The 71,768-nt window shown below is 40.9% G+C and overlaps 1 protein-coding gene across 4 annotated transcripts; it reads right to left on the bottom strand.

Moving 5' to 3' along the window:
* Nucleotides 1–2,278: 2,278 nt before the first annotated feature.
* PRDM10 (PR/SET domain 10) lies at nt 2,279–58,322 on the bottom strand. Of its 4 annotated transcripts, XM_063311433.1 has the most exons (23): nt 58,196–58,313; nt 52,972–53,075; nt 43,280–43,452; nt 42,156–42,320; nt 40,346–40,405; nt 31,888–32,149; nt 30,765–31,006; nt 29,269–29,472; nt 27,261–27,333; nt 26,046–26,163; nt 24,962–25,091; nt 23,901–24,125; nt 15,071–15,418; nt 13,362–13,517; nt 12,279–12,458; nt 10,829–10,939; nt 8,536–8,736; nt 7,184–7,330; nt 6,847–7,017; nt 5,423–5,563; nt 4,795–4,954; nt 3,590–3,702; nt 2,279–3,320 (listed from the first exon to the last, which is right to left on the bottom strand). In XM_063311433.1, the coding sequence occupies exons 3-23, from the start codon at nt 43,370–43,372 to the stop codon at nt 3,108–3,110; spliced, it is 3,513 nt and encodes a 1,170-aa protein (XP_063167503.1). In that variant the 5' UTR covers nt 43,373–43,452; nt 52,972–53,075; nt 58,196–58,313; the 3' UTR covers nt 2,279–3,107. The 4 variants fall into 4 exon arrangements, with proteins under 4 accessions (XP_063167503.1, XP_063167502.1, XP_063167506.1 ...); XM_063311432.1 differs by lacking the exon at nt 52,972–53,075; XM_063311434.1 differs by lacking the exons at nt 3,590–3,702; nt 52,972–53,075 and having other exon boundaries at nt 3,170–3,320; nt 58,196–58,322.
* Nucleotides 58,323–71,768: the final 13,446 nt, after the last annotated feature.

Raw genomic sequence — 71,768 nt, forward strand, 5'->3', positions numbered from 1 at the left:
GGTTTCCCAGGAGGAAAGATACTGTCCGCGCCCTCGCCCAGAAGATGGAATTTGAAGGCAGCCTTAGCAAATCGCAAAGCGTAGTTGGTATTCTTTGGAGATTTGCTTAGTTTTTATACCACAAGAGGGCACGAGATTATGAACCCGGAAAGCATACAATCATTAAAGAAAAAGACAAGCATGCTCACTGTAAATTAATTTTGTAACCTTGCTTCTCTTGCCTGAACTGACCAGATTTCACCTTCCAGCTTTTTTAGCAGTTAAGGCAGTAAAGATTGGAGGAGAGGATCAAAGGACACACGTTTGTATTCAGTGTTGACTCCTGGCCACTGCCTGGACTAGTCCCTGCAGATTTCTTGGCAAGATTTCAGAAGTGGTTTGCCACGGTCTCTTATGAGGAGAATTTAACCATAGGTGGTCTAGACGTTCATCATAATAATAATAATAATTTTACTCACAATAGCCAGTAATGTTCAATTACTTGCTGATGACTTTGTCAAAGTGTTCCCTTGGTGGAAAGTACAACAGTTTTCACTTCTGGGAAATGCTAGAGGCAGAGTTCTGTAAACAATTTAAATTTTCTGTGTGTGTTTTGTTAAATGCTTTCTACTTATTCATGACTGTATCTTCATTTATGCTAGTGTATCACAAAATCAGGCCTCTTGGTAAATATGCAGGGAAGTTTGAACCATTTAAAGTCATTGAAACTTTGCACATTACTAATTACGCAGCGTATAAAGTGATTACAGTAATGCTTTGTTTGTTTGGTTTTTTTGTCTCTGTTTCTAGAGTGGATAAACAAATAATAATAAAGGAGCTGAGTTACAAAATAAGCTAGAAGCATTGCCACTTTAAGGAAAATCTTTTTTTTTCCCTAATCCAGTTTCTAGTGTACGATGGTGTCTCCCTGGAATTAATGTACAGCTGACGTTGTCAACCACATCTTGGAGCAGCCTGTTTGGCCATGTCTGCACTGCTTCTGTTCCTATTTAAACGAATTGCCTCCTGAGAATGAAAGTGTGAGAAAAGTAAGTTTTCAGATGAATGGTCCCATTTAAACCAAATTGAAACATAAAGGTATGCGGCAACAACCTTGGAAGCTATCTCACACCAGCTTCTGCAGCTTTTGCTAACTTTTATCAGGACATTCCCATAGCAACCCACAAATCCCTGTATTCAAGAAGCTTGCTCCCTCCCTTCTTCCCACTAAGACAGTGGCTTTCTTCAGAGTAGATAAGTAGGACAAAGTAACTCGAGATCTATTGCTTGCGAATATGTACATATGCCTGCATCATCATATGAATATGTATGTTTACATCATTTCCTTTTCCTGTAATGTATAAATATCAGTGCATTTCTTGTGTCTGCAGGAGAGGTACCCACCTTCTTGGTGAGAACCCCTCCGGTGCGCACTGCATCAATAAATACTGCAGTCGGCCTTGATTATTTTTGCTTTTGAGTCCTGTGTTGATCCCACAAAAGGATAAAGCTGCTCTGTGTCATACACCATTTATTGCATCACAAAGAGCTGAAGAAAATTCATTTAGTGCTTGGAATAAATGTATTGTATTTCACAATAGCATCCCAAGAAGAAATGCCAGGAGGTTAATAAAGATTTAGGGTATATCTTTCAGTAAGAAAACTGCACTCCTGATCTTAGCAAAGCAATAGGAAACATGATTTTCCCCACTTGGTTTTAAATAAACATCTGTTGTAACTTTGAATAGGAACAGCACTCAAAGAAACTATCTTCAAGAAAGGTCTGCCATTTATCCAACAGTGAACTCTTTTCTTCTCCCTCTTAGTATGTTTCCTGCAGCACAAACCACAGTAAAATGAGTGAGAAGCTTGCAGTCTTGTGTATCTGGATAAATAAACCTTATTTATTCAGGTTGCTATTGATTGCCTCGTTATACCTGGCCATCTTTTGAAATAGCTCTTGTTGTTGTGTTGTAAGAATGATTTACAATCTAGGTCAGTGAGCTCCCTAATACAAAAAGCACGCAGATCATGAAACAGGCCATAGATATTGGCAACTGTTTTTCATCCTGCTTATAGCAAAGGGTTGGGAGAAAAAAGACGTAAGATTTGAAGCTGCAGCAGAACAACATCTCCAGGTACAGCGAAAGGAAAGAGGTCAGAGCTCATTTTCCAACACTAAAGCAGAGTCTCCTTGTGGTGGCAATGGAATTAGGACAAGCTTCCAAAGGAACACTTCAATAAACAATTTTCAGCTTGTTCTCCATCCGTCCTCACACACTGAAAGCCACCGCACACATTAAAACATCTCTGAGCCTTTTTATTGGTTTTGCAGGGAAAACGAATGATACCCCTTACATAAAGAGAACACAATCAAAGACATGAAGGCTCGAACTCTGTGTTTATATTCCTCTGATTTGACTAGGTATATGGGGGCTCCAAGAAGGCTTCCTTCATACTCCTTAGAATTGAGTATGTGGGTAGTGCAGATGGCATGTAAACAGGGTATTAAAACAATACCAATAACCTAATTAATAATTTAATTGCTTCTGCACAGCTTCACAGTTTCACTGCCTTCTCTGTCATACAAACTGCGGGAAATAATGGCTTATAACTGAGTCTTAGTTCCAGGCAATCTATCTATTTACTTACTTACTTACTAACTTACTTATTTCCTTGTCGAGCTGGTATATTCTATTCTTTCACAGGCTACTTAGAAAAAAAAGAAAGCCAAAAGAAATGTAAGCAACTGAAATGTACATAAGATATATTCGGCCAATGGTTATTGGCAATTGCTCAGCGAGTCTTTCTTCCATTGCTGCAAATCTGTCCACAATTGGGGGGAAAAGAATTGGGGGGGGGTTGTCTAGAAGAGGCTTAGTTTCCATTTCCTTTTACTGGTTTTTGCTCAACAGCTCCAGAAGAAGGTGGCATCCTGAAAAGATTCCTGAATGTCTTGCTTAGGTGTCCTTTAGACCTGAAATTCTGCAAAGCCTTAGCATATAATGTAGAACTTCAAGGTATAGAAATATACTTTGTAAATGAGCTCTTGAGCTCTTGAATATTTGGGATTAGGACTTAAAATGTCACTAATCCCACTGGATGTCATTCTTTGCTGCAAACCCAGTTCATGGCTTTTCAATGTGCACATCACCGACTCCATTAGCGTTGCTGGTGGCCGTAATGATGTACTGTGTTGTTTGCTGCTCGCCGGCTGTTTGCGATTCCAAAGAGTCGGAATGTGCAGATGACTGAGATAAATCTACTTCCACGCTGCTAGAAAGAGACAGGTTTGGCTTGACATCCAGCTCAGGCTGACCTTCAGCGATCACATAATGTGTCTAGAGGAAAAGAAACCCACATAAGCTCACTCTTGTTTTTCACATTTTTCTCTCCTTTTTTCAAAGCCTTCAGTTAGTATGCCATAGTAATGAACATGCCCAATGGGTTACTTCAAATAATTCAATAAAGCAGGAGCTTTGAAGTACATTCTTTGTTTGACCATCTCTTAGTAAAACATGCATAATTTGGAGCAGAAGACATGCTACCAACATTCAAAAGCCTTGACATATTTAATCATTTCAGTCAAGGCTGCTGTTTTGCTTCTTACCTGGGCAACTGCTTTGACTTGCCCTGTGGTCACTGTTGTGACAGGAGGACCTACAGCTGTCTCTGCAATCACATACTGGCCCTGGGGGATAGTCATCATCTGAATCTCGGAGGCTGGGAAAAAAGATGAGGGAATCCCATTCATTATCTCTAACAACAGATGGTTGATAGGCCAAAGGAAGACTTGGGAATTAATCGTAGCCCATAGAAATTCATTTTGTAGGCCACAATATATCAGTGCAGGCTTTCACATCTAGTGTCAATCCAGTGGTGGTAAATTTCTGGGCTTATAGGCCATGCTTTAATTATCTGGTATCCTGATGCTATGCCAGCAACTGTGGCTGGCATCTTCAGAGGTGAAAGTGATCTGCTCTGCAGCTCACAGATCACTTTTACCTCTGAAGATGCCAGCCACAGTTGCTGGTGAAACATCAGGATACCAGATAGCCTACATGGCCTCTTCCAACTTTACAATTCTATTTGAAACTTGCACAGTTCCCAACTTTATCCCATGACGTCACCCGTTAGATTTTACATCAATGTTACTGAAGATTTGATTGTTTACATTTTGTGTGGCCAATCACTTGCCTTCATTTGAAAGTTCACAAAAGGTAATGAAAGACTGATATTCAAACAAACAGAAGTAACCAATCAAAATAGTTCAGCTTTAGCATAAAAACTGTTGTGATTGTTCAGGTTCAGGTCAAAACCAAATGGCTTAGTGTAAGTAACATTAGAAGCAAATCAGAACAAAAATAAGATGGCTACTTGTTTTCAGGAAAGCCTGAAAATATCAATTATGCCAAAAGATAAAAGGTAAAGAAGAACATTCTGGAACAGTGAAAAGCATTTTTGCTTGAAGACTAAATACAGGGAAGGAGGTGGGGGAGCCCATGCCACTAATATCCTCTCAGCACTTATCCTCTCAGGATAAGGGACAAAAAAAATGTTTTGGTTAAATAATACCCTATTCAAGGAGCAGCACAATCAAATTCAAAATTGGCCTGTGGATAAGGTGAGTGGAAATGCAAGGGAACAATCCAAAGCTGGAAAAAGGAAATTCTTGCATAAAGTATGAAGAAACTGAGAGGTTTTGTTTCTCTTCAGATGCTTCAATGATAGGTTTATCAAATCATAGCTCAAAAACTGGGAATGAGATGTAGGTGGTTTTATATGAAAGCAAAATTGAGCATATTTGGTACATACGATAGGTGCGAAAGGAGTTCCATGTGTTGGGGAGATAGGCTTGCTGGACTGAAGAACCTGGCTGCGATGGATTTTGTGATGAGGAAGTTGTTTGTATCTGGGAAGGGCTGAGTTCCTGCTGAGATGGTTGGGAAGAAGGACTTAAGGGCTGACTACCCACCTGTAGTAACAAAGGAAAAGGTATTCCAGGAACTTAAGAACTATAAACTTACAAGTTATTGCTCTAAAAGACCTATCTGTCACTCATACACACAGCTTTTCAACCAATAAAATATAACATGCTAATTCATTTGTTTATAGCATTTTATTTCATGCTCTTCTCCTGAAAGGTAAGATTACAAGGACCCAAACAACCATTTCATTTCTTATCAAAATAACTTCAATTACAAGTGACCAAAGCCTTTCAGTGCACACAAGAACATCTAGACTTGGCTAGAATATTTCTAAATAAGTAGGAATTTAGGGTAAAGATTCTGTGTTCTATTTCAAAACACCATCTAACTGGTATGCAGAAATAACATTGTCTCATCTCTAAAATGATAAAAGTGAGCACATTTTGTGCACAGCACTTTGGGCTATTTCATCTTAGAGTAGCAGGTATATATTTTTACATGACTACATGACCTACCTGTGAAGATGACGGGGCTGCAGAGGATGGTTCAGTGACCTGGATATGCTGCACTTGGATAGCATGCTGTGTGTATGACTGAGGATCATGTAACTGACCAACATCCACTGTGGAATGCTGGGTCTGATGAGGTGAGGTAGCCTGGGAATCAGGAGAAGACATATAAAGTCCAAGTCTACTTTACAGTAGGTTACAGTGGTATAAGTCTTAAAAGTTGACCAGTATCATTCTTTCTGCAAAATTCTGTTCTCTTGAGATGAACTGCCCAAAAGAACAAGGAAGAATCAGTCTGGTGCAACATCTCTTTTCCAAGTATAATCTACAGGACAGGGAGAAGCCATCACTCAATGGCAGGGAACAGTCGTACATCCTCAAAGACCTACCTTCAACTTTTGGTGTCTCTTGCTAAGGGGATCTTAACTAACAAGACCCCTGTGATACTTTTCAATTCAATTCAACCAATTCAATTTATTTATTATGGTCATAGGCCAGTACACTGTGATACTCTTGTAATACGCTGCCAATCAAGGACAGATAGTACTGTGGCAGGAGAGCCAATGCCTAAGTGATTTTGCTCCTCAAAAGAAAGAATATTCAAATGATGTTAAACATATTATTAACTAAATCATTGACAATTTGCTGTTCTTCCACAGTATTCTATAATCTACATCAGTGTTTCTCAACCTCAGCAATTTTAAGATGTGTAGACTTCAACTCCCAGAATTCCCCAGCCAGCCATGCTTGTTTGCTTGTTTCATTACCCAACTAGGTAACATCATGAAACGTCTGCAAGCAAATAACCAAGCTCAGAGAGGACCAAGGACTCCACATCGCCTGATATGTCATGCTACACTTTACTGGATTTTAAAGGTAACAACCAGACCTTTGAATTGGGCCCAGAAGCTTACTGGTAACCCGTGCGGTGACTTTGATATACATCTTACTCCACTCTGCCGAGGTTGTCTCACCAGCAATCTCGATGCAGCTTCTGACAATCTCTAAAGGCCCCCCATGTAGACCTTTTTGCAGTAGTCCAATTGGGTAGCAATCAGGCCATCCTAGTCCAGATAGACATATAACTGGTACACAGGTAGTGCTGGTATAGGCCTCCCTGGCCATAGCTTTTACCTGTGCCTTGAGCAGGAGTTAAGAATTTAGAAGGACTCTCAAGTCACAAACTACTTTCTTTGTGGGAAGAACAACCCCATCCAGAGTAACTACCAGGGCTGATGTTACTGGACACTTACTGCAACTTAGCAACTTGTGTCCTGGTTGGACACAAACCTAAGCTTGCTCTGCCCCATCCAGATCCTGGACCAACACTTTCATGGCATCCTTGGGAATGACTACTATTCATTCATTATTTAGCTCACTTTTATATAATCCCTGCTAGGAAATCCAAAGACAACTCAAACAGAACTTACCTGAGCCACTTGCACAACCTGCAACTGTATATGTTGGGGCTGTTGCAAGCCAGCTGTGGATTGTGATACAGGGATATACTGAATACGTGGAAAATCACCCTGGGGGGTTCGGTAGTCAGTGGTCAGAGTCTGTGACAGTTCCGTCATTGCTTGAGTCAGCAAATCTGATGTCTTAACAAGGGGGAAACAGACAGGTGAAGATCATTATACATTTTAAATTGCGGCTATACGTAACAGCATCTCTCAATCTGAATAAACTAAGCCATAACCTTTTGGCCTTTTCTGGATGTTTTACTTCATCAGATATTTGGAATACTGAATATCCCTGAATTCTTACCACAACGGTCTCCCCCGAAGTGCTGTCGGCAGTTAGAACAGCAGGAGTGGCACTAATCACTGCTGTTGTCAGTGGCACGTGTATTGTGTTTGTTGGGATCTGAGGATATTCTGGGTGCTTCTTGCGAATATGTTGCACCATCTTGGTCTGTGTAGAGGTGGAAAGAAGGAAAGTTATTAGATGGTAAGAATATCAGCTTTGACTGCAGACCTCTTCATCAGTCAGGCCAAAATACAGTCAGCAATCCATAGCATGGGGGACGACCTAACTTACTGACTTCTCAGCCCAGAACAACCATCTTGAAAATTCTTTTACAAAGACGTTCAGGCATCATCTTGCCAGGACTGAATGAGTCCATCTAGTCCAAACATCTGCAGGGAGGCTGCTGAGAATCCCCCCTCCCCCTTTAAGAAGTACACAAAGCACGACTAGATGATAGACCTTCTCTGTGGTAGCCGCCCGCCCCAAAATACGCTTTTCCCAGAGGTAGATTGGCCCTCTTGCATTTTGCAAGCAGGTGGAAAACTTCATATTTCAGCAAGACTTTGGCCCTAGTTGAATGTGGGTACCCATCACAGGAAACGTTTTATGATTGTCTTTCTTGATTCTATCCATTGCTTTATTGTCTGTCTCTGTATTTTCTGTCTTTCACTGTTCGCTGCCCAGAGAACATTAGGATTGGGGCGGGTTATAAATAGTGTTAAATAAATAAAAAAGCCTCTAAAGCCAGTTCCAACACTATTCGAAGGAGCTCCATTATTAAACTCAGGAGAAGGCAATCACTTCTCTATTGTGTCCAAGAAAACTGTACAGACATGGTTGTAAAACAGACAGTCTGAGTGCTAAATAATAGGATCCCAGTCAAAGGGCACTCCTTTAATTACTAGAGAAGGCTATGTAACTTTAACGAGCAGGTGTGGAAGCGATGATATGGGAAGTCCAAGCTCACAAGGAAGTCTGGTTATTGACAATACTAATATTGAAAGAATTCCTACTTTTACAAGGATGCATACAGCTTGAACATGGAATGTGAGAAGTGTAAACCAAGGAAGACAAAGTAGAAATGAAGCCTATGATCTTTTAGGAATAAGTGAACTTAGATGGTCCAGAATGGGCCACTTTAAATTGTTGTATTATCAGAACATGAGACTATACAATGGAAGGAAGTGAAAGTAACACTTCAAAAAGGACATTGCTAAGTATTGCTCAGCAGAACCACATCTATTAAGCTTAGTGGATATCCAAGGAACACCCATATTATACAAGTATATGCAACTACTACAGAAATAAAAATAACTAGGGTAAAATATGTGAATGAAAATATCTGGATACTAGGGATATATCTGTAATACCTTACTGCTGTACTGCTTGGAACAATGAGGACAACAAACTGGTGGCGTGGCTATTGTTCCGGTCAGCTGGGTGTGCGTACTCAGCATTGGATCTGGCTCTCCTGGGCCCGCTGGACGTAACTTTCGGATGCTGGGAGGAAGTTCTGCACCTGGGTGATTTTTCAAAATGTGGGCCTTCCGTTTGCTGGCACTCTTATAAACCTATAAAAGAATGATGAATTAATGGCACTAGGCCCTGCCCTTAAAACAGTCATGAATCAGTCACCCATCCAACTGTATGGAGAGCCTGGTATAACAATTTCTGTCTCCCCCAGCTTTTACGTGGCAGCTCGGAAACAGATGTATTGTTTGCTTGTTCCTGTGTTTACACAGGGAAATGTGTTAGGAAGCTATGAAGCACTGAGAAAATAATGAGTGTTGGAGTGGTATTTCTCATCATAACACAAGATCTCACTTTTGTTCTCTGCTTTAATTAACGCAGAGGTGCTATCACACTAGTTTTGGTTTGTGTCCATAGCTGTGCCCCAACTGTTTTGTGAAAGAGGTCATTTGTGCCCATTTCTATCTAATTCATAAATATCTATCATCACTTCATCATCTCTCTCTCTTGTCATGTGAAACAACTCTAGTTTGAAGGAAGTTAACTGTCCCGGAAGAAATACCAACCAATTACAACCTCTGGGCAAGACGCTTTCCTTTTTACTTACCCCCCCCTTTAGATGCAAGTGGGGAGGGAAAACAGGTGAATCTAGGTCCTGGGCAAGGGAGAAGGGAAGTCAGAAATTCATAGTCATACCCCACGTATGAATGAGAAGAAAACAGTTATGAATAGAATATTTCATTAATTTATTTATGTCCTAGTCAAGGAATGGAAAAGAAGGGGAAAGGTAAAACCCTATATCAATTCTGGGAGATAAAATCTTGCAATAGGAGTTTATTTAGGGGTATAGCCAGAGTCAGTAAAATAATGAGAGTGCTTCTGGTAACAAAGGTATATGCGGGTCTTACTTCACTTTATGATGGTTAGATAGCAAACTGAGTATCTCAGATAAATTAAGGGAAATGCAGTGACTAGCATATAGCCAGGAGTGTCTTAAGAATTAAAAGATAACAAGGGCTTTAATATAACATAATAACGAGAGCCAGTTTGGTCTAGTGGTGAAGGCAACGGGCTAGAAACCAGGAGACTGAGAGTTCTAGTCCTGCCTTAGTCATGAAAGCTGGCTGGGTGACTCTGGGCCAGTCCCCCTCTCTCAGCCCTAGAAAGGAGGCAATGGCAAACCACTTCTGAAATCTTGCCAAGAAAACTGCAGGAACTAGTCCAGGCATTCACGAGGATCAGACACAATTGAATGGCAAAATAATAATAATAATAATAGTGGTTTCATGAGTTAGGATATTAATGAAAAAGGAAATGCTATTCATTCTCTCTAGCAGTTTCAATGCATCAAAGGATGTATCAAAAGGATGCCTCAAAATCTTTGCTTTATGAATATTCTATATCAAGACAAAGATACATTGGAACATTTGACCCCAAGAAAGACATGAAACCTTCTAAGTGAATATGGATAATATTTTTCTTCAGCTAAGATATGTGTAGTTTTATATAAGATGACACAGAAGAGACACTTTAGTGTTACAATGTCATCCATTGCCATTTTACTATTCTTTGGCCAGACTGCAGAAACATATTTGATTGACGTATTTCACTACAGAATTTAATTATAGAACCATGTCTGGTATTTGCTTTTACAGAATATTCTGCATTCTATTCTACAGGGTATTTATTATTTGAGGGAACAAGACTAACTTTTTAAAAACTGTATGAATCAAAGTCACTGTTTATGAGACAAATTTTAGTCTTCTCATCCTCCTCAGTGGCTGACATGAGCCCTTTACTATGATAGCTTTATTAGTTAATCTGCATCTGTTTAGCAGCCAAAGATTTTTGGTTTTTTTTTTTAATCACATCTTAGAGATTGCAAATGGGAAACCAAGGAGATAATACAGGGTGCCTTGTATAATGCAGTTCCCTCTCATTCTATGCAGCAGTTCTTTCAATCTTTAAAGCACTCTGGTATATCTTCTAAGAAAAATGCAATCTGGATTCCCAGGGGTAAGATTCATGCTTTCGGCTGAGACCTACATTTAGCTCTTTCAGTGCCCTAGAAACTCTCTTTTTTGGCATCCTCTGAGCAAATAATAAATCAATCTGAAGGGGAAAAATCCATAGATCTGTTACAAACATTTAATGCCATGTATACAGTAAGGAAGAGATAGGTTCATTTCACACCTTATCACAGTACTGACAAAAATAATCTCTGTTAGGCTTGATGATAGGCAGTGTTAGCTCCGGCACCTCTTCTATTTTCATCTCAGGATGTCTCTTTGATAAATGATTCACCTAAGATGAAAAAGGAAAGCACTTCTTTTAAAAAGCATTAGAGCCACAAACTGAACCATGGTTTTATATTACAACAAAGACGTGGAACTCCTATATTTACTTCCTTGCAACAGTAAGGTGTAGAGATCCAAGAATCCTAAAGCAAGAAGACACAGATACAGACCTATGGAGAAGTGTGGTCCATCAACTATAAAGACAGTAATTCCCAGACAACAGTTAATATAGAATTGAACATCAAGGAGTCTTTAAATGGAGTCTATTCTGAACGTGCTGTGGAAGTTCAGGGGTGCCAGTGCTGAAAAAATCTATATAATTTTTGGCTACCTTTTTAAGGCAAGGAATATATAAATACACACCAGAATAAATACTAATGATTTTTAAAAGCCAACAGAAGAAAATAGGGGGGAAAAATCTCCCTTTTAAAAAAATACAAAGGAAAAACATCTCTATGCTGCTCATGGACCTGATGCAGAGCTACCCACTTCACATCTACTTATCCCCATTCAGCTATCAGCAAAACAAAAACAGCCACAGAATAGTGTGGACTCTGGGCACTAAATGATTTAAGGCTAAACATATAATCCTTTATTTGTCAGGCACAATCAGGATTTTTCTGGGCCTCTGGCAATTTACTTATTTGATGGATAGGATGAACTCACGGCTGTTTTCAGCCTTTTGTGAATCTATTCACATCACCCATTTACTATTAATGGTTGCTCTTCATTTATAGGTCAAATAGCTGCTTGTTTCTCAGGCAGAGAGAGCTCAATTTTTTAAAAAAGCATGGTGCCTGGATAGGGTATTGTACCCGGATCTTGAGAACCACTGTTACAATCCATGTTCAGCTGAGCGGATAAGCCTTGGACTGGTCCTCCTCTTAAATTTAACTATTATCACAGGGTGGTTGTTAGAATAATGCAGAAGAAACACCAATGTTCCTTGGAGGGATGGTAGGACAGGTGCAATAAATCCGTATCAGCAATATTTAAGAGAAAGAACAAAAATGTTTCAGCAAGAATGTAATTTTGCTTGATATGCCTATAATCCTTGCTCCAAATATGGGATGGCCAAAGGGTACAACTTCGCATGGTGGTGTAAGGCTGCTTCTTGCTGACAACAGAAGAAAACAATGGCCAATTTTCGAGACACCTCTCGAACATAAAAAGGAACCTGGGTCCACATGCAGCCTTAGTGCTGGAGATGGTCTGTCCGTGCTCTAAGAGTATCTATGAATTTAAAAAAAAACTTCAAGCTCACACAGAATGCATTTATAAAACAGTGTCTAATGAATGGAGGTTCGTAGGCTAGGATTTTGAGGAGTCTGGAATATCTGACTAACCAGCATGCCTCGTCTTCGGAAACCCATCATGCACAAGCGACACTTGAACATGAAGCTCTCGTAATCGGTGGAGGCGATCCGGGGCTTGAATGTTTTGGAGCGACTAATTCGGTCAGCTTTCTTAGCTTCCCTCTCTGGATTGTGCATTCTCTGCATGTGCTCTCGCAGCTTGTCTTTTCTCTGGGGGTGGGGGGTGGGGGAGAGATGAAAATAATCAGACAGAACAAGGAGTAGAGACAAGAGTTGAATGCATGGTCAAACAGAAAATGTAAAAAGTTGGCCTCTAAAGCAGATTCATCATGAATAAGAGCAAGAAAATGCATTTGCGAAAACTTCAGCTGAATTTGTTAGGTGACACATAAAAATTTAACCAGTTGATCTGCAGTGCTCACAAAAATGTTAAGGAAAGGGACTCTTTACTACTGGAATCCTTCCAGCATTAAGGACACTGAAGATAAAGTATATTTATATTCATATTAAGCATTAAGGAATATAAGTTGAGAGGATTGTGAGTGTAGGGAGTTGTGCAGACAAAGATACATCCAAAGCTCAAAAAATATTACAATTTATAGCACATGCTTATTTTGCACATTTCAGTTCCCTGCTAATAAATCTCTGGTTTAGAAAAGATCATCCTGTGGCATTTCAGATATTGCAGAAATCCAATTTCCAGAATCCCACATCATTGTCCATGCTTCACAAGCTTGTTGGTCCCAGACATACGAGCAGGGCCAGAAAATTCCCATTCCTGGTCTAATCTCACAGCAAGAACCCTAACAGTGCAACACAAATAGGGTTGGGACTTGTGCCTTCCATTGGAGGCTTCACACCATTAACTCACTCATCTGTAATGTATTTTAAATGTGGCTTCCATCACGATAAACCATTTGCTCACAAGTTGCTGAAGCAAAGCACAACCCACACACTTGTGCATATGTATCAGGCAAAAGGCGCATGCCATACATTGATTTGTGCCAAATTCAGCATGTTGGCAGATTGCTTCTTTTCTGAAAAAAACAGCCTTGGCAACCATGTCAGTCTGTTATTGCTTCCAGCACAAGAAGAACCTGTAGGCTGCATTACCTTAAACTGTTTGCCGCAGGTAGAGCATAGGAAGTCCTTGCGATCTGAGTGTCGCAACATGTGAAGTCGCAGCTTGTCAGGTCGACAGAAAGCCTTATCACATTCTGTGCACTGGTAAATCTTTTCTGAATGGAAGCTGCGCACATGCTTTTTCACCTGGCGGAAACAGTCAACAGGACAAAAGAAAACATTACTGAATTCCACTTAGTCAAAATTTCTCAGTCATGGATTGGACTTCCGGTGGGGACATGGCGGACTGAACAGCTGTGCCCACGGGCTCAGCAGGCAAAACTGATAACGCAGTGGTTTTTTTGGGCTCAGGCAGGTTTTTCCTGGAGCCCAGGAGCATTTTTCCAGAAAAAGGAAAACACCTGGAATCACCCCATCTGTCCTCCGGACGGCTGCTTGCAGCCAGAAGACTGCAAACAGCATTCGCGTTCAACTGGTAAGAGCTAGCCAGGAAACTGGGACGTCATCATTTTCCAAGCCGCGCTGTAGCCTTAAAGGGACACTAAGACCGGCCACCGCATTTCTAAATCACCCAATTTATTTTTCTTTTAAATACACATACCCTAAGAGAAGCTTTCTAAAGCAAGGAGAAGCAGGCTCTCTTGGTGCTTAACGTTATTTTTGGGATTGACTTTTTTAAAAAGATCTTTTTAAGTTTTGGGCTTTGTTTTCCCTCCAAATATTAAGGAGGATTGAGAGTAAATAATTGTCTCCCTGTTACTATTTTTGTACTAAATTTTAAGATATTAGCATTTTCCTACATGTTGAATCGGCTGTTTTGAGCTTTCAGTTTTCTGCTTCTACTTTCCCTGGGGAACTGTCTGCTTATCACTTTCACTTGTGTAAACATATTCTGTAACTCCTTCATATCCTCGACTTTTGCTGGTTAAGCTCCTAGGGGGTGCCATAAATTGAGAGCTGTCCTGTCCTGATACAGGTAAATGCCATGTCTTAACATTGTAAAAAAGAAGGGGAGTATGAAAGCACCGGATGTGCTGATTAAAAAGGATGGTGGGGACATAACTACAGAAGAATTTTTCCCCTTTTTCTTTTGGAAATAATGTGACTTTGTTAAAAACAGATCTAGACAACTTCTCATGCTTTGTAGCTGGGTCTTGTACGCAGATCAAGGTTTCTTTTGTAAGAAAAACATTTTTATATACTAATTGCTGAACAGTAATAGATCTGTAAAGAAAGCAAAGGTCAACCAGCCCAGAATAAATTTTATCTGGTTCCCAGTGGCTTCAGCCACTTCAATCAGGATGCAGTAGAAAGTCAATTCTACATCTGTTTGGGAAACAGGGGTATACAATAAAAGATTCAACGGCTGACTTCACATAACGTACTTAATTTGGTTACCAAATGAACCTACTAAGTTCATACATTACACTGAATTATATCTAGGTTTCTAAAGCCTAGATATAATTATATCTAAGCCACAAAAAAGTTGTAACCTCCCCCAAACAATTAATTATTTGGTGCAGGAGTTAAACAGTAAGTTAACACCTAGAAAAAGAAAATACCCAATTCATTTCAAAAATGATATGCAAACAATTTTTCCTATGTGGAAATGATCTCATTAGAAGGAAAAGAATGTGTAGCTTACTAATTGTGGTCTTGTTGCAGAATCCAGCTTAAGGGAACAAATAGCGCAGAATAGCACATAAATGACATTATTATTGATCCTCTATCAAACTCACCTGGATAAAATCCGGAAAGCGTTTTTTACAGGTAGGACAAGTGAAACAACCATCGTTAATGTGGATTGCCACATGATCTTTCAGCAGGTCTAAACGGTCAAAGGACTCAGGGCAGAAAATACAAGAGTAAGTCTTCTGGTCCAAGTGAAACTTCATATGACTTTCCAGGGCATTGCTATTAATAAAGCCCTTGTTGCAGATGTCACAGGTCAAAGGACAATTTCCTTCCCGTCCATGGAACCTTAAATGCTGGTCTAATTTGTCTTTGTCACGGAATGCCTTTCCACAATGCAGGCATTTGAAAGGACGGAATGACTTTCGGATGAATAAGTGCTGGAGAGCTGCATTCTGAAACGATATATCCAAGAAAGGATAGGTTAACTAGGCAGGATATTGAGGAGGTTACATTGCGATAAACTTCTATAAAGTCTATGATCTATCTGTGGTGTATCAAGAAGAAAAAGAGGTCAATAGATTTGCCCAAAGATACAATATTCGATCAGTGGCAGAGCCAGGAAAAGTGTGGGTCTCTATTTGTAACTTTATAGGTTATTCAATGCCCTGATGCCATCTCTTGATATACGTATTTCTATTCTGCTTTTTCTTGGGATTGGACCATGTGTGATTTAAGAGAGCTATATCAGCTTACGAACCTTTTGCAATAGGTTGCGTATATCTGCTCACGACACTTTGATTATTGGATCACTATCAAAAATGACAAGCTTCCCTTCCTGCACTTGTAAAACTAGGGTTAGGGAACATATAACAAGTGATCATATTATGCATTTTTCCTTCAATTGCCTCACTGGCAACCCATAATATGCATAGTGAGGAAACATCTGATGTAATAATCTCATATGAGAAGTGAATTTCTATTAGTTCAGATGATTTGTTCATCTAGCCCAAGATAGTGCCAGAGATGCTCCAGGATTTCACCCAGAGAACTTTTCCATGACTAACATCTTTTTAACTGGCGATGCCATGGACTGAATCTAGGATACCGTCATTGCAAAGCAGATGCTCTACCACAATTACATGTTTCCCCTGGTAATTCCATATTACCAAGAAAGAGATAGAAACAAACCATTTCCTAAACAATTTTATTTCCTTTTCCTTTTTCCCTTTGATATATTTACCAGGTAAACTATGGAATCAATTCTCTAGGGCAGAGTTTTTCAAACTTGGCAACTTTAAGATGCGTGGATTCAACTCCCAGAATTTCCCAGCCAGCTGGTTGTCTTAATATGTGAGATCAAAGCTGACTGTAATAAATAACTGTGGAGTTTGCCCATAATGTCCTGTCAATGCCATTTGGTACTCTTCTTTCTCTTGATACATGAATCTATGTGGATATTTTATTTGAACACATATTCTTTATCTCTGCATATTAAGGGAGAGATTATTGTTATCAGGCCTGGAAACAGACTAACATGGGAAAGGGGTAACATTTCAAGCCTCAAAAACAATGTTTAAGTTTAGTCTAGAGCAATTCAGTGCATTTTTCTATCACCTTAATAGGGATATGGAGTCTACCATACATGCAACTTTGTCCCTCCCTGTCTGTACTCTTTACTCTATCTGCAAATGAGCCAAGCTAGAATCCTAATCCCTGTGGGTTCCATAATCACAAGTATTATTTTAAGTAAGGAGTTTATCATTAACATATACTGTAAAAAAAGCACTTGATTTTCTGCTAGAAGAAGAGCAACAGGATATTAACTAAGAATCCATAAGATGTATATAATAATTGGCTAAATTGTCAAGACTAAATTTCTCTAAACTCTTTTAATTATTGGAAAAATAGCTACAAGATGAACGTATTACATGGCTGAACACCTGGACTCTAGCTACTGAAAAAAAGGTTTTAAAAAAAGCTTATATCGTGAGGGAATAGCATGTTAAGCAACTGTGAAATTCTCCAAGCTTTTTCTTTTTCTTTTTCTTTTAACAGGCACATGTGTATTTGTATCTTTAAATTACAAAATGTTTGCATGCATTTCGAAAGCAGTTGTAAATCTGTGCTGAATATGAGGAAGGAGAAGGTGTTGGTGATGAATTGTAGCATGCTTAATATTAGTTTTCCTTAATCAAAAAGGAAGCTTCCCCTCAAACGAACAACGGTATGCTCAAACCTGCAGTAAATGTTGTTTTCTCAGGACAGGAAAGCAAAGCAAAATACAGCACAGTACCACTTATCAAAGTATTAGGAAAGTAGCAAGGATTCCATCAAATGACCTCTGCCATTCTTCGCGGGTAGCTGCATTCTTAGTTTTTTTTTTCCCCCCCCCTCCACATGTTGTTGTTGTTTATTCGTTTAGTCGCTTCCGACTCTTCGTGACTTCATGGACCAGCCCACGCCAGAGTTTCCTGTCGGTCGTCAACATCCCCAGCTCCCCCAGGGACGAGTCCGTCACCTCTAGAATATCATCCATCCACCTTGCCCTTGGTCGGCCCCTCTTCCTTTTGCCTTCCACTCTCCCTAGCATCAGCATCTTCTCCAGGGTGTCCTGTCTTCTCATTATGTGGCCAAAGTATTTCAGTTTTGCCTTTAATACCATTCCCTCAAGTGAGCAGTCTGGCTTTATTTCCTGGAGGATGGACTGGTTTGATCTTCTTGCAGTCCAAGGCACTCTCAGAATTTTCCTCCAACACCACAGTTCAAAAGCATCGATCTTCCTTCGCTCAGCCTTCCTTATGGTCCAGCTCTCGCAGCCATATGTTACTACGGGGAACACCATTGCTTTAACGATGCGGACCTTTGTTGTCAGTGTGATGTCTCTGCTCTTAACTATTTTATCGAGATGTGTCATTGCTCTTCTCCCAAGGATTAAGCGTCTTCTGATTTCCTGACTGCAGTCAGCATCTGCAGTAATCTTCGCACCTAGGAATACAAAGTCTTTCACTGCTTCTACATTTTCTCCCTCTATTTGCCAGTTATCAATCAAGCTGGTTGCCATAATCTTGGTTTTTTTGAGATTTAGCTGCAAACCAGCTTTTGCACTTTCTTCTTTCACCTTCATCATAAGGCTCCTCAGTTCCTCTTCACTTTCAGCCATCAAAGTGGTATCATCTGCATATCTGAGATTGTTAATGTTTCTTCCAGTGATTTTAACTCCAGCCTTGGATTCCTCAAGGCCAGCTTGTCGCATGATGTGTTCTGCATACAAGTTGAATAGGTAGGGTGAGAGTATACAGCCCTGCCGTACTCCTTTCCCAATCTTAAACCAGTCTGTTGTTCTGTGGTCTGTTCTTACTGTTGCTACTTGGTCGTTATACAGATCTCTTCAGGAGGCAGACAAGATGACTTGGTATCCCCATACCACTAAGAACTTGCCACAATTTGTTATGGTCCACACAGTCAAAGGCTTTAGAATAGTCAATAAAACAGAAATAGATGTTTTTCTGAAACTCCCTGGCTTTTTCCATTATCCAGCGGATATTGGCAATTTGGTCCCTAGTTCCTCTGCCTTTTCTAAACCCAGCTTGTACATCTGGCAATTCTCGCTCCATGAACTGCTGAAGTCTACCTTGCAGGATCTTGAGCATTACCTTCCTGGCATGTGAAATGAGTGCCACTGTTCGATAGTTTGAACAGTCTTTAGTGTTTCCCTTTTTTGGTATGGGGATATAAGTTGATTTTTTCCAATCTGATGGCCATTCTTGTGTTTTCCAAATTTGCTGGCATATAGCATGCATTACCTTGACAGCATCATCTTGCAAGATTTTGAACAGTTCAGCTGGGATGCCGTCGTCTCCTGCTGCCTTGTTATTAGCAATGCTTCTTAAGGCCCACTCAACCTCACTCTTCAGGATGTCTGGCTCTAGCTCACTGACCACACCGTCAAAGCTATCCCCGATATTGTTATCCTTCCTATACAGGTCTTCTGTATATTCTTGCCACCTTTTCTTGATCTCTTCTTCTTCTGTTAGGTCCTTGCCATCTTTGTTTTTGATCATACCCACTATGGCCTGGAATTTACCTCCAATGTTTCTAATTTTCTGGAAGAGGTCTCTTGTCCTTCCTATTCTATTGTCTTCTTCCACTTCCGCGCATTGCTTGTTTAAAAATAATTCCTTATCTCTTCTGGCTAACCTCTGGAATTTTGCATTTAATTGGGCATATCTCCCCCTATCACTGTTGCCTTTTGCTTTCCTTCTTTCTTGGGCTACTTCTAATGTCTCAGCAGACAGCCATTTTGCCTTCTTGGTTTTCTCTTTCTTTGGGATGTATTTTGTTGCCGCCTCCTGAACAATGCTGCCAACTTCTGTCCAGAGTTCTTCCGGGACCCTATCTACTAAGTCCAGTCCCTTAAATCTATTCTTCACCTCCACTGCATATTCCTTAGGAATATTAGTGAGCTCATATCTAGGTGATCTGTGGGTCTTCCCTAATCTCTTTAGTCTGATCCTAAATTGTGCAAGAAGAAGTTCGTGATCTGAACTACAGTCAGCTCCAGGTCTTGTTTTTACCGACTGTATAGATGTCCGCCACCTTTGGCTGCAAAGGATGTAGTCAATCTGATTTCGGTGTTGTCCATCTGGTGAAGTCCATGTATAAAGCCGTCTCTTAGGTTGTTGGAAGAGAGTGTTTGTTATGCAGAGTGAGTTGTCTTGGCAAAATTCTATCAGCCTATGCCCTGCTTTGTTTTGTTCTCCCAGGCCATGCTTACCTGTAATTCCAGGTGTCATTTGACTGCCCACCTTAGCATTCCAGTCTCCTGTGATGAAAATAACATCTCTTTTAGGCGTGTTGTCCAGTAGGTGCTGCAGATCCTCATAGAACTGCTCTACTTCAGCTTCTTCAGCATCTGTGGTTGGGGCGTATATTTGGATCACTGTGATGTTAGATGGCTTGCCCTGAATTCGAATTGAGATCATTCTGTCGTTTTTTGGGTTGTATCCAAGCACTGCTTTAGCCACTTTACTATTAATTATGAAGGCTACTCCATTTCTTCTGTGGTCCTCTTGTCCACAGTAGTAGATCTGGTGGTCATTTGATGTGAAGTGGCCCATTCCAGTCCATTTCAGTTCACTGATGCCCAGAATGTCTATCTTGAATCTTGACATCTCACCAATACCCACATCCAATTTGCCCTGGCTCATAGATCTTACATTCCAGGTTCCAGTGGCGTGTTGATCCTTAGAACATCGGATTCGCTGTTCACCACCAGCACCGTCGGCTGCTAGCCGTCCTTTCGGCTTTGAGCTAGCTGCGTTATCACGTCTGGGGCTAGTTGAGCTCATCCTCTGTTCCTCCCCCGTAGCATTTTGACCATCTTCTGACCTGGGGGTCTCATCTTCCGATGGTATACCGACATATCTCTGGTTGTACTGATCCATTTGGTTTTCACGGCAAGAATACTGGGGTGGGTTGCCATTACCTTCCCCAGGGATCGCATTTAGTCTGACCTCTCTGTCATGACCTTCCCGTCTTGGGTGGCCCTTCACGGTTTAGCTCATGGCATCACTGAGGTGCTCAAGCTCCAGCACCACGACAAGGTAACGATCCTCTGCTGAAGCCCCTCCACATACATGAAACTAAACTATTCCACAAATGTTTCCAACGTCCACCTCGATAAACCAATTTCAGTGGAATCATTTCTGCTTGGACTGAGGTAGGAGCAGTCCCCAGCGGGTGTGGTAGCCTGACTTCCAAATGTCCTGCATGCTTCATTAATTAAAAGGGGTGTTTTGATGTCAGTGAATGACTGGCGTGGCAGCCCTTTCCCCACTGTTCGTACATGAGATCTCCAATCACAGGACACCAACCCAGCAGAAGATTGAAAAGGCAGCAGGGCTTTGTACACCCCTACAGAGTAGGAGAAAACACTAAAGAAAATTTGCACTCGCCAGCTGCCGTTTCTCTTCCATTATTAAACACTGCTTGTGTTTCATTCTGCTCCTCAAGCATTAAATATTAATTCCCATTCAAGAGGAAAAAAAATCCAGGCAAGATGGAGGGCACCGTTGTTTTTAAAAAGAATGCTAACCGTGAGTACGGATCCCACAGCCCCACCCTGCAGCAGGCAGTGGGCAGCTTTCTTAGTGGAAAGGCTTTCATTTCTCCAAGTTTGCACTGCAGGAGCCGCAATGAAGAAAGGTTTAAACGGTTAGGGGATTTGGCTGGAGCTTGGAAACGCCTGCAGCTGTCGAGCTGTGGGAGCCTGAAAAACACCTACTATATAGCAACAGGGACACAGTAGATAGCATCTAGCTGCCCTTAGCTGATTCTCCCCTGCCCAAAGAAAAAAAAACCTAGCAAAATTGGGCCTAATCCATATTTGGATAAGAGACCACTAGAAAATCCAAGGGTTGGAGGCTAAATGGGAAGTTGGGGGGAAACACACACACACACACAGACACACACACCCAGATGAAGGCAGCTGCAAACAACTTCCTTACTGCTACCAAGAAAAATACATAGATATGTCCATGTAGTTACCATGAGTTAAGATGAACTTGAGGAAGTCCCAGTGAGCTATTCCCCTGCTTATGCTGATGGCAACAAGTGATTCTGCACACAGATCAGATGATAGCAGGGGTAGGAATATTCTACTTCATCCTAGAAAAGGCTTAAGCTTGTCCTTGCTGGAAATTAGACAAAGCAGACCAAGCCCACCATCCCGCTCCCACAGAAACTGAAATCAAGTGACCCCAGTAATGTGTGAACTGAATATTGTGAGAGGAAGGACAAAAGAAAAATCTGCATCAATCTTCTGCACACCAGGCCTGAAGTTACACACCTGTAGAGTGCGCTCCCTTTGAAAGTTTTTCCCTTAAACAAACAAGCCAGAAGTGCTTAGCTTTTCCTGAGCATCAGCCCTCTCCTCCTCATGGTGTCATATCACAAATTCCATTGGCAAATTTTCTCCTGCAAAGTCAGTTTTATATGTAGCATCTGGGACTGCTTAAAACAAAAAACAAAGACTCTTTTCCACATTAAACTAACTGTATTTCTCTTCATTATCTTGAGGGCTGTTCCAGTTCTGTTTGGGAGAGGGCATGAACTGCTATGCCAAAAATGCTAGTAAAGGGCAAAGTAAATAAGACACGGTGTTTAAATTCTATAGAATGTTCTTACATACGAAATATCACTTGCTGTAGAGTATCTGGGATTCTTCTCAAAACATACAGCTCTAAGGCTGGGTTTTAACTTGAAATGCACTCAATTATATGAGCACATTTCAAACTGAAGTCCAATCATGTAAAATCTAATAAATAAATATATAACTGAAAATACGTGCAATGCTTGAAAAATATGAAAAGATTAAGAACAATTTGATATAAATCGCTATGTCTTTATCAGTTCCAGTGATAACCAACAGAAGCTATGCCAAAGATCACTCTTCACATGCTATCAGCTTTCTGAAAGAACTGCATGAGTGGTTCTGAATCCATCCTGTCTTGCTCACTCTTTTAAGGCAACCACAAACGTGCAAACCAGATCTCCTCACGCCAGAGATATATGAAGGCTCAACCCATTTGCAAACCTTGGTTGCAGAAAAGTGGGTGGAGAAAAGGGCATGGGGTAATTTCCTAAATGGATAGTTTAGATTATTTGTCTGAATAATTCCTGCCTTTCACTTGCTAGAAGAGCAGCATGCAGCTGCTGAAAAGGACAGGATCAAAGTATTTGTTCTTGGCATGCCCAGTTCTCAGCATAGCCTTAATCTCATAATCTTGGCCATAGAGAAAAAGTAGTGGATATTAGTCAAGGTCACAGCACTTCTTTGGCCACGTCTTCTCACAGTGACGTACATGCAGATGGTGCTGCCAGCAAGCCATTAGCATACCTCACCCCATCCAGCTGTTCAGAATATTCCTGCCTGCAGCCGATCCAGACAAGGTTACCAAGAAAGCATCACCAAATATCAAGAATCTAATCAACTTCAACTGGCACCCAGTTTCCCAGCATGGGAAGTTTAGTGACTCACAGAAATAATTTGCAAAAGATCAGCAATCACAGGCAGGCAAATCAAGAGTACCCAAAGAGGCGAAAACCCTAGCACTAACTTTCCCTTAATCTGACATTAAGAAAATGTCAATTGTATGCTTAGATATGATTTTGTTTTATTTTGCAAATGTTACTTGTTTTCAACCCACAGACATGTGTATAGTTGGAAATACTTTGGCAGTTGAAAAAGGTGGGGCCAAACCATTGAATTAAAATGGCCATGAGACTTAATTGGGGTAGAAAATCACACTGACTGACTGGTAGAAGAACAACCCGCTCTGCTCTTTAGGACTTTGGTAAGTCCCAAAGTTCTTACTATCCTTTTTAAAGCAAGTTGAAGTCTGACATTCTTAGGATATCTGTTTGCAGCAAATGCCAAGTTTTCAGTACTTTTTTGGGGGAACCTATTTCTTCTTTTGCTTTAGAATGCTCAAAATGGCAGATAGATTTCTATGCATGTGTAAAATCAGGCATTTTTTAAGGCTTATGTTCCCCAATGGCTGATCCTCTGCTGTGCATATCAGAAGAAGGTTCAAAGGAAAGCTTTCTTCCACTTTCCCTCTGGGTAAAGCGCTGGCAAACCAGTGGCCTTATTCTTTATGAGACTGAAACTGGGCTATGGACCACACTTCAGGAAGCACTGATCTACACCTCTGTGAAAGCTACCTAACTTGTGAAACATTAAGTTGGTCAAGCTTCCCAGGGCAGGGGCCTAAAATTGTGGAGAAATTGTGGCCTTCAGAATGTTTGCATATCAAGCTGCCACCTGAACATGGAAGAACACCGTCAGTCAAAACACCAACCGCCCTTATTACAAAACCATATACGAGTGCAACGTAAGTGCAGGCTTGGCCAGAGATTGAGTTCCTCACCTACCCGGATACGCTTTGCTCGCCGCATGTCATCTGCTGTCATCAGGCTTTGGGTAGCCACCACCGTCTGTTCGTGTGGCTGAAGCTGCAATGAGTGGCTTTCTGGCAGCTGATCTAAGGAGGACGGTGTCTCTGGGGGCACTGGGGTCTGTTCTGGTTGGTCTAGTCCATTTAGAGTGGCTTGCCCAGCTTCATCAAACTGCCCCTTACTGGCAAAAGGCAGCAAGTCCTGCAATTATAAATCAAGGATATAGACATGATATCCACCAACGTCCCTTGAACTCCTTTCTTTGCTGCTATCTATGCACTGTTTGCTTGCCAACAAGAGTTACCATTTTTTCAGTTCTGCCTCTGATAATGCAATTGCAACTCCTACATTCAGTGCTATCCAGAAAGAAAGAAGCAAAATGTGGGTTTGTTCTCCTGAAGGAAAAATGCTAGCAGTGAGGGGAAAAGGAGGATCTTGGGATAGGTGAGAAATACGAGAAGGACCCCTCCCAGCAAAAAAAGTGGTTGACGATCATGATGGTACGAGCTAACAAGGATCCTATGATCTTCTTGGTCCTGGCAGCCAGAACATCCAGTTCCATGCTCCTGCCTGCCATATGGGTTTGCTGCATGCAGATGGATGCCACTGATAGTTTGATGCCCTACAATCTAGAAGGGGCAACTTTTTTCTCCAGAAACCACATTTTATTCATTAATTTTTTCCTAAACATCCTAAGACACATCCAGTGATAAAGCAATGTGAGTAGGTGGGAGGAAACATTTTTTTTTTCTGCTCTTCTGTCTTATTTTGGTGGGGAGAAGTTCGAAAGTTTTTTTTTAAAAAACACCAAAACAGGTTTTTTTAATGCCACCAAAATGTAGATGGTACAACCTGGGGGGTTCTGGAGGCCTCAAAAAAATGGTGCTGAGGGGCTGCTCCAGCTGTTGGAGACACTTGGCTCTTTTATCAGAAATGGCATTACGTGAAATGAGTTCCAGGGGATAATCAGGGATCCAACCAAAGAGCTCAGTTCCTCATTTTTACAAAACGCATCCAGCCACGCCCTACAAGTATACCTGTGACTCTTCTGCACACTTCCCCCCATTTTCATTGGTTACTTCCAAGCGCATGAACTTGGGAGGACGGCCAGGTCGCCTTCCTGGTCCAAACCTTCGTTTCCCTCGTCCGCGGCCTCTGCCTCTTGCTCTACAAAACATATAGATATCTGGGTTAGAAGAGAGTTATGTGCCTGGTCATTCTTTCTGATCATCAGCTTAAGAAAAGGGGCAGGGGACCACAGCTCTCCAGAAATTGCTAGACTCCCAGTTACCATCAGTCCTAGTCAGCAAGAGTAGAATGATGAACACGTAGTCTAACCAGATCTGGAGAACTGTAGGCTTCCTATCCTTAGCCTAAAAACAACTTAGTAACCAAGAAGAGACTTCTATCAGTTGTTCAAGAAATATATCTTCTGGTGGAAGGAACAGGGATGATGACATAGGAAGGATTCTGGCCATCTTGTTTTTCCCCAGAGTCTTAATGCCATGGATGATTTCTCTTGAGAAGTCCATCTACCTTTGTTATAGAATCTCCTGTACAAATGGGCTATCAGCTTTTGTGGGGGGTGAGACGGTGGGGAAAATCTAAAGTGGACTTGGAGCTAAAGGCTGATGATCCTGAATGGGTAGTTGCCACCTTGGTCTTCCAAACCTCTGGAATGTAGAAATGCTGCCCTGTCTCCTAAACAGCATTTAAGCACTCCATTCTTGGGGAAAGAGATATGCACCTGAGCAAACAACAGCTAGTCTTAAATAATTATTGTACATTCTTCCTTGGAAATTTTTAGTTATTTTATTTATTAATTTTCTATCCTGCCTTTATTATTTTTATAAATAACTCAGGGCAGCAAACATACCAAATACTTCCTCCTCCTATTTTCCCCACAACAACCCTGTGAGGTGGGTTGGGCTGAAAGAGAGGGACTGGCCCAAGGTCACCCAGCCGGCTTTCATGCCTAAGGTGGGACTAGAACTCACAGTCTGCTGGTTTCTACCCTGTTGCCTTAACCACTAGACCAAGCTCTTGGATCTTCCTGTTTCTCTTGGACAGAAATTTCCATGCAACAGTTCAACTGGGTAGATGATAGAACTCTTAAAATACCTGCTGAAGAAGTCCAGCTTTTCATCATGGGAGTTGAGGTGTTGCTGGAGCTGTTCTGAGCTCATGAACCGTCGATTGCACTCATAACATGGCCAGTTTTTCTCTTGTTCTCGGAGAACTGCATTTTCAAGTTAGACTAATCAATACTAAACATTCAGAAACCCCCAAGCTTTTCAAGTTTTTGTCAGTTATGCACCCTGTCCTCCAACTCTGTAGCGGAAATGACTGGAGAAGCCCACAATTTCAGCTTACAGGTAATATTTTATCTTCTAATAAAGGGCAGTCTCGGAAAGAGAAATAGGATGATAAGCCAGACAGTGGACCAAAAAAAAAAAAGCATATAAAGATTTACACAATAGTCAGTTATCCCTTTATTCTTCCTTCTAACCAATGAGCTGCCCCAATGGATTGAGCTTTTCTAGAAATGTTGCATTCAAAGTAAGTTATACAAACCTACAGCATTTATTTTGCATCAACTTACTCCATTCATGAGTTTTTACTTTGAAGTTTTGGCTACGCAAAGGTGGTTCACAGGAATAAATGAACAGATAATTGAGAGACATAAGGAGCAGTATGGTTAGAAAGCTAAGGAGAAAAGCTAAAAACAAAAAAGCTGTTTCAGAAAATATTAGTCCAGCTATTGCAGCTTTGAGAGACTGGGACACAGCTGAACATGGCAGCCATGCAAATTTCACAAAAGAGATAGGAAGTGCTGCACATTTTCAAACATATCCTAATGAAGACTAAGCACTTCAATATTCTCAGGAATTGAAATTTTGTGTCACAATCAATCCCAGAACATCAGAAGTCAAATCTGTAGAAAAAACAAAATTTTCTAAGGTTTATTACTTATTCGAATATTTCAGCAAAACAGCTAGGAGCTCTATTTGCTTTTCTAGCTCCTAGTTTTGTAAAGACTCAATATGGCGTCCATCATAACAACAGGGACTGAAAGGAGAATGAATTTGGTACTTTAATTGCAGACCACATTTGCCAGCAATGGCCATTACCAAATGCATCACGCAAAAGCAACATCTACTAATGTGCAACACTATTATGTGCGAATGCATTTTAACAGCACGGCTAAGCAGCAGAGCCTTAACAAGGATCCAATGGTGATTTAAGTCTCAGGGAAACCAAGCGTATAAATGGCTATCAAAAGTACAAATATCTTGTAATTTTAAAATGCCTTTAAAAGAAGGAAGAAGAATATACCTTTCCTCTCCTCCTCTGATACATCATGGATTTTCTGATTGACAAATTCTGCATAGGAGGCAGCATACCACACCTAAAACAGACACAGTAGATTGAAAGGAAATTCACAGGGGGCTTTTTAAAAGGCTAGATGGAATTAACTGAATCCCGCCCGTCCTCCACAAGTTGTACACTTGGAGGCAGCCCAGGGTCACAGAACCAACTTTCGGGTCAAGCAGTGATTCAAGCCCAGGCTTGCTCAGCTCGGCTCAGCCATTCCATTCTGTTCATTGAATCAAACTAGTTGCCACACTGATCTGCAGCTTCTGGCACATCATTATTATAATCAGGCCCAATACTTTTACGAAAGAGGGAAAAAAATAGACTCAAGTATTGCATCTTCATAAGCAAGTGTGAATTTCCGTCTTGAGAATCAATTTGTAAGATTACGATTCATGGAGGGGTTTTTAAAATCCTATTTCCCATTCTGTGTGACCAAGAGCCAGTATAAGTGGCTTGGCTACAAGTCTACAACTCCTCTTTTACAGATTGCGACAACACACAGACATGTTTTTAAAATGTCACATGTGTGACGGGGGAGGGAGAATGCACCCTTTCGTTCGGTGCTTTGACAGGGACTGACTCTGGATCACAGATCCCGCCTTATCACGTTGAAATCTGCATTCTCCCACTGCTCTCAGAAATAGGACAGAGAAGGCAGCAGAGACTCCAGAGAACACAAAGAAGCAGATGGTGGCACTCATCTTGTGAATGCCCTCCAGGTTTTTGTTTTGTTTTGTTTTGTTTTTATGTTAAGCTTACATCTTTTTTTCCCAACTGTTCTCTCTAAATTCCATTTGATTTACTTCTAATAAAAGATAAAAATAACTTCATGAAGACTGATTTTCCTGCTTGCGATACCAGTTTATCACCCACACAAGCCATGCTGCAAATCCCAGAGGTACGCTGACTGAAGTAAATGATACCTTATGAACTAATAAAGATTCAGGCAAGAGGCAGGGAAAACCCCCACATTTGGGGGCAGGCAGGACAAAGAGCCAGCAGGTGGAAGAGGGAACTAAAATAATAAACCAAGCTGCTTCAGCGTACATTCATTTTAAAGCTTTTATCAAGGATGTGTAGTATTAGTACAGTACAGCATTCTTCACACCCTGGAGCCCTCCAACTGTTTTAGGACTACAAAAGCTTAAGTCACAACACACCAGGAAGGGATCAGATTTGACAAGGCTGCAACAGAACCTATTTGAAACATTTTACATCAGGTTCACCTAAGTTTCCATCTGCTTATACTGTACGTTCAAGGTGAATTAATGCTGGAATAAGCAGGTAATCATCCGCCAGGATGAAATCAAAAGCTACTGAGTGGTCTTCCTTTTAATCTCAGCATAAGTGGTGATGCGGCCAATCCCACAGTGAATTCAGTATGCATGAGCAGTCTATTGGCCTCCCTGAAATGTGAAGATGGTGTGGCTGTGTCAAAAGAACAGCCAGGTAATTTACGTTCTGAATTTGCTCACACCGTGTGAACTGGAACCGCAAGCTTTACTTCTGAACGTGTCACAAATCAGAACCTTACGTCTAAGAGGTAAACCTTCTGACCAGTTATCTCAATGAATAAAATTGGCTCTTATTAGTTAAGCAACCGAAGCTTTATAATAACTGATTAGACATTTAAGCCTTACTTAAAGCAAAAACAACTATCTATGTTTTCTAGAGGGTTCCCACAGTGGATGTATATAATGAACTATCACAGCATTCCAAACAGGAACAGTACAGTCTAAATAAAAGATGCAATCAAACTGGAGATAGATACTTTATTCAGTTGTTTTGCTCATACTAGGAACCAGTGTTTTTCAAAGTTGCCAAAGTTAAACTAATTTGAAAAGGAAGAATGTGTGATGCAGAGCACAGAGTTAGTAATATTTTTTCCAGAAAGCTATTATTTTGAGAAAAAAAAATCAACCAGACCTCACTGTAAAAGAAGCTGTATAAGAAAGTCACCTCATACCTTGAGTTCTTGTTTAGGTTCAACATTTTTAATTGTAGTGTAGTAAATATGATGACCATATTGATAGGCTACTAAATTTTGTTCTAAGTGATTCTGGGCAGGGCGCACAAACATCATCCAGTTGCAAAGAGCTTCACTGGACAACTCAAACCAGAGGTCCTCCTGTAGATCCCGGTCTTTCCTGTCACCTTTGTCAAGGGACACCTGTAGCAAAATGAAAAAGAGAAACATGCATATGACACAAAGCAGTTCAGAACGACGTATTTATTGTGTCGACCATGACAAAAAAATGTTTTTATAATGAATTTTGAGAATTAGGAAAACAATACTAATAGAGCAGATAAGCCGATGAATAGCAGCAGATGGGATATAATATTTTTTAGTCTGCTAGCTGATCAACACAATAAACAGGCTAAGTCATTATATATTTATAAACAGCAATGCCTTGGCAACTGATGTGTTACAAATCAAGTACCAGGCTAGAAGAGTTGTTTCAATCTGTTGTATGTATAGATAGATACACACAGAACCCTCGAGACCAGCACAGCCTGTGGGAAGGTGTGATTGAGATTCTGTCCCCCGGTTTTCTCCAGAAATAAGAGCTTGCATTAAAGATGGAAAGAACAAAGTCAACCTGAGTTCACACTTTGGAGAGAGATAGCTTAGGCTGACACAGGCTTCTGAGAACAGTTTTGGAACTACTGAAACCTGAAAACAACTACTTAAAACTCAGCACCATTACTAATACTTGCAAAATCTCAAGAGAAAGGTATACCAAGCTGGCTATATTTAGTCTGGGAAACAAATGATTAAGAGATTATTTGATAGATATTTTATTTTGCTCCAGATGATAGAATCTGAACAAGAATTTCAAATTGCAAGAAAGGAGATGTTAAATAAACATTAAAAAGTAATTACTGACAGTACAAGCTATTCAACATTGGAACAGAAACACCTTGAATTTAGATTGTTTAAGCATTAGTATTAGATTGCTTACACTGGTAAAGGATGGGACTAGAATTTCCTTCAGCTGCTTTTATAACCTGGTTTATATACTGCATTCAGCTCTGATTTCCTTAACATTTATTTATTGGAGTCATAACTGGCTGGATTAGAAAAGACACTAAGCCATAAACTATAGTTTACAAGCCACAATGGCTGGGTTCATACACTACACTAAGCCAAATCAAATTATGGCTTTACACACAGAATGTATAAACTAAATTTGAGCACATGAATAATTCCAAATGGATAGAAAGACAGAGACGCATGCACACAGCCCATTTTTTTGTTGCTTCTAACCATTAGGAATCTGATTTCTGGGCACAGAATGCAAAGATGCTTCTGACATGATATGAATATGTATGCCTTACATTTGCATCAGATGTCTGAACATCTGATTATACTTCTATTATTTATGAGCCCATGGAACCCCTTTCAGACCAAAATGCCTTTCTGAAAAGATATACTAAGGAAAATAGAAGACAGATGATTACCTTTAGATGAATATAGCAGTCCTTAAGCTCTGACAACCTAACCAGAGGTCCTTCCACAGGACCAAATTGTGTGCGCTTGGGAATGCGTCGTTTGGAGAACACCCCTCCCAGGAATCGGTCAATGTAAAGCACCAAGGGTAGACTAGCTCTGGCTCTTGTCAGGACTGGTCGGTTAGGGATTGGATGCAAGGGCCCATGTTTCGGACAAACCGAGGGATGCGCATTATTGCATTCCTCACACCCTGGAAGATACAGATGGAAAAGACATGATGTTATCCCCTCTATAAGAAAAAGAGATTTTAATGAACCTAGAAACCCTGAAGGAAATGCCTACAAATTCCTTCTTCTAATGGGCATCCGTTATCTGCAAGACCTCCTTGTTCCAGGATATCACCCACTTCAGAGGATATGCCCCTTAGTTTATTGGATCAGTATGTCAGAGAGAAAAGATGGAAACTGCTTCTTTGCTCTCTACCCTTCCATATGCATTTCTTACATATAAATGCACATGGCAGTTCCCTTGAAACAGCAACTTCTGGTTTAAAATAAAGATAATCACAATGATTTATTGAATTTGCATGCCACCAGAACTTTCAGACTTTCAAAACTCCTGGGAGTTTACGAGGATAGAAAACGTAAGATGAAAAATTAAAACAACCACAGTAATAACCCCTGAATTCCTTACCTACCATCAATAACATCAAAATACAAACTAACTTCAGTAATAAATTAAAACCGTGACAACCTCTCTCTAAAAGCCCCCTTGGTTTCAAGAGTTTCTGACAGGCCATTACTAAAAGCACCAATCTCATTACCAGGAGGAGGCTGTTCTATGGGGCTGGTAGAAAAGCACCATTCTCTGGCCTCAGCCCTGCTCACCTCACAAAAAGGAGGCACCAATAGAGCCAGGGAGAGAGGTTGAGTAGCTGCATGAATTTGGTCCTTGACATTGTTGTAGGGAACACTCCTTCTGGTCGATTTTGCATTTATTTTATCTAAGCACTGAAAAGCCAATTGCTGAGTCTCAAAAATACGTATTTCAGAGTTAAAAGGGATAGAAATTATTAAGAAATTGCGGTGGCAATGACCAAGTAAACAACTGAATGATTTCCCCTTGACTTACACAGGTCATTTGGGTCAAAGGGACGAGGTGGATCCGGGTCCCATTCCTCCATGTCTGTATCTTCCCCTTCTTCTTCTTCTTCCTCTTCTTCCTCCTCCTCCTCCTCCTCCTCCTCTTCTTCCTCTTCCTCCTCATCCCCCTCCTCCTCATTTTCCTCTTTTGCTTCCATACTACTCATTGGGTTGTGCAAAGTTTCTAGAGGGCCAGGATCATCCACAGCCTCCATGGGAGGCAAAGCCTGGCTGTGAACTGGTATTGACACCTGGAAAAAAATGCGGGGGGAAAATCAGAAACAGTCAGCTAGGAAAAAAAAACAGTTGCAAGATTCCCATTCTTTTCTTCTAAACCCTAAGATGGACAACAGAGAAGCAGAGAACAAGAGAGAAAGAAGTGTCAGAAAAAAAGAACAAGTGGCCCCACTCAGTTTTGGCTCTGGTATTGCTGTATCCATCTATAGCATAAGATGCAGCCTAACAAATTACTCTATGTGGACCTCAGCTTTAACAGCTTGTCTACTCCTGCTTGCATCCAGATCAAGAGCTAACCAAAGAGTGCTGTTTTCTCTTCGTTTCCATCTGTCTGATCCTCTCAGAAAGACCGTACGGTTTAGCTTGCGCTGTCAAGATAAGCAGCATCCACACGAAAATGAAAACCAAACCAAAATGGAAAAAGTGTGTATAGCCCAACTGCTAAAGTCAACTACATATGGGTAGCAGATTACTTCTTTAAAAGAACGTTAATTTGCCACTTAGGCTTGAGTGTTTCACATCATCTTTATGGACTCCCCCCAGCATAAGGCCTCTCCTTAGACAGGTTTATCGACATTGTGGTGCTGAGCTCCTGCCCACCAAGAGTAGGCAGGTTGGTACCTCTCCAGTTATTTCACACTGAACACAGCCCATTGTCCAGAATTACAGAAATTGTAGTTCCAAACACCTGCTTTTACTCTGACTCCAACATCTGTCTTTGCTCCACAGTAACTACAGCAAATAAGACTTTGCCACAGATCACGTAGGACACATAAGTGTCAGAATTATCTATTGCTGCCTCCAATATATATGGCAACCTTCTCCATCCTGGGTGCCCTCCAGGGAGACCAAGACTCTCAGCAATGACTTTAGGCTAATTACCCAAAGTGAGAGTACATTAAGGACTTGAGTTTACAAGACCAGCTTATGTTTAGCCTCATGACGAGGATTTACTGTTGAGAAAGCATTTAGCATGGCAGTAATAAAATGAACTGCAAAAATAAAGCATTCAATCAGAACGGGTTTTGGCAACTTGGTATACCTCTTTTTTTATTTAATCTTAAAAGGAAACCACCCAGTGTCTCCATTTTTGGCTATCATTAGTAAAGGTAAAGGTTTCCCTTGACGTAAAGTCCAGTCGTGTCCGACTCTAGGGGGCGGTGCTCATCTCCGTTTCAAAGCCTTGGAGCCGGCGTTGTCCATAGGACACTTCCGGGTCATGTGGCCAGCATGACTCACGGAACGCCGTTACCTTCCCGCCGAAGCGGTACCAATTAATCTACTCACATTTGCATGTTTTCGAACTGCTTGGTGTGCAGAAGCTGGGACGAGCAACAGGAGCTCACCCCGCCGCGCGGTTTCGAACTAATGGCTATCATTAGTTTGACATTAAAGTGTACCCCTAAAACAATCCTGCCTATAATATTCTCATTCCATGAAAGTATAGCTATACATATACATATACGTACATACATACACCCAATGTACTTAAACTAGTTAAGAAAAAAGTTAATTAAATTTTAAACCTTAACAACAAAAAGCAACGCAGAACCACTAAAGGCCAATGGGTCATCTAATTTTAAAGAAAATTACATTTTACATTTTGCAAAAGTGCTTTTAACAGATAACAGATCAGGCTGAAGTCAGTATAACGTGAAACTGTCCAATAAGAGCTTAAAGAACAGGCTTTTGAAAAGTACTCAGGAAGTATTTTTAGTCTTCACTAAGTCTTGTAAAATGAAATCTCAAGGAAATTCTTAAGCTACTCTCGACATGTGCTTGAGTCTAAGTATGGCTGGCTGTAGCAACCACAACAACAAAAGATGCCCAAATTTTGCTTTTTAAAAACTTGCAAGAATACTGAACAACTTCAGAAGTATAATTTTCCTTCTATTTCTATTTGGAGACTTCCAATTGTTAAAAATACATTGCTGCTAACCATACAGACTTGCAATTAAACAAGGGGATAATTTCTTGCCTTCCAGAAAATTAGTTTTATCAGAGAGGCCAGTCTGAGAAAGACAAAGATAGCTTTACAAATGGCCTGCTGCCAAATCTAAAATACCCTACACCTCTCTTTTTCAACCCCTCCTGCCCTCTGGGATGGTAGCTGGGATGGACAAGCCCTGGCAGATCTTTCACACTGCCCGACTCGAACTAACTTTAGATCTTATTCTAAAGGAAAGTATACACTAGTCCATCCCTTCATGAATAATAATGTGCAGCCCAGAAGTTGCTAGACAAATTCAAACAATATATACCAGTGTTTCTCTGCCTTGGCGACTTTAAGATGGGTGGACTTCACCTCCCAGAATTCCCCAGCCAACCATCTATTGGGCACTTACGATTTAAGGCCGGAAGCTAGGACTGTAAGGGATGTATTTGCTATTTCAAACATGCAAGATCTTGAAGGCTTGCACTGTTAGTTTTTTTTATCTTTGGCTTCTTCGGTTGAGTTTTCAAAATTGCTTAAGGCACTGCTCTACGAGGTATTAATGGATAAGGTAAAGACAACTAAAAAACAGCAAAGGAGAAGTTGTCAGGAAGAATGGGAGAGATTTTTCGTTGCTCCGCTCACACAGAATTCAGGCGCTTAGCAAATTTATATGCAAGGCACAGATGTATCAGCATAATGCTTGCCGCTACAGGTTATCAGCATACAAGCAAACAAAGCCGTAGTACACTCTTGTTTCATCCCTTTTACCTATGGCAGGAGGACCAAGAGACAAGGACACAACAGGGATTTCTCATCAGAAGAAATATATGTTGTAACGTCTGCAGGGCAACAGCTGCACTGGTAAAATGGTAACTGTTTGGAAGCAAATGGAAAATCTTTCTCTGAGAATGTTTGGTTGACCAGCTGTGCTGACATCTAGACTAGGTTTTGGAAAGAGGGATAAGGAAATAGCAAAAATATACTCAGGTGCAGAGGAATGAAGGACAGGTTTGTCTGTTCAATCCACAGAATTGGAAGGCAATATACTGCACCTCTAATGTATGGTGCTATGAAGTAAAAGATGATTCTAACACAAAGACGCCATTGGAGCCAATGGTTTGGTAGGAGTTCCAACTGTCTTTTGTCTCTACCATGAAATGTTCTGTTTCATCAGTGAGTTCACTCTTTCTGGCTCTTTTTATCACAAGTCAGTAAGCTGTTTCCATATGGCTCCATGTATTACAAAATATTATTTTTTTAAATTGTATTGTTTTGTCAATTACAAGTTGGACAGGACTTCGTAATCACAATCATTCTGTACAAGATTTTCAGGTATATAAATTTTGTAAGGTATTTTATTTTTCCAAAGAGTACTTAATATCTCTCATATTTGGGTTTACTGCTATTCAATTTCATGAGAACTTTTTAACAGGTTTGTTTACTTTTGGGAAAAAAACCTTTAAAACTTACAGTAACATTTTAAAGAATGTAAGCTTCTAAATATCCCCATACCAAAAAAGGGAAACACTAAAGAATGTTCAAACTATAGAACAGTGGCACTCATCTCACATGCCAGTAAGGTAATGCTCAAGATCCTGCAAGGTAGACTTCAGCAGTTCATGGAGCGAGAATTGCCAGATGTACAAGCTGGGTTTAGAAAAGGCAGAGGAACTAGAGACCAAATTGCCAATATCCGCTGGATAATGGAAAAAGCCAGGGAGTTTCAGAAAAACATCTATTTCTGTTTTATTGACTATTCTAAAGCCTTTGACTGTGTGGACCATAACAAATTGTGGCAAGTTCTTAGTGGTATGGGGATACCAAGTCATCTTGTCTGCCTCCTGAAGAATCTGTATAACGACCAAGTAGCAACAGTAAGAACAGACCACGGAACAACGGACTGGTTTAAGATTGGGAAAGGAGTACGGCAGGGCTGTATACTCTCACCCTACCTATTCAACTTGTATGCAGAACACATCATGTGACAAGCTGGCCTTGAGGAATCCAAGGCTGGAGTTAAAATCTCTGGAAGAAACATTAACAATCTCAGATATGCAGATGATACCACTTTGATGGCTGAAAGCGAAGAGGAACTGAGGAGCCTTATGATGAAGGTGAAAGAAGAAAGTGCAAAAGCTGGTTTGCAGCTAAATCTCAAAAAAACCAAGATTATGGCAACCAGCTTGATTGATAACTGGCAAATAGAGGGAGAAAATGTAGAAGCAGTGAAAGACTTTGTATTCCTAGGTGCAAGGATTACTGCAGATGCTGACTGCAGTCAGGAAATCAGAAGACACTTAATCCTTGGGAGAAGAGCAATGACCAATCTCGATAAAATAGTTAAGAGCAGAGACATCACACTGACAACAAAGGCCCGCATAGTTAAAGCAATGGTGTTCCCTGTAGTAACATATGGCTGCGAGAGCTGGACCATAAGGAAGGCTGAGCGAAGGAAGATCGATGCTTTTGAACTGTGGTGTTGGAGGAAAATTCTGAGAGTGCCTTGGACTGCATGAAGATCAAACCAGTCCATCCTCCAGGAAATAAAGCCAGACTGCTCACTTGAGGGAATGATATTAAAGGCAAAACTGAAATACTTTGGCCACATCATGAGAAGACAGGACACCCTGGAGAAGATGCTGATGCTAGGGAGAGTGGAAGGCAAAAGGAAGAGGGGCCAACCAAGGGCAAGATGGATGGATGATATTCTAGAGGTGACGGACTCGTCCCTGGGGGAGCTGGGGGTGTTGACAACCGACAGGAAGCTCTGGCGTGGGCTGGTCCATGAAGTCACGAAGAGTCGGAAGCGACTAAACGAATAAACAACAACAACAAAGCTTCTAAAACATCATACAGCAGATATTGTCACTAATAATTTGCATGCACTTTTTTCTTGCCTCAAAAAAAAAATCAGTCCCAACTTGCAGATTGTTTAAGTGCTTCCATGTACCTTTTTAGTATTTGAGGTTTTAAACTGAAAGTAATGCTTCATTATGTTAATCTTCTTATTGTGCATTACTTGTGATAGGCCTTATGTAAGAAATACTGCATTTATCTTTCTTATTGTTGCTCAAGAACAGGAATGTGTTTAGCATATTTTGTGGGGGGGGTTCTTTGTTTTCCTTTTCCACAAAAAATCTTTTTTCACAATGCTTGCACTCCATGTGTTTGATGCATGAGGATGCCCACCTACTTGGGATGTATTCAATAAATTACAGTTAATCAGCCATGGGATTGTGCAATGTGCAAACCAGCAACTATTATTCTTTCTACCTGTGTGTGCGTGTGGGTGGGTGGGACAGGTGTCTCCCACATTTCCAGCTTTGGATAAATAGCCTAGCTACATATTACACTCACCATGTGAAAAGCATCCAAGCTTTTGAGAACTCAGAAGGCTTCTTCCCAACAGCTGACAGTCGTGGAAAGCTGAAGGTGCCTCATTTGAAGCCATACTAAAAAGGAAAGAGACATTCTAGTTATCTCATTCATCTAATTTCCCCTAGCAGTTGGAGCATAGGGAATATTAGATGAATGAGATTAGCAATAACCATGAAAGTCACAAGATAGCAACCTCTCTTTCTATCTCAGTATGACTGTGGCAGGGTAGAAACATCATGCTAAGCCAGAATGGTTAACTTGGTTTTGGCTTAACATGGGGTATGAATCCATTCCTAGTAGTTTGTAAACCACAGTTTATGGTTTAGTGTATGGTTGTGAAATCAACGAATTCTGCATATTCAACAACCCATGGCCAAGCAAACCACAGTTTGATGTGATATGTGAACCCAGCCTGCAGGTCAAAACCATCCAGTTTCTTTGTCTGGAAGAAGCCTTCAGAAACTGCTGCCTCTGCATTAGATTGCTGCATACATGCTAAGGATAAGACACAGCCAGTCTTTAAACCATCATACTGTATTGTTAATTCAGAGAAACATGCGAACATAGCTAAACATCTTCAAACTAGTTATGGTCTAATATCCACAGAATACTAAAGTGAAAGCCAACTTATTTCATCAGCCACTAACACAGTCATCAAATTATTTTCATTAATGACTTTCACACAATTGTTTTACAGGTGGCTTAAAAACTAAATGTGTCCCGTATGTTGCCACTTCAGATTTCCAGCCCCTAAAGACACAGGAAATTAAATAAGAAGCTATCGCTTTTCTCAAATAGATAGTCTCTTCTCTTTTTGCATTATCCAGTCTTTACATCCCACAGCCCTCAATTTCATGCTACTTCTAGTCAATTTCACACTACTGAGCACATCAAGCAGAGAACTAAAACTAGATACTTTAGGGTAGTCACATCAGGAAATAATTGGATTTATTAGCCTTTACATTATATTCCAAATAAAAAGTCAAATAAGAGTTCAGCCAGTATAAAAGAAGTTATCTTTCAAATGCTGTAGAAGTATCCTTAAAAATAAGTAAATTTTTATTTATATAATTCAAAACAAAGATCGTGGACTCAGAACAGAAAGCCTAAGTTAAATAATATAAATAAATAATCTTTAAGCTGAATTTTCAGTTTCCCATTCATATACTATTGATCTTTGTATGCTATTAGTAAGACAGAGGAAAAGAAACTGTTTAATTTTACCTTCCATAACTACCAAGATACTAGAATTACGGCTGGCAACAGGTAAGTTTCTTATGACAAGTAAAGTTGATACGATTGTACCAGCATGATTTATGTTATGCATACTATATTAATTCCACTTCCATTCCATGATTGCTATGAGCTGCCTTGAGTGTTGTATCAATAGAAAGGTGGGCAATAAATAAATAGGTGAAACAGGCTATGATTAATATTGACTAGGCTGGCATGCATGGGAGACAATGGTTATATTCATACAGCTTGGTATCCCACGGTTTACTTAATCCAGGTTTTCTCAATCTGGCATAACACCCTAACCTCTAAACAAAGCAGGCTGGCTGGGACTGACAACAGTCTGGATCACAAATTACATGGCCACCTGTAGCTCAGCATGTTGTACAAACCTAGCCAGTACTGTCATGCTGATAGCCAGAAATTATTCCTTCAGATTATCTGAAGACTAACTCATTTCCTCCTTGTTTTGGGCAAGCCTTCCTTTTCAATGCTGCTCATAATCAAGACCACAAAGAGTTTGCCTGGCCAGAGTAGCTCTTTCTAATATTTGGTACTTTTCCTACTGGGTACTATTCCTATTGTGCTTTGACTTCATTCCTTTGGTCTATCATGTTACAAGTAGCTACACGTACAGTACTTTTCAATAAATCAAACAAACAAAAAGTGTGTACACCAGGCTCCATATCCTATTTACAACTCTGAAACGGCATAGTTTGGTTTAGTGGTTAAGGTGCTGGGCTAGAAACCAGGGGACTGAGAGTTCTAGTCCTGCCTTAGGCATGAAAGTCGGCTGGGTGACCTTGGGCCAGTCCCTCTCTCTCAGCCCAAGAGCCAATCAGGCTTGGTATGAGAGTTCTAGTCCCGCCTTAGGCGTGAAAGCTGGCTGGGTGACCTTGGGCCAGTCCCTCTCTCTCAGCCCAACTCCCCTCACAGGGTTGTTGTTGTGGGGAAAATAGGAGGAGAAAGGAGTATTTGGTATGTTCACCGCCTTGAGTTATTCGTAAAAATAATAAGGGTGGGATAAAAAATAAAATAAAATAAATAGTTGGGAAAGAACACAAAGCATGGTTTCTGGAATCCTTCCTATCCCTTCTACTGATGGTGACCATAGGAAACACCTGTTCTGTCTTCTGTGTAACAAAGAAACACTGTGTGTGTGTATGTTGTGTATCCGTTTCTCCTCTCCCCTGTTGCATCTGTGTGTGCACACTATGAATCACACGGTGAGCTGTATAAATTCCACTTTAAGCCACAGTAAGAAATGGTGGGCTTAGAACAAAGGAGATGGCATCACCCATCAAACTGCATTGGGGGAACTTTTTCTGGTATGTTTTTCTCTGTACCCCCCCAGGCAGATCTCACTAATTTTCAAACTTAGTATTTCTTTTGTTGGCTTTTCATGCCACAATAAATTTGTGTCTTGTCCTGTTCAGTTTTCCAAAAGGTATCCTGCTGACAGACACAGAATCCTGCCCCCACCCCTGCTAAATTTCTTTCCAGCATACTGTGCAGTTAGTAAATTTTTTTAAAAAAATAATAAAAATGGCTGAATTCAGCCTGACGAAGAACCAGAAATATAGTATATATTAGCAAGATCTGCTTCCAAGAAAAAATAACTCAAAAGATGAATTTATAAATCAAGAAAATTGTCAAGCTTTACCTGCTGCGTATCTGCATCTTGCTGGACATATGTCACTTGGGATGGGTCTGTAAAAAGAGTCTTGAAAAATAAGTTAGAAAGGATTAAAATAATTTCAATGTTGTTTGGTTATTTGAAGCTTACAGAAAAATCTTGTTGCTAAGGAAGTGGTATTCTATAAATGCCTAATTTATTTCAATTTTTACAGTGTCAAATACCTTTGTTACTACAATAAACTGTTAATATTCTATATATTTATATAGAAATGCATTTTGTTACATCATCAAAAACAAACTGATATTTCAAAAGTGCAAGATAATGTTAGACAGCAGCTTTCATCTAGAAAGCACTATGTTCCAAAGCATAGCTATAAATGTTTGAAATTTAAGACTGAAGGCAATCACATCAAAAGTTGAAAAGAAACACCTCCATGGCCATTTATTTATTTTTATTTTATTAATCAAATTTATCACTGCCCGTCTCCCAAAAGGGACTCTGGGCGGTTTACAAGAAAACATAAATAAAAATATAAAACTATATTTAGAACAGGCATATAAAATGATGTTATCAAAAATGGATTAAATTAGTATAGATTAAATATATTTTGTTTAAAAAATAGACTGATCAACACGGTCCAATGTTTCGTGAATAGCATATACTGGGATTTTTAAAGTTTTTTTTTTAAAAAATGGCAAAAGTTGCTAGATTTGTACAGCCTTTTCAAACAATGGCATTCCCTAAAAACGTGTTTGTGCTGGTTAATGACTGCAATAAAGACTGCTGCTAAAAACTTATCAAGAGGTCCTTGGTTATAAGAGATGCAGTGGTGGATAGGTTTCCCTGAAAAACAGTTGGTCAACCATCCCGTCATCATGCAAATGCAATGGTGTATTTGTAATGGGTTTCCCAGTTCACATACACCAACTGAAAAGCCTAACAAGGCTGTCTGATGTCCTGTGTAAACACGGGAAGAGCCATAGCTTGGTGGGAGAACAGCCACTTTGAATGAAGAATATTCAGGGCCTGGCATCACCTGGAAAGAATTTGCAGCTGACATCCTGGAAAGCCATTAGTAGACAGTGCAGATACCAGCTGCATTCAGAAGATGCTGAACTGCAGTCTCATCTGAACACATTTTAATATAGAATGTTGGTTAAATAAATAGGTCAATGTGTTGTGCGGATTCAGAAAAAAATGGATTAATTCCATAAACAATTATTAAACATGGATGTTATGAGAATTAAACCAGTATTAAGCCATCTAATGCTGCTACTCAGTTTATGGTAGCTAGCTTCCTCCTTTTCTCTCTATGAATCTGCACCTTAAAGTATGTTACCCACATCATATACAGCACACAAAACTTGCGCGTAGGATACATAGCAATCCAAGGCAAAAGGAAGTTTAAAAGTCATAATTCTAAATCAATAGATTAAAATGTTTAACAAGTATAAGCTAGTACACTGTTAGAAACAACCATGCTTTGGTGAGCTAATTACTAGCAGTTGTCCCAATCTGATGCGTCAATAATGACTCAGGAAACAGTAAGTTAAGAACCTTTCCTTTGCTCAGTGCAGTGATGGTTGAAATGAATTTTTCCCACAGTTCAGGAAAGCAAAATGGACAGGCTTCATATTCAAGGGCTACCAGCTGTTTTTGTTTACAACATCTTCACTCTTATTCAGAGTGGACAGAGCAAGGATTATGCACAGCTAAGAGCCCTTAGGCATTCCGAAAGCTGTGCAGGTAACTGGCCCTTGTCCTAGATGAAATTATTTCTCTCCACAGTCATGAGTAAGTAGAAACATGGGTAGGGAGGAAGGAAATCACATGCCTGAGTGGCTTCCACGGGATGGATGTAAACTAATGTATGCTCCGAAGTATCCACAGAGGTGTAAGATGTACCATCAGCTGTGTAGACCACTTGTTGGGAAGGACGATCTTGGTCATCACTGTACACAATCTGAGCCACTGTTCCATTTTCAGGGACAAAGTGGACCTGGAGGAGTGAGGGAAGGAAGAAAGTACTTGTAAGAAGATATATGTGTAAGAGTGTACAGGACACAGTTGTTACAATGGTTCATCCAATTCAGACAGAGAAACAGGACAGACATAATCCAGTGCCTTTGAATGGGAAAGTCCAGCTTACACTGTTCCTTTTTATAAAAAACAGGGGATGGGAAATAAATCATATAGGATCCAGTCCAAAACTCATTTAACTGGAATATTTGAACAGAGACAATTTACTCCCATTGCAACTGTCTTGTTTTTTATTAGCTTCAAATACAATATTTTATCAGCTTCAAATACAGTATATGATTCCGGAAAACAGGGACCTTGTCTTAATGAATTGCTACCTGTTATGTAATGGTTAAGAATGTGAAGGTTGAAAAAGAATTGACCAAAGAACTGAATCAGAAATACACACAAAAAAATCAAATGTTTATAAATACTGTACTTCAGTAATGTAAAAGTTGTAAAAATGCAACAGGGCTCAGGTAGGCCTTGCTCACTGAAACAGGAAGCCCTTACATGCTTCTCCTGCAGAGAAAAATCCAACAGCCAGGCCAGACAGCTTTTCTCCAAAAAGTTCTTCGCTAAGAAACTGTAGCGATGCAACTGGCCACATGGGGCAGTCACCAGCAGTTTCTGACGTTTTCTAGCTAGCCTGAAAAGTCTTTGTGATTCAGTTACTGGCATCAAAACCTTTTCTTTGGGAATATCTGCAGATTAGGAAATTTCACAGCATCAAGTGGATATTTGAATCAACTGCTGTATCATGGAAAAAGCTAACCGTAATGCACTTTTTCTTATACTTCTAATGAAAATCCACCTTCCCCACCCTACCCCCCCAAAAATCACTTCAAAACACACGTTAAACTATTTCAGAAAAACCTTGTTCGTATATAGACCCACAAACATCAACAAGGAAAGAATTCTACAACCACTTTTGGTCACCTGAGTCGTATTCTGCTCCTGCTCAACTGATTCAGACCACACTTGTGCAGTTTCCTCTTTCAAATCCATCTCATCTCTGCTATGGGGCTCCATTCTGTGGTCGTTAATGATGAAACTAAGCTTGTCTAAGGAGATTCATCTGTCTGCTGTGTTTTGAGACAAGGTACTGTAATCTGTAACAGCTATAATGACAGAAAAGGAAATATCAAAGAAACCTATAACAATATAGTACATTTAGCATTCAACACAAAGAAAGCTGTGATACTTCCCTACCTATTACCATGTGAGAGGAAGCATCTCCCCCTCACACACACACACACATACAAATCAAGCTCCTTGATTAATACAGCAGAGATTAACCTCTTTTCGTATGAATACTATTAAGCTCAACAGGAAACCATAACTGGGTTCGTTCCTTCCGCTAGAGCACTATTTTGAGAATTAAGATTTGAAATCTAAATCAATATTGGCTGGAGTCAAACATCACGCTAGGCAATAATATTACTTTGCGTGAACCTAGCTATAATGGATTGAACCTATACTATGTCCATATGCACAATGACTTCATACAGGTATTTGTACGTATTATGTGCACTGCCATGGGCTCCTGAATAAAAAGCAGGATATACCTCTAGTAAATAAAATAGATTTAAGAAATGGTTTGTAAAACAAGGTTTATGGCCTGGCATGCTGTATGTACTGGTCTGTTGTGGCTTATTCAACTAACCACAATTAAGCCAAGCAGGGTTTAGTGTGACATATGACCAAGGCAACAAACAGTTACACGTGATTCACAGCAAGTAAGAGATAAAACTGGGGTCAGTCATGAATATCTAACCAGCATTTAGGAAAGCATTTTTCTTTTAAGACTCTAGTCTACACCATTCAGGATGCAATATTGTCTGGGGGGAGATGGGTGGTGGCAAAATCTGATGAATAAATAAATAAAAATAAATATACAGTATATGTAAGAGAGTACATTTCTACAGGAAAAAAATTGTTATATTCACAAGGACAGAAAGTCATTGTATTCCTTCTCATTGCACATCCCTTGTGTGTTTGTGTATACACCGTAAGTTATTGCTATGTAGGGCAATTAATCAATTTATAAACATACTAGTATGTACATACATACTGTACATTTCTGTGTTTGCATACCTGTGCAGGCATATATATACTGTATTGGTGACAGACAGTGAAACCTGTAAGCAATGGCCCCCAACCTCTCTTCTATGTTCCTCAAATCAAAGCGAATTTCTGCCAGATGGAAAGGAAACACACTTGCTTTTGTTCTGACCAGGAGGGAGAATCACATAAGAATACAGTTTGCATTCACAGGAAAGGAACAACTGGCAGACTTGATCACACAAATAAATTACTTAGTGCTAATGTATTTAGTGAATTATCCTAATAACATCAACTTGTGTTAAAAGATCTTATGAAGCTAATTGTGACATTTCACATTCATGAACAACTTCAGGAACATACTGTATATGAATGAAGCACAATCCATTGCGGCTTCCTTGGTCATTATCTGCCTTTCAAAACTTATAACTTTAGCAAGAAAAACAGAAAGCTGAACTGTAATTGTAGGCGCACCATATCTAGCCTACAAATATCCAGGTGAACACTAGATAGGAACCAAATGTCAGCATTTTGTCTAGCTGGCATTTAGTGATTACCCACATTTTTGCAGCCCAGATAAACACATTAATTGTCTTGTTTTATTTTTCCAGTTCAATATTTAACCAGGGGGTTTCTTCCTGTTCCCATCTACACAGATGAAATGTGAGAATTTAAAATGAAGCTTAAATTCCAATTTACCTAAACTGGGGAATCTTGGACAAATTGCTTCTATATACAGTTTTATTTAAGCCTTGTGATTTTAACCAAGTATCTCAGTCTGCCATGGGGAATCTCAAAAGTCTAATTTACAGCTCCACTGATTGGTTTAGACAATCATTCAGCACCTTTCCAGTACTTCATCTCCAGTGCCATTATTAAATTACAGACTTCAGAATCAGAGCACGACTGAGGCCATTTGATTTTTGGCACGTCCAATGAATTTTATTCTACGCTGCTTGGCTCCCTGAGATGATCTAATATTTAGCAACCCTTGCCAAAGCACAAGGAAAAAAGGACTCTGTTGACTTTCTTGCACATTTGAATGTTAGATACAAATTATGGTTAGTCATAATTTGTGCCCACATGGAGTTTGGTTTACAAGGTGGAGGGGAAGGCTGTAAAAGTCCTGTATTGACATTGCTTGCAATTCTAGAGGACTTTTCATCAGGGACTCAAATCAGTAATGCAGAACGACAAACAAAGCCCATCACAGAAATACACAGAAAATCAACACTGTAACCATGTTATGAAGCCAGTATGATTTGAATTCCTTTACATTATTGGACAGTGCGTAATGGTAATGATGCCGGGAGAAGTCTTTGTCTCAGCACCCTGGGCTGTTCAGAAGACACCAGCTTCCCAAATCCTACTTTTTCCTACCTATGACTACCAAAGATTGACTTTGGGGAGGCCATTACAGGTTTTCGTGAGAAATGGCGGAAATAATAAGAGGTTTTACAAATGGATGGTCTCAAAAATTGCTTTCGTTAGGTCACTTGGTCCCCAAAGGCAGCAGTGTTGTGAAGCTAAATCAGTGCAGATTTTGGAGAGGAAAAAGTAGAAGTTGATCAGAACAAATTAGCAATAACAGTCTCAGAAGATGCTGAAGCCCCTAAGCATTACATTAAAATACTGAATTCACTGCGGTTTCTGAAAATTTCAGAATTTATCTTCCCCCTCCCAAGCCAGCAGAATGCATTTTGAGGCCCATTTGTGCTTCTTTATCCTTTTGTAATCCTAGAGTATGCAGTATGCTAGTGACAGTTGGTGCTATGTCAGAAGAGGGGCATGCAGCTTACTGCAACGTGAGGGAGACGCAATGCCCTTGGTCAACTCCTTGCATCTCTGCTGGATCTTCAAGACTAGCTCCATCCAGCAAGGTAGCTGCGTGGGTGTGAAGAGAGCAAGGAAGCTTAAAAATATCCTATGCCATTAAGAGCAGCTAAAAGGGCAAGTGGCAGGAGGATATAAATGGATGTCAGCATTGTGGAGAGGGAAAGCCACTCACGCCTGACAGAAGGCAGCATAAACAACCCTCTAGGACACCAGAGAAAGCACAGACTCTTGCCTTGTGTGGAGAAACATCTGTTCCAAATTCAATGCCATGATGCCCTTGCAGCTTTATCCAACATAGTGAAGATGAATCCTTCCTCCAAGGAATTCAGACTGACATTTGGGTCTCACAATATGAGGAGGCTAGGTTGAAAGATGGTAGACCCTATACCAAGCATCATACGAGAACAGGGTTTCTCAACCTTGACAACTTTAAGAGACATGGACTTCAACTCTCTTGTTGTTCAACTCTGTTGAAGTCCACACATCTTAAAGTTGCCAAGGTTGAGAAACCCTGTACTAGAGGGAAGGAGATGCCTGCATTGTTCCTATACAAAACTAACTCTCTTGCCAATCATTTTTCCCCCCCCCTTCTCAATCTCACTGGCTTCCAGAGCCAAACTGTTTTTTTCTTGAATCTGGGTGGGGATTTCTACACACACAAAAAATAATCTTTGAATTTTAATTTTCTTGAGGAACGTGCAAAACATTTCAAACTTGAAACACCCCGTTTTAAGCTCAAATCAATTATTTTGAGCTAACAGCAGAGTGTTTTGGGCTCAAAGCATTTTTGAGTTACAAATGTTTCATGGGGCCCTAGTCTTATTTTATGCTTCTGAAACTTTGTCAGTCAAAGCTGCCTTTAATGAATTCTGCTTCTTTGGCTGAGTTACATTGGAAGGTCAATTTATTATTATTATTATTATTATTATTATTATTATTATTATTATTATTATTATTATTCTGTTTTCACATTATCTCTATCCTCCAAGTGTACCCTATATAGACCTATTATTAATTCCAAGGCATGGTTATGGAAGGTCCTGTTCAAAAATACTAATACTAAACTATCCCCAGACTAGAACTAGACATTAAATCTCAGTTTCCTGACCTCACACAGCTTAACTTGCCCAGGAGCTCAAATTCAGTGGAAGTCTCTTAGATACTCAGTGTGACGTGGCTAGGTAAGAATTTTTATTGCAGACTGAACTGAATCCACATTAAGCAGTTGATTGCCCTCTATCAGCATGAGTGCATTCACTCTTCTACTCACAGCAGTTAAAGGATCAACCAAGGTAAGTACCATATATAAAAATTAAAACTTTGCTTGAAATCTAAGGTGCAATATGCAGAAACATTTTAAAAAGTCCATATGGTTAGTTCTGAAACTAAATATCCCAGAGTGAAGAGGTAAAAGAATGTGCAAGGGGAAGTATCTTGTAATTTATTCACTGTTTCAATTAGATCCCACTTTTTTCATCCCTGGGGCACTTGAGGTGACCTAGGGACATCAAAATAATTTTGAAACTTACACCCAATTCAAAATCACAGCTAAAATAGTAATCTAGCTCAAAAGGCCAGATGAAGGAGGAGGACTAAAAATAAAGGCAGGATTATTAGCATACTCTGTGGAGTTATTTCCTTTCCTAGTATCTTAGGTAAAGGTAAAGGTTTCCCTTGACGTAAAGTCCAGTCGAGTCCGACTCTAGGGGGCGGTGCTCATCTCCGTTTCTAAGCCTTGGAGCCGGCGTTGTCCATAGGACACTTCCGGGTCATGTGGCCAGCATGACTCACGGAACGCCGTTACCTTCCCGCCGAAGCGGTACCAATTAATCTACTCACATTTGCATGTTTTCGAACTGCTTGGTGTGCAGGAGCTGGGACGAGCAACGGGAGCTCACCCCGCCGCGCGGTTTCGAACCGCCGACCTTCCGATCGACAGCTCAGCGGTTTAACCCGCAGCGCCACCGCGTCCCTACTAGTATCTTACTGCTTTCAAAAATTCCTTACAATTTCAGTGAAGTTATCACCTTGTCACTAAAAAAGAGAACACTGATAAAAAAACCAAGATCTGTACAAGAGAGATTCAGCCTTTCAGTTGTTCCAAAATAAGCATGAGCATCTCCATGTGCAATATCATTCATTTTACCATTTTACACTGTTATTGCTAGGCCATCTCATCTAGGACATATCTCCAACAGAAATATTACTTTCATACAGGTAGTCCTTGTTTAGCAACAACCTCATTTAGCGACCATTTGCAGTTACGATGGTGATGAAAAGGTAACTTTACAACCAATCCTTGCATTTACAACCTTCACAGGTCTGTAAAGCAAAGGAAAGCCGAAGTAAGATCATGAACACAGTTGCAGTCTCATTTAGCGACCATTTTGCTTAATGACCAAGTTGCTGGTCCCAGTTGTGGTCGCTAAACGAGGACTACCTGTATAGAAAATCTGGGCCAGAGTAACACATCTGGGATTGAGTAAGCAACAGAAGACTGTTTGGACTGATCAGTTTTGCTAAAAAGACAACGATCCGAATATCTCCTTTTGCCTCCAGCTTCATCTTCTTATAGCATACAATATTCAAAGCTCCAGCTCTGGATCCAGTTATGGTTACCAACCACATAACAATATAGTTGGGCATTACTTGAAACCCAGAACACCGAAGAGCAGGGACAAAGGTTTCGGCTCCTCTTAGAAAATTCAGGGATTACTATTAATGTCATTTTGTTGTGCTGAAGCCACAGTATTTTCTCTCACCGGAAGCCAGATGCAACAGCAGCATATTTTATTTCCGTATAGGCTGATTTTGTACGTGGAATTATATTGTGGGTAATCATTCAGCCTTTCAGATGAAAGTGGTTAATTGGATTTAGAGGCAGCACTACAAACGCTTGCAAAAGCTATGTCCCACGTTTCATTTAATTATTGTATTACGTGTAGGAGAGCGCCTTTGGCGAGAGAATCTGTCATAGCAGCAGCAGAGCTAAAACGTGCTACTGTTTATAACCTCACTGCCTGCTAGGTCATGACTGCGGCCTCTTCTCTACGGGCTCATTAGTTAAGGCTCATATTTTTTCAAGGAACTCCGGTCTTGTTGCTTTGGGCTGGATGCGACAGTCAGGATCTGGCCACAAGCTTTATATATAATTAGCACTACAAAAAGGGAAGTGGGGGTGAAAGAGTGGGATTTCTCGCTATAACAAAGCACGGTGGCATGTGGATAATTTATAAAAATATGCAGCTTGTGTGTGTAGAAGCGCATAGAATCAATGAATAGTGGAGATGTCCCTCGTACGCTTTTTTAAATCATCCCGCTATGCAAAACGATTGGGTTGTTCTCTAACGACATTCCTGTTCCCGTGATATACATTGTGTGTGTGTGTGTGTGTGTGTGTGTGTGTGTCTGCAGAGAACCCGGGAGGAATAAGGTATGTCAAGGAAATGGAGATGTGCTGAAACTTCCATTCCTACTGCAAAACTCTTCCAAATGCAGCACTTTTCTACACAGGCACCAATGGCAACCACTGGATGAACCTGGAAGCATCAGGGGATGCAACGACGGGGCAGCTCCCTCCCAGCTGTTTTCCATTTCAAAGTCAGTTCTTATATTCAGCACCTCATCAAGATTCCACTGATCACAAGGGAATTTTTTTTTCCACTTCAGTACTAAAATGGTGCAAAATCATTTGGGAGGAGGGGTTCCAAAATATTCACATAGACCTCCTCAATACTACATGTAAAAAGATGACTCTTCCTCAGTTCCAGTTCAGCTTCTGCTTGAACACGGGGCCACCCTTAGTATTTGCTTGGCAGCAGCCTAAGTCTGGGCTGCTCAACAGGTCCTCTGAAATAACACAGTGAGGACTGAGGAACAACAGATAACAGAGTTATGGGTGGCTGAGTTTGCACGGAACGCTAAAGCTGCTTTCCTCAACTGGGTGTCCTCTAGTTGAGTTGGAACAAACTCCCAAATTCCTAGCTTTGCCTAGGTTGGACAGGAATCCTGGGAGTTGCGGTTCTGACACATCAAGAGTATGCCAAGTTGAGGACGCTTTGCAAAGGCATAACATGTTTGGTTTTAGCTGTGACATCACTTAATAAATTTCTCATTTTGACTTAGCATGATTAAGTCACTCATTCTGATTCAATGCTACGTGCAAACCAGCCACTAGAGTTTAAGAAATGATGGCTTTAATAATCCTGGTGATTATTTCCAAAATAGGCCTATCTGTTGAGGTGCATGTGTATTTATGAATCAATATGAATTGATTGAAAACATAGCTGATTGTGTGAAAGGAGCACTGCACAGGAATGCCCTATGTTATGTTATTATATTACTAGCTTCAAAACCAACAAACACTAGGCTTTATGCAGAGATTGAAGTTAACATTCAGGTTATCACAACAAAAACACAGTACATCAAGTATATAGTTATTGTTCTGTGGTTCCATCCAAACAAACCATGAAGAAAGCCCACTATTTTGTTTCACCAACACTAAAGCAACCGCTGGTTATAAAACAAGGTACTCAGCAATTCAAAGCACACACGCGCATGCACACACGCACAGACACCCTCTCTTCTAATCCAGTAAAGTGATGCATGATTAGGTTATGTTCCGTTCAACTGTACTTACTATGTCTCTAAACCCTTAATTACTTTCAGGCAAGTTCATGATTGTGGAGGACTCTACATGCTCAGGTTATTGGAATATCTAGGACTGGCAATAATTTAAAGAATTTCTCTCCAAGAGTCAAACACTTTCAATTATTCCAAAATTATTGTGTCTGCTAACCATTTTATGTGCACAGGATTTGCCAAAGGAAAAAAGGTAAATACTATTAGAAAGACAGATTTGAAATCTATTCTTCAATCACAGAGTAAATCTTTTTTTATTGATGTAGCTCACAAAATCAATGTCTATCAATATTCTCCTCAGATGGAAATAAATTAATTATGATTTTAAAAAGATTATTGCAAGTTTGCTATAGTTTGGTATGTACAGGTGGCAATAACTGCAGCTGGTCAGAAACACATTGGAAAGATAATAATAATAAATTTTGTGTGAATTCAAATAATTGGTAGGATAAAACTATTTAATATAAAATATATACAAGCAATAGATGTCATTAACCATTTTTGTTATGAGAACAGCTACTTTTTAAAATTTTATTTGTTTGTTTGTTTAACAGATTTATAAGGCTGCCCAACTCACACACGGTGACTCTGGGCAGCTTACAGAATTAAAAACCATAAAAACACAAGAAACAGCCCCCTGGCGGCAGCAAGCACATTCATACCAGCCACTTGATTGGTTCTGAAGCAGCTCTCATGTTCTCAATCCTGAAATGCTGTTGAATAACTTACACAGAAAATCAGTTTTATCTTTTATAAGTACAATGAAGTATACTGCATTATAGTCTATAGAAGGGGATTCACACAACATGCTAAATTAAAATAGGGTTTGCTTATTTGTGGTTTAGCATGTTATGGGAACTTAGTCTTTGAAAACTAAAAAACTATAATTCATAATGTTGTATAAACCTTGTCAAATATGGCTCATTCCTATAATGAGCCTATTATGCAAACATAGCCGAAATCAGGACAAAGCTTAGTAACAGAAGACTGTATCAGCAATCAAATTTTGGGGCAAATATTGAGGATCAACTTTCTAATTTCCATTGGCAATAATTGGCTAGATTTACACAGCACACTAAGCCATGGTGCATGCTTAGATGTGATTTAATGAACCACAAATGGCTGGGTTCACACATACTAAAAATCAAGCAAATCACATAGCTTAGCCATCAAAATTAAAAATTATGAAAAGGTATTCAAATAGAAACTGATGTTCCAAAACATCTTTATTCATCTTTGTGTATTGTTATATATAAGTCTCATCACAATACTTGCCATCCTGATATTTTAATGTTTATTTGTTGTTATGATCACCAAAAATGACTGAAAACAAATGACAATTCTCTGGTAAAATATAAGCTCACAGAAGGGCTGAAAAGGACTTTTAATGGTCTTTACCCTTTATATACAGCATTATCCTCCAACTATTGTTACTTATTCCCATCTTCTACTCATAAAGAAATGAAATTAACAGACTACCTCTGGTTAAGTTAAAATTGGGAGTCCCAATTATTGGAATGACCCGATTCACATATTGCCTTAAAACAAAATACGCATTGCTTCTGGCTCAGCATACAAGTTAAGCCACCAGCCATGGTTTGAATATTATGGCTTACAGCCTAGCATATTTTATTCTGAACTCCCAGAGTCCCTCCTTGTGGGGGAGATGGGCGGTGATAAATTTGATAAATAAATAAAAATAAATAAAATATTATAAGACCAATCAACTGTGGTGTGCCCAACAAATAACAAACAAACCAAGGCTTATAGCAGAATATATAAACCAATCTCTCCAAGTTCTTCCATTTAAGTACTTTCAACTAGAGATGCCAGATTTGTCCTAAGCAAACCAGTATCTAACTAGTCATTTTTTCTCTGGATATGAAAGGATATCCAGCTTTGATCCTTTAACTCTCAAGTAATCTTTCCTCTTTGTATTCCCCACAATGCTAGCCTACATTCCACATTCTTACAAAACACAAAATTTGAATATAACATGCAGTATTTGCAGACATATGCGCATTTGTTCCATGCATGTAACATAGTCTACTTGTAAGATATGACTCTACTTATCCCATTGTTTCCATTACCTTGGAGCAAAATGTTGGTTTCTTTAGCTCAGAGTAGAAATACTAGCTTCATCTTATCCCACATAAAAGGTGGGTGGTATGAGCAATGGCTTTTGCACTTCCATCTGTGGCAAATGGATTTGATAAATTACTATAGTATGTGTAACATTCAGTCGAATGTGCCTACAGTGTTTAACACCATACGAATGCTACGTTCTTTCTCCCTTTCATAACACTTCTATTAAAATCATCCAATTTACACTCAAACCCCAGAAATGTTAACGGCTTTATTTCCATAAATACAGTGAAAATATCCTAAAGTGACAGTGATGAACATATCTACCAGATTCAGGTTAATACCCAAAAGCAGCTAGCAATTTTCACTGAGATGCCAAAATCTATGTAAGTAAGTAAGTAAGTAAGTAACTTTATTGATTAGTCAAATGACCATATCAGAAAGTTGGGCATCAGCCACTATAAGATATAAATATATAAAAATCTATGTGATTCCTCTTTCCATTAAAGAGGCTGGGATGTAAGAGCCTAATGGAGCACTAAGTACAGAGAGATGGCACAAGTCATCTTATACTTGTTGAATTCATTTGAAAAATTATTTAATGTTGCACATGGAAAAACTCTATATAACATTGTGCTTCAAGGCAGGTTAGTAGGAAGGTGATTAAGATTACTAGACCTGAGGATCTGATTGTATCTGAACAGAAAAAGAGAAGTACAATACGCCAATTACATGGAAGCACAACATCAATTATCCATGATGCAACACAGAATTACAGGGGGGAAAAAAAAACCCTGGACATTCAACCTGAAATGAATGTCTGAAAACTGCCACTAGCCGTGATTAAAACTCATCTCCGTCCTTATGTTCCTTTGGCTCCAATTCTATTCAGCTGGAATGGGAAATCGGGATAAAAATAAGTTCACTTTAACGGAAGTAGCATTCTCTTTGGATACAATTTCAGCCTGAACGGTAAAGATTGCTTCTGTTTAAACGTTGACTTTGGTACATCTCTTATCATAGCCCTCTTCAGTTATATCCTAACCTCTCCCCCAATTTTGCAACTATTCTGTAATTCTCCATTGCTAATGACACTCAGGCCATCAGGCTACACCTGGATAACCCCTGTCCCTTCAAGATTAGTGGCAAATATAGTATAGAAAGTATCTATAGGTAATGAATAATTGGATTTTATAAATAAAATCACTTGTTGAATCAAGCCCGCTCTGTTGTGGACTTGTAGCCTCCTGCTCCTGCAATGCAGACGTTTCTCACTGGCTGCCATGGAATAGCAGTCTTCACTACAGCCCAGCATCAGTGGAGCCTGAGACTACATTGTCAGCCTGTTTATTGCTGAGCAATTAAAATAAATATTAAATCACTGAGAACAAAAATGAGACGTTGGCGATTTTTCTTTTCTTATGTGATTGTTAGCCACCCAGAGTCACTAGTCTGAGATGGGCGGCTATACAAATTGAAGAAATACATAAATAATATATGAAAGAAGTGTTGCTTTAATATTTTCCTGGGTTAAAACAAAAAATAAATATTCCACAGACCAGTTGAGCTAGAATCGGGTGCCTGTCCTGTTCATGATCAAGGTCCAATGTTCATGCTACATTTACAGTAAGATACAAGGATTCCCACCTCCTCTGACAAATCATTGAATGTTATAAACATACAAGCACTTAATCAAGAAAAAAAAACATATATGAATAAATCACTTTTCAAACCTACTTGTATGGTAAACTTTTCCTAACAGTTAAGCGCTGTGTAGAAATAAGCACATTTCCCATAATGTGTAAAGAAAGGGCACACATTTCTATTCCGGCATATCATCAGGAAATCTGCAAGTCACTTGCATGGTTATCTAAGATCATAAAAAGTTTCCTGAAAGTTAAAACTGACTCCAGGCGACTTCGAGCTGTTGTTGTCTTGCATCTTGCCAACTGCAGAAAAGCTACTTCCTTCTTATAGGATTTTAATTTCCCAGTCTAGCCTGCAAACCACTGATTTTCCTTGGTGATCTTCCACAGAAGTACCAACCAGGCCCAAACCTGCTTAGCTTCTTTGCTGGGAGATGATAATGCAGGTGCTACCATGGGAGCATAAATCACTTGCAAATCTCTAACCTGTGCCCATCATAAAATTTCAAATATTTGCAGGCACACATCTGCCCCTCAAATATTATGAGGTTAATCTTACTGATGCACTGGAAGCAGTCTCTTGCAAACTGGGCCAAGAATCCTCAAGCGATCAACAGCAATGAGAAGAGAGCATACAGCAGTGGTTCTCAACCTTGGCAACTTTCAGGTGTGTGCACTTCAACTTGAAGTCCACACAACTGAAAGTTGCCAAGGTTGAGAAACACTAGTATACAGTATCTCTTTGAGCAAAGCGGAAAGCTTAGCAACCCATCATTTCTCTTAGATGATCAGATTACAAGAATGATGAACCCCATCATGAGTATTGTAACACAAAGAATTTTTAAAAATACATGCTCTACCTGTCAAAGAATGGTAAAGTGTGTGGTAGAATTATTAATGGAGGGAGGTTACCTGTCTGTTTCTGAAGAGCATATCCTCTCTGCCCTTCCCAAAATCTACAGTCCAGGTAAGAGCATGTGTCTTCACATTTGGCTGTTTTGAGGGTTTTCTCTAAGTTTTGAGGGTTTTCTTTAAGTTAGGCTCCAGTGGTTCTACTCTTTCCTAAGTAGGTAGTTCCCATCAGTGGTGTTAGGGGAGGACAGGTCCACTCACTTGTGGTATGCCCCAAGGCTTGATTCTCTTCCTCCTACTGTTCAACTTCTCCATAAGAGGTCATGTCGGTTCATCAATAGGCTGATGATACACAACTTTTCATGTCCAGGCTGCACATGCCATGGAAACATTGATGCCTTGCGTGGAGACTGTTAGGACATGGATGGTACAAAGCAGTCTGAAGCTGAACCCAAGATTGACTTGTTTGTTCAGAAAAATTATCTGTCAGTTCCTACTGTAACTCTGGACAGGACGGCACTACTACTGAAGTGGATCCTTAACTTGGATGCTAAAGCGAATAGGCCAGATACTCCCATCCATAACTTGGATGTCATCTTGCACTCATTGCTATCCCTAGATAAGTAGATGGAGGCTGAGCCAGAGGACCTTCACCAACCTTTGGCTGATGAGCTTCCTGTAGCCCTACCTAGAACAAAAAGCCCTGGCAACACTGACTCATACATTTATCGCCACGTGATTGAACTACTGTGCTGCAGGCTACAAAGAGCTGCCTTTGAAAACATCTGGGACCTGCCATTGGTGTAAAACATAATGGCTTATCTGCTGGTGAATAAGAGGTCATCATAGCTATGTAACTCTGTGCTGTGAGCTGTGATTGCGATAGTTTTCTGAGAGCAATTCAAATTCCTGGGCCTAACTTATAGTCATACCTGGCTTGGTTCCTCACATGGAATTGATTCATCCAGGGTAAGCTTGCTGACAAAACCTGTTAATGGCCCCACATTACCAAGAGTTAAGAGGGCAGGGGCTTGTACACAAGGTGTTGCTGTTGGGGCCCTGTGCAATGCCAAAGTGGGGTGCCGCATGCCAAAAAAAAAAAGTAAATTGCCTTTACCCTCCTTGGGCATGGATGGGAGTATCTGGCCTATTCGCTTTAGCACCAGGAAACTGGAAGCTGCTATCCGACTACAGAATGGATTTTTTGATACAAGCAGCTCCATATTTATAGTACTGCAGTGAAAAGGCAAAACACGTTATGTTTTAAAACAGAAAAACGGTTGGGACAAAGAAAAGTTTTGTGATCAAATGGTAACATTTACCCATACGTAAAAATGTAGGCAGCTTTTCTTTTCCTAACTGCACACTAAATATTAATTCCTGATAAAGCAGGGGCAGAAACCTCCAGTCAACTGTCTCAAGGGCAAATAACCACCACAGCTCCCAATATCAAGGGAAAGTGGAAAGTCCAACTTCCTTTTTTTAATCACTCAGCGCAAGCTTCCAAGGTCATTCCCCATGACATCTTTCGGATTTCCAACTCCCATCAACTTGGACAAAGGCTGGCGGTGTCGGTACTCATGCTGGTGGGAAAGCAAGATACGGGTCGTACTGTTTTTCAGTGTCTTTTTGATACGAAGTGATGGGAATAGCGCACACACCTATAGGCTGGACGTACCCATTAAGCCCTAATGCAGTTGGTTCGGCTTCCCGCAACGTGTGAGCTTATTGCTATGCAAGCCAGTTATGGCTCGGAGCACCGCGTGCACTCAGCCAATGGCAACTTCTCCAAGCAAACACGGCTCCACGAGTCGGGGCTCAGCCTGACGCGCCAACCCAACCATTTGGACGGTGAAGGAGCAGCCCCACGCCTCGATCTGGCGCACGGCCACGTGGGGCCCGGGCGCGCTCCTCCCTGGAAAAACTCCCCAGCCGCTCCCCCCACAACCCGCCCGGTGGTCTCAGTCGGGCTTCACGCATCCCGCCGTTTGACCAGCCACGGCGCGCATCAGCACGTGGGAATGCAGCCCCGGCGCGCGCGCAGCCCTGCCCCGGGCAGGCGAGAGCGAGAACGGGAGCCGAGAGGGCGCCCGGGGCCCCGCGGCTCGCCCGCCCCGAGCGCCGCCAGCCAATCAAAGGGAGGCGCCGCCGGACTCCCACTCCCAAGGGCGCGAAGAGCCCCGGGCGCCCGCGCCCAACGGTCATCCCCGGGCGCCCCAACCACTCTGGGCCACGGGAGGGGGGAAGAACGCAGACCGGCGCCAGTCACGACGTCGCCGAAGGGGAAGGAAAGCCGAAAGCCGGCCAGAGGGCGAAAGGTCCAGCCGCGAAAGGACGACGAGCAGCCCTCGGCCGGGGAAAGGCCCACAGCGCTGGGGAGGGGGCATTAAAATGGCTTCGACACCCCCCCCGGTCTAGTGAGGTGCCGGGGTCCGGACTATACCAAGCAGGGAGGGGGAAGGGCCAGCTGGGGCAGCTCTTTCTCCCCCCATCTGGGGCGGATGGGGTATCCCGATTAGGGCGGGGAGGGGGAAGCGGACTGTACCTCTCCAACAGGGAGGGGGGTATGGCAGCGCCCTACACCACTTCCCCCACCCGCGGGAGGAAACGGTTTGTCCCGATCCCGGCGCCATCTTGGGTGCGACTAAAACAACAACCCCCCAAAACCCTTGACGGGGCCTTGCCAGAACCATGAGCCAAACTCCTTCTCCGGGTCGGTCCATCGTTTTACCTGAGGGGGTTCGGTGACGGTATCGTGTCCTGGCCGATTCCTAGGGCCTCACCACAGACCATCCCCGCCCACCTGTCCTCACCTCACAATGGTAGCTGCAGAACGGGGGGGAGGGAGACCGCCCATGTTCATTAGCATAATCTGCCTGGCAACAGCTGCCAAAGCCATGAGATGATTGGTCCGCAGTCATGCTTGTCTAAAGCAGTGATTCCAAAAATATTTCAATGCAGGACACCCAAGCCACATTATAGTGTTAAGCAAAGACTTTAGAGAAAAAAATATCGGGGGGAGGGAAAACACACCCCTGCGCGCTGGATTTGGGCCTCCATTGCTTGGGGACCAAGCTCGCCAATCACAACACAGCTCTCATCCCGTCGCCACATTGCATTGGAGCTGTCCACCAATCCCGAGCGTCCTCTCGTGCTCGCAGGCTGAATAAACGTGAAGTAATCTAGCGCCCTCTGTCGGCAAAAAGGGACGGCGTAAGGACGCGCGCCTCGATCTGGTGTCCGCCAGAGTGTTGGACTACAGCTCCCAGGATGCCCAGCGTGGACACCGCCGCCGCTAGGTTTCGTTCGGGTGCAACGACCAGATCTGGGCTGCAAAACTTGAGAGCGCCGCTTGATGGCTCTAAAGAGAGACAGAAATCGCTCTTTGCTGTCATCTATTGCTCGCCCGGATTTTTGCAGCCCGGGACTAATCGCCCTCCCTTTGGGGAAGAGGCTAATTAGTCCAAATGCATACTGGACCATATTTCATTTACTGGAATTACTCACTAGGAGCACCCAATAATTTGCCTGGTGTGCTAATTGATGTTATCAGAGAGATGCCTAAGGATATTTGCTAGAGGAGCCGCATATGGACTTTCACTGGGGTATGGTAGGGATGAGCCCATTGCAACCATTCTGATCCCTCTCTTTTTTTTTTTTGAACAGTGCCACCAATTAAAATGCGAACATAAAGCCTTCGAACTTTGATGTGGATCTGCTGCCTGAAATTCAAAATTGTACTGTTCTTGCGGTGGTGAGAATGGCCACGCTGGTTTGTCGGTGGATTTACACTGCAGCCATCTTTTCAGGCTTTCACTTTCAGGAATGTTCAGAAGGGGGAGGAGGGATTGGCCCTCTGCCAGTCCTCCCCACAAGAGGCTTTATTACCCATTTGCAGGACCATATGGAAAGAGGGTGATCTCAGCCATAAGAAATCTTTCCTAATACGGATCCAGATTGTTTCTGTTTGTGTGCACATAACAAGGGCAGTGCTATTTTTTCTGGAATTCTTACCGCTGAGCTGGTTCCAACTGGCAGTTAAAAGAAAGGTACGTAATCCTCCCTGCACTGAACCATTTCAGGAGGCAGGTGGGAACCGTACAGTGCATTTAATCCCCCCCCACCTTTATAGAAATACCTGAGGCCTAGATAGCAAGGAGGAATAGCGCCAGCACTCAGAAAGAGGAAGTTTATTTTTACCCTACCTTTCAGATAATTATCTTCCATAACAACTCAAATAAATAAAAGCAAAGAAAGAGAGAGAGAGAGAGGCTGGCACCTAAACAAGAGACAGAGGAAAGGGAGCACAGAAAAACACAGGAAGGCAATCCGTTCTCCGGTCTAGAAAAATGAGTGCTAAGCAAACATTCCTGTCGCTTGGGACTAGAGCAGGGGTTCCTAAACTTTTCACCATCACGCCTCCCTTTAGGGTGATCTTAATGTACACACCTCCCCTAAAAATCCAACACCAAAATGAATACAAATGAACAATGAAAACAATACAACGAAACTTTGGGAAAGCTGGTTTTATTGTAGCAAGGTGTCGACAACTCTGTCTGCGCTTCCCCAAGGGAGGCACACCTCATAGTTCGGGAAGCCCTCAACTAGCGGATCTTCTGTGGGCGATGGTCCTGCTTAAATAGCAAGGGAGGGCCCTTTGGCCAACAGGTGGGGCGAAAATAACTTGCTTCCACCACCACCACTCCGTCCCAGGAGCAAATGTTGGAGGGCAGCAATTATCCGCTCACAGCAACTTCCTCTCCGGCCGATCTAAGGGGCTATTCAGCCTCCCCCTTGCCAGGATGTTTCTTCTGAGGAGAGGGGGCCTAGCTACCCAGTGATCCTCAGCTCCCTGGCCGGTGGGTGAGGCCAATGTGCGCTACTCCTCCGCTGTTTCTACCCAGGAGAAGACGAGTGTAGTGAAAAAAACGTCAGCAGGGAGATTTGTTCAGCAAGTAAGGTACCCACGGAATTGTTTTCTGTGTAAATACAATCCAGGCAGGGGTGGTGGCCGCCTCGGGGCCCTTGGGCACACAGGTCCCTGGTGGGCTTTTTGTCTTTAAGGTACCAGACCTGGTCATGATCCACTGCACGGCCCATGCTTGGTCACTGAGGAACCTAGGCATTGGGTTGGGAAGGGGCAGCCTTGGTGTGTACAGCAGTGCTTGTCAGGCTGGGGGAATTCTGGGAGTAGAAGTCCAGACATTGTAATGTTGCTGAGGTTGAGAAACACTGACATAAAAGCTAAGGCAAACACTAGGCTGCAGCAAGAGACAATATTTTGTCATTTATTATTTTACCTGACAGGCTAAAGCCCCAGTGAACTCCCTTCTTGGGCCGTGGTAATACTAACCTTTCCATTTTTTGTCTGAATGGATTTGCGGGAGGAATTTCTCAGCTACCTGGTGGTCCTGCAGGTTCTCAAGGATCAGATCTGGCAGCCCCACTGCCAATGCAACCTGCTGGTATCACTCTGTCCCACCCTTGAGCGAGCACCGGACCCATGCTTCTGCCACTCCTTCCTGAAAACATCTGGTGCGTGTGAACACATCTAGGCGCCAGAACAGGGGTGCCCACCCAAACACCCTCTTTAATGGAGGGCAAACACTGGAAGGGGTTTGGCTCCAGGCCCGGGGTGATCTACTTCCTTCCCTGATAGGGAATTTTGTGGAATGAATAGTTTGGGCTTAGCATGTTGAATAAGCCACCTAGCCCTTGTGGCTTTCAGAACCAACCTTTATCCCTATAAAAACAAGACAACACAGAGCAAAATAGAGTAATCTAAGAGTTCCTGCAGTTTTCTGATGGAACCCCTTCACTCTGGGTTGAATTAATATTCCTAAGTGATTCCTAAACACTAATTAGTTTTTTTAATAACTCATGGAAATGCCCTCTGCATTTTTATTTCTGTACATTACAAACCAAGCGCTGCTTGATCTTTGTACCTCCTTTAGAAAGATTCCCCATTAAACACTAGGATGTTTCCATCAGATTCATTTCCCGGATGCGATCCTTGCAGCTTTCAACTCGGGAAGGATTTCAGACTGCCAGCCTGCTCTGTAATGGTGAGATGAGAGATCCGGTGCAAATGGAAGCCATTTATTATTTTATCTGACAGGCTAAAGCCCCAGTGAACTCCCTTCTTGGGCCGTGGTAATATTAACCTTTCCATTTTTTGTCTGAATGGATTTGCGGGAGGAAGTCTGATCCACGTATCTTGGGTGTTGGAAAACAATGGTCTGTTGGTCTGTGGCAAAACCTCTGTGCTTCCAGCTTTCATTTAAAAGAAGAAAGCAAGTCTAGCTGTTTTACTTGCAGACAGATGGTCAGTATTCCATTTAATAGCTCACTAAAACAGAGTTTCATTAAATTCCTTTCAACGTATTCAAGTTTCAGTGTAGCTGCATTGATTTTCCGCTCCCTTCAACCTCTTCACCACAAATTTCCCATTATTGCCCTAAGTCTGTATGTGTGAGTTCGCTCTTTATGTGGTAATAAAGAGTAAGTTCTATTTCATTTAACTTGTACATAAAACAGAGTCCATTTTCCACTCCTCACATTTCCGCTCAATATCCACACTGGCTGCATCTGCAGATCTGATCAAGCCACACTATGATCTGTTTCCTTTGGGCTTAGTACAATGGGTTAATCCAGCAGACATTTTAAGTTTGTTGTAGCTTATTCAACAAATCATAATTAAAACTATCCATGGCTTTGCCCAGATATTGAATACATCTATTATGTTGAATACAATCTCTGCCTTTGATTCTTGTCTGCTGCTTTCCAGCCGAATGAAAGCTTTGAAGCTTATTATGTGTGATTTACATGAAAACGCAAAATGAACCATTCTTATTCTGTACAGCTATGACAAAATCAAACCAATAAAAAGCTGTAAGTACAATTTTAAAAAATGTTGGTTTCATACTGTTTAGTTTAAGTACTGTTAAAATCTTTCTGTGCTACCAAAAATCTAAAATTTAGCATACATGTAGGTCAATACATATTATTTGCTATGTGGGGAAATAGTGGGGATAGCGTAGAAGTTAAAATGAAACAAATGGTTGCATTTTCTTTTTAAAATTCTCATCTTTCATGCAAGCACACTGAAAGTGGCATACAAAATTGAAATCTTTCCAGAAGTTTTAGATTGATTAAATTTGATACCTATGGGGATCGAAGTGTTTAGAACTTGAGGACATCTTTTATTAAGCAATTAAGAACTCAGAACATGAAGTCTGCAAGATAGATATATAGATAAAAATCAGTGTCCCTAAACATGGAATTAAATTTGCACTGAAGGAAATCCATTAGAACTTGCATACCAGGCTTGGAGATACATATACCTCTAAAGAGGCAGGGTCATGTTCCTTTCCTAGGAAGACATAAGCAGAATTTACTAGCATTTAATCATTTCATTTTCAGTGGATATCAGAATAATATTAAATATGTCAAGCTGAATTGTGCTGCCTTTTTTGATTAGTGAATGTATACTGAGCATAAATCAAGCATCTAAGGAAAGATACTTTGCAAACACCTTTGATATGCAAATTAAATTCTCCTTCCAAATTGGACTAACATATAATCCAACCAGAGCCTCAGGCTTAGCAGGATCCAGGCTTTTCATTTATATGATCAGTAAACATTTCTTGAAACTAATGGGGTCTTTGGTCCCACAAATTCTTCATCTAAGAACTGCTCACCGGGCTATTAATGTACTTTATGTAATAGTTATTTGGATGAAGGAAGTTCTGGAGTATAAGCTTTAAAATTGTACAATTCATCACTAGTTTGTCATTTTCTTGTTGTTTCTGTCTGATTACTTTACACTTGAAGTAGCACACATATAATTCTCTCTGCTTTGGAAGAATATCCAAGACACATCTCTTTTACCAGGTTCTAAGGGATACTGATTCAATTTGTTTCTCCCTCTATCCCTCCCTCTTATTTATCCTTTTATTTCTGCTCTATGTCCATATTGGCGCTTGTAACGTGAGGCATTTTGAGTGATCTTTCGAAACAGAAAGGCAGCATCTCAGTTCAGATCAATACAGTCTACAGCATCCACCTCTCTTGCACATTGTGGGTATGCTTTCTGGGCTGACTTAAGCACAGCACACTTCTGTTCTACTCCAGTGTGGGAATGAATCATTTTTAAGACTATAATCCTAGACCAGGAGCATAGGAAGCTGCCTCATGCTTGGTCAGTCTCTCACCATTCCGAATTGTCCAGTCCTGTTACCTAATTCCAGCCAGGACTGACCCATCTAGCATGTTAATCAGGGAAGAAAGCCTTGGGGACCCCACAGTTCCATGAGATAAGGGGTGGGGACACAAAGCCAGGAACACATTATTCTCTGTTATGGTGCCAATATTATGGAACAGCTTCCCTTTAGATATCAGGTTTACCCAGAATATGATAGACTTCTGGACAGCATTAAAAACTGAATTATTCCAGGTGGACTTTGATTGCTGGGTATTGTCTTACGAAAGGTTGTTGAGGTTTCATACTGATATTTTACCATGTTATCCTTGTGAGATGGGTATAATGATGTGGATTATAATTCATTTGTGTTAGGATGTTACTGATTGGTGTTTGTTAGTTCATTTCCGTGGAAGTTCCTGTCACATTGATGTCTGCTCGTTTGGAGCTTACCTGGATATTTTATTGTTTATAAATGCTGTACATGGATGTTTTAATTTTGCTTGTAAGCTGCCATGAGTCTGAATGAAGTTCTCTCCCTGCCTCCCTCTCTCTCTCTGTGTTTCTCAACCTCAGGAACTTTAAGATGGGTGGACTTCAAGTCCCAGAATTCCTTAGTCAGCATGGCAACTTTAAGGCATGTGGACTTCGGCTCCTAGAATTCTGGGAGTTGAAGTCCACCCATCTTAAAGTTCCTGAGGTTGAGAAACACTGCTCTCTCCCTCTCTCTCTCTATACACACACACACACACACACACACACACACACTCACACACACACACACACACACAGAGGGAATGCTGGGGATGGCTATATACAGGTAGTCCTCATTTAGCAACCACAATTGGACGATGTGAGAATTGGTCACAAAGTTACTTTTTCATCACTGTTATAACTGTGAATGGTCACTGAATGAGGCAGTTGCTAAACGAGGACTACCTGTATATGTAACTCTGCATGCTAGGGATGGCCCAAGAAAATCAGCCTGTAGAACATCTGCTCTACCATTAGAGTTTGGTCTGTGCTGTCTTGGCAGAACCTGTTTTTTGTGTGTAAGCACACTGTACCACACATAGATTGAAAAAAACTTTCTGAATGATACATCTTTGCAAGGGGGTAGTAAAACAGGGATTAGCAACATGGTGTTTATGGACACTAATATGCCCAGAAGCATCTGCCTTGGAGACCACAGGTTCCCTGCTCCACCAAGGTATAGCTTTTTTAGATATTTTATTTTAAATGAGATGCTGGGAATTAAATACAATGCCTGGTTCCAGCATTTTCTTTATTTCTAAAATTGCCACCAGATCCCACAGAGGCATTCTTAGATAATCAAACATTATCTTCTCGGCTTTTTGGCTAAGATCAAGTGTAGTGTGACATGCTGAATTTTGCTTTGCATGGAAGTATACCTGCCTGTTCCAAAAAAAAAAAAAGGTAGAGAATATCTTGGTAGAGGGGTCTTGAATAGTAAGGGGCATTCTAAGCAGTGTATCTTCCGGGTGGTGCATTCTGAAGTGGCCATGCCCATTGTGGCAACCATTTTGGGCAACCACCCTCAACTGCTTTTCAGATTCCAAATGTGCCCATCAACCCAAACAGTTGCTAATTCCTACATTAGAAGAGCTTATTGAAAACCAGCCACGGTAGATTTAAAAAGCTTACTGGTCTCTCGCAATGTTCTCTGTAGCAGCAGCAGTACATTCAGTTGGACTTCTAGCTCAACCTTTTTTTTTTCCAAAGAACATTAGGACAAGGACTATAAAAGCAAATGAAGCTTTTCTCCTAGATCAGCCTCAAATTTTCATTCAAGTACTTATCTTTCCTCTTGGCAAGGAATATTAGTTATATTAGCATTATCAATCAGAAAACATCATTAAAGCAGTTACGGCTGAACGTCTGGTTTAATAGTCCCCAGCTAATTCACTCAAAACTCTTACCTTGCTTAAACCAAAGTACTTCTGACTATATAAATAAAAAATCACTTCCAGAAAGAATACTGTATCTTCCGGTTCATTTTGCCTATGCTATAAACAGGTATGTAGATGATGCATCTACTTGCAACTGACCCTTTTTGGGGGGGAAAACACTCAAGAAATGTGGGCAGAGCCGGAAATTATTAACATCCATTGCTTCCTAATGCGCAGACAGTACAGGCAAATATTTTGACTACCTAGTTTAGAAGCAGGGTGGCAAGGCAGGTGAATTGATTAATAGGTCCAGTTAGTAAATTAAAACTCTTTTCATCAGCTAAAAGGGAATCGTCACAGAGCCAAGATGGTACCATTCCTGCATATGGCAAACACAAACTGGCAGATTTCAGGAGCAGAAGAAACAAACTGTTGCCATACCTACCACTTTGGATGGTTGATGGTTTGATGAAATATTATTACTCCACTCGACATTCTCCATGTAACTCGGGGAGTCCTGTCAACAGAACAGTAAGTCAAAAACATTGAAGGTTGAACGTGAGATAAATCAACTCCCAGGTTTGCAGAAGCACAAACCATGTCAAGGGCAGGGGTTACAAACAATGAAGAGTAAGGACCTGAAGGTGAGCCTCCATGGGCAGCAAAGGCTGGCTAACTCCTGGGCACCTGAAGGCTGGAGGGCGAGGCAAGGGGAGGGGGAAACAGAATGGAACATCTTGGATTGGATGCCAGAAGCTGGGGGGCAACCTGGAGCCCTCCACCTGCAGTTGTGTTGCACATCCAACTTGTGTTGCACAAATGGACACAAAGGGAATGACCCGCTCCGTGAAAGCACCGTCAGCAGTCAAGGATAATTTTTCCTTATTCAACATCCTTCCTTGTAAACAGCCCCATTTGATTTAAGAAGGCATTCCTGCACCTTCAAAGCAGAGTTGGGCGAGATGTATGTGCCGCAAAACGCAGAAGAGATCTGTCCTTCAGAGTGGCTTAGGGGCTTTTAAAAATCCCAGCTTTAGCTCTCACTAGGGGGCTTTCATTTATTATTGTATTCAGATTACAGTACAGTACTTTACTGCTCTGCTGTTCGTTGCATTTAGCCAACCATATTTTTTTTCAGAAGGCTGCTGTAGACAAGGGTGGAATTCCTGCAGCGCCAAGGAGAGACGCAAACCAAATCACAATTAAGAAAATCATTCTGACGTTTTCTTGTGGCCAGGAGTCCTTTGAAGCTACATAATAGGGGTGTCATTTATGGGGGAGAGGAGATATCTGCCACTTGTCATCTAACATGGCAAGGTGTGTCCTGAGCTTCTCCCCAAAGCTTTCAGTCCCTTGAGATCTGTACAGAATTGCACTCTGCATAAATCTCTAATTAGGTGCATAGATAAATCTTGCATGGATAAGCACATGCGCATGAACGGTAAAGTGCCACACAGTGCATTATTTCGCACCCAGCAACCACAGAGGCGTATTTTAAAACCCACATTCTAAATGCAATCATGTTTATCTAGTCTATTTGCAACTACAAGACCAACTGCTCTTCCCATTTTTAATTTAGCCAAGGGCAAGTGATTGCAGAGTGAAGTCCCCCAAACAAGCTGAATCTATCAAAACTACTGAAAGCATCTTAAGAAAAGCCTTTTGGCTCTATTTTGATGAAATCCATATTGAATGAGAATAGCCATGAACACTTAGAAACTCCTGCTCCACCTTTTCTGAACAGGAACACAAGGAGTTGCTATCCTAGCAGGCATTTGTAAAAAATGTTTTAGGAGTGAATCTTTTGGAGATCTAAAAATACCCACCCTTCGATTGGTGCACAAATCAGTTTGCCTCCTTTTATATTTTATCATATTTTTTCTCTATGTATGTGGATTATCCCTAGGGACGCGGTGGCGCTGCGGGTTAAACCGCTGAGCTGCCGATCGGAAGGTCGGCGGTTCGAAACCGCGCAGCGGGGTGAGCTCCCGTTGCTCGTCCCAGCTCCTGCTCACCTAGCAGTTCGAAAACATGCAAATGTGAGTAGATCAATAGGTACCGCTTTGGCGGGAAGGTAACGGCGTTCCGTGAGTCATGCTGGCCACATGACCCGGAAGTGTCTATGACAACGCCGGCTCCATGGCTTAGAAACGGAGATGAGCACCGCCCCCTAGAGTCGGATTCGACTGGACTTTACGTCAAGGGAAACCTTTACCTTTACTATGTGGATTATCAACTGTTATGTGTTTCTTTTCAAGATTCACAAATTTCTCTTATGACTTTGTCCTTGGAATACTAATATGCCCATTTTTCCTTTGCAATTCAGGAGCTACTAAATAGTTGCCCTGAACTCAGTAACCTTAGTCTGCCAACAGCATTCAGAAATCATTTACAAGTGCTTGAAATTATAGCTCCTGGAAATGTTTACTCTTTATAACAAATGCTTCACTTTTGTCCATGGCAAACATTACCAAGGCAAATGCATCCAAAATTCTTCTTTGAATATATGTATTTCATGCCACGTGATGTTAAGCTAAGATCTGTAAACACTTCTATAAACAAGAATGGTGTGATTTGTACTTACTGTAGTTCTAAGCCACAATATATGAATTCAAATATCATGCCACATTAAGAAAATGAATAACTACCCATAAAAATATACTATCTATGAATGAGGGCATGATCTATGAATCTCAATTCTATTAAATTAATTAAGAAAAAATAGGTGTATGCAATGACTGGGGGTTGCATATCAGACTAAACTAAGATTTGTTTAATCATGGTTTATTGAATAACTAGCTGAATGCATGCCATTCTGGCCTAGTGTTATGGGTGGGTTAGGCCACTGTAGCTTGTTTAATAAATCCTGGTTAAAAATAGAAGCTAGCTAATCCAATCATTCATATATTACACTGCATGTGGGGTTCTGGCTTGCTATATCTATTTTGTATCATTTGCCTGATAGAAATAAATCTTTCATAAATAGTGCCCAAAGAATACTTTGTAAATAGCCATAAAAATATTTGATATTCAGCAACTAAAAAGACTTGGGTGAATCATTCATTTGCACAGCAGGTGTGGAATTCATTACTTTTTTAAAGTGTTTTTTAATAGATTGTTATGAAACACAAGCTTCGTAAGAAGTTAGGGCCTTAAGAAGATCTTGGCAGTGTGCAACCAGATGCTGCAAAGCTCAACTAAACAGTGTAAAAAGAACTGAATCCTCTTTAAAAAGTCAGGAATACAGGACATAGTTAACTTTGCATTGAAAAGACAGTGACGTATTACCAGGAAAATTTCCCCAGCAGCAGGAGGGAATTTCTGAACTTTGCATGTTTCTGGTTAGTCAGGTGGAGAAAGATCTAAGATGATCTTAGGAAGATAAGAAGAGACTGATGCGTGAGACTTATGCCCCATCTTGTTTGGCATTCTGCTCCCACAGTACTCAGGAAGATGCCTATAAACTTAACACTTTCTCACATTCTTTTTCCAGCAACTATTATTTTGGGGAACCTCTTTTGCACAGGAAGATAGCTTATGAGACAAGGCAAGGCTGATGCTGGCACAGCATTAGTTTGCATGATTTATGGCTTAGTAAGATGTGTCAACCTATCAGGGGGAGAAAGTATATATGCCAAGTTGGAAGGAAGGAAGGAAAATAGGAAATATAGCTTATAGCCTTCATGACTAGTAATTACTGATAGCCTCATTCTCTGAGCATGTTTAAATCCTCTTTAGATATTGTTCCTATTCTGAGTAGCAGTTTCAAGATATCTAGACAGTGTTTCTCAAGCTCAGCAACTTTAAGATGTGTGGACTTCAACTCCCAGCATGCTGGCTGGGGAACTCTGGGAGCTGAAGTCCACACATCTTAAAGTTGCTGAGGTTGAGAAACCCTGATCTAGGAGGTCAATAGGTTAGGGGAGACAGGCTCAGCTGCTGACCAAGAATAATTTTTATTGCAGCCTTACTCCAGCCATTTCCTCAGTGTGATATCCTATTACAATCCATGTTTCAAACATGGAGCTGTGTCACCCCTTCTTTCTTCTAAAAGAGATCACTGGCTCCACTTCCCTGCTCACTGCCAGTTATACATTTCCTATCACTGCTCAAATGGGAGGCCAAATATGTAGTGGCAAAAATTGTCTCTGAAGAGACCTCCTCCAAGAATATGGTTCTTCAGTAATTAGAAATGCTACGCTTTGTTAGCCATCCCTGCTACAAAAGACTCGGCACCCGGGGAAAAAGAAAACCACCAATCTTTTTAACACAATGCATTTCCTGTGTAGGTATGTGGGTGTGTTGTGATTTGCTTTGGGAAAGCTGAAATGATTCATGCCCACTCATCTTTTGAGGAACTTTTCCATAACTGGAGGGCAGAAAGCATTGTGTATCTGTCTTCCTGGGGAAAGTCCCCACTCCCTGTATGTAGAAGCAAATCCTCCCTGTCATCTGCAGCTTTCATTTGGGAGGCATACTGTATATATAAGCCTACATGCATATCCATCACGCTATTTCTTTGTCCAGTAAGCAGCATTAGGCAAAGCACAGAAAAGGAGTAAACATTGTAAGCCAAAAAAGGTTAAATCTAATTTACAGCAGCACGTTATCATGCCTCCCCATACCTTTCTATCGTTACAGACCATCCTTGTTTCCACCATCTGGTCCATCACTTCATTCATTGCCTTTTGTTCTTTAAACCCTCTTTGGTTTTGAGCATCTCATCAATTCCATCTAGCCACGACCTGATTGGTCTTTTCTTTTCATGTTCATCCATTCAATATATGTTCATATAAAAACAAAACTTGTTCCCCTTTTACAGATCCTTCCTTCCTTCCTTCCTTCCTTCCTTCCTTCCTTCCTTCCTTCCTTCCTTCCATCCAACTTAGCATTTATACTTTCTCCCACTCATACATAGGGACTATGGCTCTCATCAGGTCCCTCTATCACGGTTAACAAAGAGGAAATCGGTAGTCCAAGTGTTCTACATGGTATGATATCTGGGGTTGGGCTTTGTCCACTTTCTCCATGGCATCTATGATTTTATACTCCTTGATCATTTCAATCTCCTTTTTTTCCATACTACGGAATCACAACCGCTCCAGTTTTTTCTCATTCAGAAGATATTCATGCACCCTGATTATATTGGGTTCCCTTCACTACATGTTTTCCAGCTCGGTTACGTCCTTTTTCAAACATGGGACCAGAACTATAAACAGTATTCCAGATGCAGATATACCAGAGATTTATAAAAGGGCTTTTCAGTGTTGGCAATTTTATTTTCAATCCTTTTCTTAAGGACTTCTGGCATGGAATTTACCTTTTTTCCCCCACTGTTTCACATGGAGTCCACATCTTCCTTGAGATACCCACTGTGATTCCTAACCTTTCCCAGTTAGCTACAGAGAGCATAACTCCATTGGTGTATATGTGAATATGGGGTTTTGGGGGGTCCAATGTGTATTACTTTACACTTACTTGAGTTGAACCATAATTGCTGTTTGGTTCACTGTTGACGAGAGGCATCCTAGATGGACTTGGGACTTTGGCTGGCTTCTCCTGAATAGAGGTCTTCAAACAAGAGCAGGCCAGTCACCAGCTAGAGATGCTGTATGCCTGAATACTGCATAAAGTAGGCAGGGTATAAGGACCAGTTCAAATCTTCATATGTGGCACTAAACCACAATATGATTTGTTTAGTTGGAACACATGAACCTAGCACTAAATGTGAACTTAACAACAATGGCTTGTTCAATAAGCCATTGACCTTGACAGTGGCAAAGCAAAACCTGGAAAACACAGAATAATATGTGGTTCATAAAAAGCATAAGCACAAAAGGGAATGCATAATATATTTTGGCTACTTTGCTGGATATGTGGCAAGTATAAATTTGGGGTGGGTTTTTTTGTTTTTTTTTAGAAAAATGTTTTAGTGTCTTAGGTGTGCATGTGCATATTCAGTTACCATACCCTGCTGCCCATGAAATGAGTAACTATACAAACAATGATAAACAAGATATATCTCAGTATGTTCAAAGAAAAGGGCTTGTTGGTACAAATCAGTTTTACACTATTTCACAAAGGCCACTGAATCAGGCTCCAAAGGTCTGTTTTCTCAAAACTGAATTAAAAAGAAATCCCAAATCCTAGGCATGTATTATCTCGCTTAAATGTCCTATAGCTAATGGTGCCAT

The sequence above is a fragment of the Candoia aspera genome, chromosome 9, assembly GCF_035149785.1.
Source record: "Candoia aspera isolate rCanAsp1 chromosome 9, rCanAsp1.hap2, whole genome shotgun sequence".
NCBI classification, from domain to species: domain Eukaryota; kingdom Metazoa; phylum Chordata; class Lepidosauria; order Squamata; family Boidae; genus Candoia; species Candoia aspera.

Excerpts from the sequence above, each read along its gene's own strand:
- PRDM10 (XM_063311432.1), bottom strand. The coding sequence starts at position 43,372 with ATGGAGCCCCATAGCAGAGATGAGATGGATTTGAAAGAGGAAACTGCA. Across the intron at positions 27,334-29,268 it reads AACCTAAACAAGAACTCAAG|GTGTGGTATGCTGCCTCCTA; the intron begins GTATGAGGTGAC and ends TGTCTGTTTTAG. Across the intron at positions 13,518-15,070 it reads GCTTTCCGGATTTTATCCAG|GTGAAAAAGCATGTGCGCAG; the intron begins GTGAGTTTGATA and ends TGTTTCCGCCAG.